Here is a 72,089-nt window from a genome sequence, read left to right as displayed (position 1 = left end):
TATCTGTGTCTCGAGTGCGAACCCCTAAGCCAGCTGCGGAGAATGTAGAGCCTGCACCCACTATTGATGAGAGCCAACAAGAGCCTGCGAACGAGGCTGTATTACAAGCCATGTTACGAGTGTTGGAATGAGTAGTGGGTGCTCAAACTAGTGCTAATAGTTGTGGCACTATTGCTAAGAGGCTCTGATCGAGTAGGCCAAATTGTTTATGGGCGTTACGGGGACCACCCCTACTCTAGCTGAGTATTGATAGGAGGCTATGGAGCGGATTCTTGACGATATGGAGTGTACCCGTAAATAGAAGCTTAAGGGGACTATGTCATTGCTACATAATGAGGCCTACCAGTGTTGGTAGGCCACTGTGATGTAACCCAAGCTAATCGCTTGCTATGGGATTACTTTTTAGAGGCCTTCTAGAAGAAACATGTGGGAGTGAGATACTTCGAGGCCAGAAGACTGAGTTTATCAAGCTGAGGCAACGTAGTATGTCTACGACTGATTATGAGGCAGAGTTCCTGAGGCTCAACCATTGTACTTCGAGAATGGTGGTTGATGAGTAAGATAAGTGCCTCGATTTGAATTTGGGATTAGATTTGACTTGATGATGCAAGTGGCTCTGCTACAAGAAAAGGTCTTCGAAGCTTTGGTAGAGAAGACCAAAATTTGTGAGGAGGTTAAGTGCATTGAGTGTGAACGAAAAGAGAAAGAGCTCCTACTAAGAGAGACTTCAGTCCGAGTGGATAGGCTTCACGTCCAGTTAAGCGAGCCAGAGATAATCGACCTTGCCAGAACTTTGTCGCAGTAGGAGACAGGATCCAGAATTGTGCCACCTATGGCAAGAGACATTTGGGTGAGTGTTGGGAATGCATGGGTGCATGCATAAAATGTGGGTCACTAGACCATAAGATTTGAGAATGTTCCCGACTGAATAAACAGATGCAAGCACATAGTCAAAATCATGCATCGAATTAAAGAGTTGGTCAGCAGCCACAGTGAGTTTAAGGGCAGAATAGAGGAGGTAATGCGGGTCAGAGATAGTGAGCACGAGGTCAAGGTGCTAACCGAGTTGATACGAGGTAGAAAACACTTGTGTTTGTGGCCAGGCTCTAAGAGGATCATGATGCTACCGATGTGATAGTAGGTACCTTTACTATTAATGATATTCCTTATTTTGCATTGATAGATAATCGCTCTACCCATTCATATGTATCTTGCATAATGGCTGAAAAAATGGGTATTCGGGTAGAGGAAACTGTTAGTGATGTGACTGTACTTAGTCTTTTAGGAAAATCTGTGAATAGAAATAAAATCTATAGGCAATGTCCATTGTAAGTGCAAGGTCAGGTATTTCCCGCCGATCTTATGGAACTACCTAATATGATTTTGGTCACATCATGTTATGAAGCCATTCAGAGATATCAAGATTGGCCCAAACATGAGGGGCCCAAATGCAAAATGAAACATCTCACGGGCTTGAATAATTTTTTGGGCAATATTTTTAAGGACTTTTAAATTAAAGTTTTGATTGCATTTTTAATTCCATAATTTCTGTTTGCATCCTATTTATGAGTTTCATATGATTTTTATGTTCAGCATGAATTGTGTTTTAAGTTCATATTTTGTGCGTGTGGGATATTTCCATGTTATTTGTTTTATATATATATATGTGTGTGTGTGTGTTAATTAGATGTATGAGTGTGTCATTTGTTCATATGTGTATGAGTGTTCTCATAATGTGATAAATCTGGATTTTATGCGTACGAGTCCTAGTCTAAGATTCTTGCTGAATCATGGTATGGAATTGTACTTAAAGTGTTGCCTATTTATACTTGATCTAGGAGACCATTCATTGTCGAAATGCATGAACAAATGAACTTTCCAAAATCTTCATGAATGAAGCTTTTAATAAGGTTCATGTGGTTGTTTATATGGTGTGGAAGATACATGTTAACATGTATTCCTTAAAGGTGAAGGAATCATGAATGGATTAAGATGAAAAAACATGACCATTCGGTCATTCATGACTTCTCTAGAAAGACATGAATCGAATTTATAGTTCCATGTGTGAACATTTTTTTATTGTGTGAATACATCTAGATGCCAAATTTGAATAGCCATTTTAGGTTCTACAAATAGCTTGTAACAAGGACATTTGAAGTAAAACTTTTATGAATCAATTGTATATTTGTGAGATTAATTTCTCTCCAAGGTTCTTAACCGAACTTATTTGAACTTATCAAACTTTCTTTGAGTTTGTGGCATTCACCCCTGACTTATCACTTCGTTTAGCACCCTGAAGTGTGGCGTCTTCGTTATACCAAGGTTCGAGCATTTATCAAATTTACGAGGGTCAAGTTCGGTTATAACTCTGAATTCGTAATACATTCAAGTGTTTTGACCATATTTTCTACCATCCTTTGAACCTATTCAAGACGATCCTTCATTTAGTCAATTTTTTGAACAATCCAAGCTCGGGAAATTGCATCACTACCCTTTAGAGAAATCAGTCTAATATTGGGAATGGACTAGTTGAGTGAGCATTGAGTCATCTTAGACTATGACATTAAACGGGTTATTATGATTTTGATGCGTTTGGTAGCATGTTGAATTTGGAGTTAGCTCAACTTGATGTGAAGATGACTTTCTTGCATGTTGATTTAAAAGAGGAAATCTATATGACTTAGTTAGAAGGATACAAAGTTGTTGGTGGAGAAATTTGGGTTTGAAAAGTAAATAAATTATTATTTGGGTTGATGTAATCCCCCAAGATAGTACAAGCGATTTAATAGGTTTATAAGAAGTTAAAAGTACACTGAAAGCAATATGACCATTGTGAAAGCTACAAGATGGATGTTTTATTTATCTGATATTTTATGTTGATGATATGATGATCACTTCAGAAAGTCAAAAAGATATAGATAAATTCAATGCACAACTGAATCAAGAGTTTGAGATGAATGATCTAAGTAAGGCTAAGAAAATTCTCTACTTGGAGATATATAGAGACAAGTTTTGTTTAACTTAGAAGTAATTTCTAAGAAAGGTATTACAATGTTTTGGTCTGAATGACAATACAAAACATGTAAGTACCCATATTACTTCTCATTTGGAACTCAATGCTCAATTATTGTAACTACCAGTTTTTCAGTGGTGTTAGAAATAGTAGTTTTGGGGCCACCAAATCAAACGAGTAAGTTCATAAATATTATTATTTAATATTTACGAGTCAAACATAGTTTTAAAAAGTTTTTTGATATAGTAAATTTTGTTATATAAGTGATTTATTAAGTTCAAGTTGTAACACCCTAAGGTTAAGTGGTTTTAGAAAATAAGGTATGAGGACCTCATTTCTATAAACCGAGCCACAAATATTTTTATAAATATTTATGGAGTGTCATTAAGGTGGTATTAAAGTTTCGTTGAAAAATTTTAACGTTTCGATGGTTAATTAGTTAAAAAGGACTAAATTGTAAAAGATGTAAATTTTCATAACTGTTTGATTTGAGTGATTAATTGGTTAATTGAATAAAGGAAAAGGGACTTAAATGGTAATTAAAACATGGTCAAAGTTTCCAACCAGTGGTGTTATGATTGAATCCACTAGCTTTTGGATTAATTGTTCTTTTAGTCCTAAATAGTTTAGGAGTAAATTGTAAATAAGTTTATTTAGTTAGAATTTAATTTAATTGAAGGACCCATTGTAACACCCCAAACCCGGCCTAGACGTTATGGTCAGATCTGGCGTGTCACATTGAAGTGTCTTTCGAAAATCAGACTTGTTGGTAAAAATTTGTTTCTATGTTTAAAATAAACCCCTTTACTTGTTAATTAACAAATCAACTAGTCAAAATGTTTGTCTTGTTATCTGATATTGTCTTAATAGGTTGATCTAAAATCGCGGAAGCTTTTGAATACTCTAAAGTTTAAAGTTCATGTTTTGGAAAAACAGTAGTTATTTTGAAAATACTTCTTCTCCTAAACTAGCAGTTTAAAATAAGTAAGAAAAAGCCCAATTAAAAATTTTAGCAAACATAAATGGCCTTATTACATAAACCAAACCCAACACAAACTTTAAATTTAAATAAAAGCAATTGTAAAACAACAACAGTTGTGTGGCCACCTCCAAGTCCCTCGCAGCACCAAATCGCCAATGGCTGAGGGTTACCAGCACAGTTAAAAGGAGAGGGTGAGTTTACGAAAACTCAATGTGTAATCCCCTATCAATAAATCAGAATACAACATGCAGTAATAGTCTGGGCTTAAACCCTATTCAGTAATAGTACAGTGTGGGCCTTAGCCCAATACAGTAACAATGTGGGCCTTAGCCCAATACAGTGGCAATGTGGGCATTAGCCCATTACAGTATCAGTTCAGTGCAATAATGCAACCCATCCCAATCCAACCAACACACCACTTCGTACCACTAACACACCACGTGGGGACAAAATCGACCCACCCAGCCAACACACCAATGTCGCAGCAAGGCTGCTAGTAATAGTATCGCAGCGAAGCTGCCAGTAACAATAAATGTGGCAAAGCCACCAGTACAGTATACTTCCCCCATATCAGCATCCCAACCCCATACAGTATGTCATGTCATAAATCATACGTGTATGCAGAATGTCATACTCAGTAACAGTCATATACAAATCATGAATACACCAGTCATCCTATCTCTAAGGGTATAATAGATATTTCCATCTCTTAGGGGTAAGATAGTCATTTTACCTTTTAGGGGTATTTTGGTTATTTTACTTATTTTGGGGTCTCGGAGCATATATCAACCTCTCAAAAGGTTCGCAGTCGCCTCGAGCGACTTAGGTAACCTAAATGGTCATAACAGTGTTAATTGGCACAAATCCCATTACTCGGCCTAAGTGGGCCCACACGCTCGTGCGGCTCGTTTAGTCCAGATTTCGCCATGGTTATGAGATCTACACAACCCAGTCCAGAATTTGCCACAAATCGTGGATTTCATCCATGTGGAGCCCACAAGCCCATTAAGCCCACACGGCCTATTTTGGCCCAACGTGTCCCATTATGGCCCAAGCTAATGAAAAAGCTCATGGAGGCCTCTACTGTCCATCGCCCATGATTTGTAGATTGGGCTTAACACACAAGCGATCGCATGCCTATGTGGTCTCAAACGTCAAATTTTCATCTTTTCGACTTTTTTTCGTTCTACAGTTACAATGGGGTGTTTACACACCTGTTTACAAGAAGAGCGCAAATCTCCGCGTACCCCAACCTAGATTCAATCAAGACCCAAAGTTAGTCCTTTAATCATTAGGGTAAAACACCCTATTATTGACACTAAATCCAAAACACCATCCTTACCTTGCTTGAAAGAGGGCGACTTTACTCCTCCAAGATCGCCAACCAAGAGTGGTCACACACTTATCGATTATCTGCACCACAAACAATGATCTCAAACTAAGTTAGGCCACTTATATGGCCTTAAACTAGAAACGATAACCTAAAGGAACATAGTCAGCATACGGCCTCAATCCCAAAAGTGAGGTAGCATATTGCCTTATTTGAATGTTGAGGACAAGGGTTGCGACTATTTCAAACCACTTACAATCAACCACTCCTCGAAGGAAACCCTAAATTCGCAACGAGTAGCACCAATAGTTAGAAACACTTGCAGCATTGGAAACAGCAAAAAGTAACGGAGAAAATTTTGGCGTAAAGAATGATACAATAAAAAGGGGATATTCGGCTAGATGATAAAAGGAGGAAAAAGGGATGGAGAATCAAAAGTCGATAAACGAAAGAAAGAAAGAAAGAATTCGGCAGAGGAGGAAACCCAGAATACTATTCGGCCAAAAGAAGGAAAAAGATAAAAGGAAAGAGCAGCAAAAGATAACCCGAGAGGTATACCAAGTCCTAGCAAAATTCGGCACCAAAAGCTAAAAGTGAAAAGATTGCTCACCGAAGCCGAAGCAGACAGAGAGAAAACAACCCCTAAAACCCCTAAACCGATTATCCTAGTGCCTAATGACCAAATTCAGCATACACACTCCTCAACACCCCACTTCCATAATTTTCTCCTAAAATCTCTCCCCTTATCCCTCCTTGAATCACTCCACCGATTTCTCTTCAAATCCCCCAACAACTCTATTCAAATTCCATTCAAACTCCCTTTAGCTCTGTTTCAGTCAAACTCCACTACCTACATAGCTCAAGCAACAAAATAAATACTCTATTGCACAACCCATGACTTGAACCTCAAACCTCACAATTACACAACACGCCACATTGCCACTAGACCATAAGCCATTTTTGTGTCATAAAACAAGCACTATTATTTATAAGGCCTATATGCTAGTGTCCAGATTCATTTAAGAGAAAACTAAAAATTCTACAAAAGCCAAGACTTGAACCCAGGCTTCTCAAACACTCCCATACACACCCAAATCACTTAGCCATTAAGGCAAACCAACAATTTGTGACAAATCATGCAAAAATTAAATACTTAAATTTTTAGGGAGTTACACCCATTGTGAAATGAAACCTTTCTTTGATGGTAATTATGCCATATATTTATGTGATGGACAATTATGGTCATGAAATTGGTGTTTTATTTGTTTATTAACCCAGGATAAATGGTAATTTGATAAAATAAATTAAAATAAAATAAAAACAAAAGGTTAATTTTATATCATCCTTTTTGGTTTCTTCTTCAACAACCGAAAACACCAAGGGTGTTGAGATGAAGCTTTCGGCCATGTTTCATTTTATTCATGTAAGTTCGTTTTAGCCCAATTTTTAATAAATTTTATGTTTTTGAGATCGTTACAACTAGGTCCAGCTAGCCCGTACATTCGAGTTTGAAACTATTAAAGATTTTGAATGTTTCCATTGATGAACTTGAGATTTTAAATGTTAAATGATGAATTTGAAATATTAGTTGTTATTTAAAAGTATTTTATTAAGTGATTTTTGATGAATTTTTCGATTAGGGACTAAATTGTTAAAATAGTAAAAATGCAAGGATTAAATGTGAAATTGTTGCATAAATGGGCTGTTTTAGATGCCACAAGTATTCGTCTAGGCTAAATTTTGGGTAAAAATGGTTAATTTGCATGTTTTGGTCTCAGGGACTAACTTGAATAAAAGTAAAGTAAAATTTAGGGGCAATTTTGTAAAAATGTCAAAAAAGTCAAAAATGACCAAATTGCATGAAATGAAATGTTTTATTGTCTAAATTAATATATTCATTGAAATCATTAACTTAGATGAAGATGGGGTGAAAAATCGAGGAAAATAGAAAATTACCAAAATGCCCTTAAATTTTCATATTTTTACAATTTAGCTAGGTATGTTCTTATGAACTGTATTATATATAATTTTGATTAAATTTAATGTTAATATATGATTTTATTGAAAATGATTCAATATATATATGTTATTATACAAGTTGTCATGTTGTGAGACAACATAAATTCAACGATGTACGACAATTATTGAGCCCCGTTTGAACCTTAGGAATATATATATAAGATACAAATGACATGTCATTAGGGTTACATGTTTCAGATGTTGGTCCTGAACGTCCGACCAGTGGCTGAGTTTCTGACATGTGTTGCGGTTACTTGACAGCTTGTGTGAGTAGCACCGTGTAGCTACGTTTCGACCGACAGCTTATGTGAGCAGACCCAGGTTACCATGTTTTGGGTGCTGGTCTTGAATGTCCTGCCAATGGCTGAGGTCTGAGATTAGTTGCAGATACTCGACAGCTTGTGTGAGCACCATCGTGTAGCTTACATTCCGACCGACAGCTTGTGTAAGTAGACCCATTTTATAGCTCATGTGAGGTACGGATATATGTTTAGTGCACTTTGTGTGAGCTTTCCCGTGTATCCAGTATTATTTTAAGTGGTTCAACGAGTATGAAAAGGGATGAACCAATAAGGGTTTCGATTTATTTCACTACGACAATTATTAAAAGGTATGATGTATCGATGATTCAAGTAAGAACATTCATGGTTATGAAAAGTATGATTTCAGTGATGCTATGTTTATGTCTTATGTGTTATGCAAATGAAGTGGTAAAGAAAACAATATAAATTAAGACATGAAACTATATGAATATCCTTGATATGTTGATACATAGAAATTATGAAAGTTTAGATAAGTGAAAATTTCTAATGGTTCATGTCGAGATCAATGACTATATATGTTATTTTTGCCTATGATTTATACCATGTATGCTAACATGTTTAGTGTGGATGCTTAGGCTTATGCCAAGCTTGTGGATATGATTGATGTTTATGATTAAACTTATATTATGCATATGAAACAGGTAAGAAAAGGGAATGACATGGTAAGTACGTCATTGGGATGTATTATGATGTTATAACAAGGTTTAATGAGATAAATGATGTATTCATATGATAGTAAATTGCTTATGCTTTGAGTGAATCTATCAATGTCATGAATAAATACACTGAATAGAAAACTAATAATGTTGTTGAGGCTTATGAAAAGCATTAGGAATGGAAAGGAAAGTAAGTAAATTGAGAGGTGTATAATTTTAAATAAAGGTTGATGGTTATACATTACGTTCTAAAATCCTTTCATGTTATGAGTTATAAATATATGTGACATAAATGAATTTACTCACTTACGAGTTGGTAAATATGGTTTGGTAAATCTTGAGGCTTTGGTATAGGTTTAGATTTAACCTATAATGTTTATTATTTAAATGTAATATTATGCTTACGGTTTATACAAGCTTACTAAGCATTCATTACTTATATGGTTTTCTTTATTCATTACTTATATGGTTTTCTTTCCTTTACTTTTTAGATTACCGGAAGCTCGATTGGGTCGGAAGCTCATCGGAGATCTATCACACTATCCAGCGATTATATCGGTAGATTTTGATGTCTTGGTTAAGGTTATAATGGCATGAATAGTTGGACTATGTCTAATGTTTAATTGATGAGTTTGGTATATATATATGTCATTTTGGTTGATTATTATAGCATGAAATGTTGCCTCGGATTTGAGGTACTTAAGGTACTATTGATAGCTTGTTGGTTGTGGTTGATATGGTCAAATTGGTATGGTTGTTATGTATCAATTATGTCATGTTTTGGCATGAAAACAGGTTAAGTGATAAGTGGTTAAATATGCACATGTTTAGGTGTTTTGGTTGATGTTTTAGCCATTATGTTTTGGCTTGTAGATTTGTTACTTTGAATGATTGATATGTTGATATATATATGTATGTGGTCTTATGATGGAAGTTATATTGGTATGAAAAATTTAGTTGTCATATATGAATATTGATGCTAATTGTTAAATGGTAAATTTGGTACATTTGGATGTGAATTTGATATGTGAACCAAATGGTAAGTTTTGGCAAAACTATGCTTATGGTTATACATGTTTAATTATTGTGATTGAGGGGCCTTTTGGGCATATTGGTTTTATGAACATATACTTTATTTGGATAGCTTGATGCATGGTTTGGTGCACTTTGGGATGCTCGATTATATATTGAAAATTAGTTGTAGTTGTACGCATGATTGGGTGAAAAAATTGGCTTTGAAATGACCTATTTTTCGTCCATACGGCCAGAGACACAGGTGTGTGTCATAGCCATGTGTGACACACGACTATGTGACATGGCCATGTGTTCCCCGTAGGTTTTTAAAGGTTGCATTTCGAGAGTTACACGGCCTGGCACATGGGCGTGTGGCTTGGCCGTGTGACCCAAGTCAAAGAGTTAAACAGGTAGGGACATAGGCTGGAACACGGTCGTGCGTCCCTATTTCGAATGCCCACACGCCTTGAGACACGGGCGTGTGTCTCATCCATGTGAGTCATAGGGCCTGGCCACACAACCGTGTGACCTCTACAGTTTGAAAATTTTCATCTTTTCCTGAAAACTCTAAATGTTTCCAATTTTTTCTCGATTTGTTTCTAAATGTGTTTTTAGGTCTTCGAGGGCTCGTATAAGGGACAATATGTATGTTATTTATAGAATTTTCTATAATTGATGTTGTGAAGTAAATGATTTATAATTTTGATAGTTTTGAAATGTAAACTCTGGTAATGCTAAATGTAAACTCTAGTAGTGCTCTATAACCCTATTTTGATGATGGATACGGGTTAGGGGTGTTACATTTATTAGTATCAGAGCTACGGTTTACTCGGTCTCGAATTGAATGTAACATGTGTAAAGTCTAGAAATACATGCCATTATATAACTTGTGATAGTGTGATATCTCTCGGCTCTAATGAGATTTGTTTCATTTTTAGACAGAGATGTTTTCCAACTGAGCTAATTTTGATAATGCTAAATGCGATACTCAAGTATTTGAGCAAAAGTGTTGCTTATGATTGGTACGATGCTATTCACCAAGATGACGTTTCTGGCGCGCGATGCTATTCACCAAGATGACGTTTCTGGCGCACTAGTGGGCCACATAGGCAACAATAGGATATAAGGAAAGGAGTGATCTAAAAAGTGTATGATTGTGTAAAAGGAAAGGTTGGTAAATATATTAAGGATTCTTAAGTTATAATAAGACATCGCAAAGTTAAGGTATGCCCAGTTTGTCCAATTAAGGTATAAGTTATGTACTAACAAGATAGTTAGGATGGAATTATAGGTCAAATCAAATATATGAAAAGATTTTAGATTCTAGAATGCACTTCTCTACAGCTGTAAGCCACTAATAAGAGCAGCCTTGAAAGTTAAAAACATGTGTCAAGTTCCACTAGGAGAGCATGGGTTTTCTCTATAAAGTATTGTAACTTAGTTTAGAAGGAAAATAAGTTATCTACTCCCTTCTATTTCATAGCAACCATTGATGCCTGACTCTAGAAGTTGATTAGGAATTCTTACTAAGCTAAAACAGTAATATCCTATTTTTCAGTGGTGCCAGAAACAGTGGTTTCAAGACTACGATTCTGATATGTGTGATTGTGTTTTATTATTTAGTTAATGTTTATGGAATTGTATTAGGGTTATATCAAATTTTGGTAAAGAAATTTTAAGGTTTAATTAGTTAATTGAATAAAAACGATTAAATTGTGAAAGACGCAAAACTTAGTAAGTAATGAATTATATTGACTTGAAATTTTAATGAATGATGTGGAGGGGACTTATGAAGTAATTTGTCCATAAAGTTTATTGTGGATGATTTAAGGCTTGAAAATATGTTAAAATGGATGTTTAATTTTAAGGGCAATTTTATGAATAAGTTAATAAAGTTTAATAATTAAAACCATATTGTCTTCCCTAAAAGGGTTCTTCCACCGAAAATAGAAAAGAAATCCATCATTTTTGTGCTAGAAAGGTTCGGTTAAAGTTCCCTTTTTCATGTGAGTTCAAATTAAGCTTATTTCTTGTAACTTTTTTGTTTTTTGGATCATTGCAACTAGGTCCAACTAACCCATAGCTTCGTTTTTGAAACTGTTAAGATTTTTGAAATGTACCATGGATGAATTCTTAGTATTATGAGATTAGATGATGAATTAGAATTATTAGTTGTTTGTTATGAGTAAATTATAAAGTGATTTTTTAGTTTTTGAGCAAATGATTAAACAGATAAAATGTTAGAAGTGCTAGGGAATTTTAGTGAATTTAGAATAAATGTGGTTGAATATGGTAGGGTAAAATTTCAGCTACCATGTTATGTTATAAAGTTTTGTTAATTTTGGTATTTTGAGGGTAGAGACTAAATTGTGATAAATGTAAAAGTTTAGGGAAAATGTGCAATTAATGAAAAGTTAAGGGTCTTATGCATTAAATTGAGTGTGAAATGAATCTAAATTTAATATAATGTATTTAATTACTATATAGATCACGACACAAGTCATAAAGACAATAACCGTGGAAAAGAAAAAATTGTGGAGTAGTCCCTAAGCTTGAATCGGGAGTGGATCGTAGGTAAGATTATAGTGTTTTGTTTTAGAATTGTCATTTGTTTGTGTTTTAGATTATTGATTCTAGTTAATTTATTTATATATAAATGTGAATTGCAAGTAATTATGTATACACTACGGTATCCCTATTTGCACATCCGTGCCCCTGTTTGTACATCTGTGCCCTTGTTTGCATTTTGGTGCCCCTAATTGCACATTGGTGACCCTGTTTTGCATCTATGATGCCCCTAAAAATGGAGCAATTATTGAGTATGTGAATCAAGTATTAGTGATTTAAACTGAATGTTATGGAGTCCTACGAACTAGTTACATACATGTATGTAAGGTTTATTTATGGATTGTTACATGGAATAGGTATAATCCTATTATGATAAATTTTTAGAGAAGATGTTCATTCTGATTTGGTTTATTGTGAAGAAAAACATACCATGTATTTGAATATTAGGATGAGCATGTTATAACTTTAATTTTTTATTTTAATTAAGTCAAGTAGATGTTATACTATGATCTTCCTAAGCTATTAAAACTTATTTGTTTCTCTCTTGTTATTTTGTAGTTATCAGTTACAGACTGATTGAACGGATCGATCGAAAATCTCACATTATCCAATCATTTTGGTAGCTTTTGTATCTATTTTTGGGTTATGGCATGTGTATATAGGTTTTGTTTGTAAGTTGTTAATGATAATGGTAATGAATGATTAAATAGATTGGTTAGCTTCTTTTAAGTATGTTTTATAATGTCTGAATATGAAATCTTATGTATAAATGGAAGTCCTAATGTTTATTTGGTAAACTTTGTAGCATGTTCAAAATATAATAGTAATATGGTTTCTTTTGGGAATTTAAATTGGAGATTGATAATAGACAAAGTCTTGTTAGGTTATTTGAATGTTTAGTTATGAATTGAGGTGCCTATGAATGCCACGTTGGGTAGAAGCTGTAGGTTGATTGTTTTGAAATGTTTTAAGAGTTTATTAAGAGTGTTTTTTATCATAGGAATATATGTGTTATTGGAATACCTTGTTGTGCAAGATTTGGTATTGAATTGGCTTGTATTAGGGGTTAAATGGTGAGTACATAGCCTGGGACATGGGCTGTCAGACCGCCTTGTGTCACATACGATCACACGATCTACGACACTGTTTGAGACACGAGCGTGTGTCTTAAGTCAGTGAGTTACATGTACTAGGACACGACCATGTGAGCCAAGTCAGTGAGTTATACGGTTAGACACACGAGCTAGGACATGGCCGTGTGTCCCTACTTCGAATGCTCACATGGTTTGAGCTCTGTCAAAACAGCCTGGCCACATAGCCGTGTGACCCCTACTTTTCAAATTTTCAAATTTTTTTCTAAAATTTTCTATTTTGTTTTGATTTAGTCTTGGATTGTTCCTAAACTATTTTTAGGGCATTGTAAGCCCAATTTAAGGTCCATAAAAGTATATGTACCATGAATTGGATTTTTATTGTATATGTACAAATTATAAGAATATTTGTTTTAAAATGTCGAGAACTTACCTATTTTGCTTAGTAACTCTTTGTAACCCTAACCTGATAATGACATCGGGTTAAGGGTGTTACAGTTATTGGTATTAGAGCTACAGTTTAGTCGATTTTACGACTAATGTAGCATGTATAGAGTCTAGAATACACATACGACATATACCCTGTGATAGCGTGATGCTTTTGATTTGCTCTAACATTGTATTTTCTTATAGATTGAATATGTCGGCCAAGTCAAATTGGGCTGTAGCTAACGAAGCTGAAAGTAATGTGCGAGCTCCGAAGCTAGAAGCAAGTAACAGTGTGTCTGTTCTGCAGTCTTTTGGTGTTGAAAGGAGAAATGTATTTTTCGGTATGATGAACCAGTGGTTCAGTGAATTTAAGCAAGCGAGCCCTGTCACTTTACAACCTCTACCACATATTGTGCCTCCTTCGATACCCCTGTGTCCTTAAAATTTTGTACTTGTGACAGCTAGTCGACCTTAAGTAGACAAAATTCGAAAATGTGGAGCTGAAGAATTTAGAGGCAAAATTGACGACGATCCTGCAAAAACTGAGTACTGGTTAGTGAATATGAAAAGAGTCTTTGCGAAATTTATGTGTACCCCTGAAGATTGTCTTAGATGTGTTGTTTCATTGTTGAAAGATGAAGCATACTCGTGGTGGGACACTTTGAGCACATTGAAATCCAGTGATCGTATTAATTGGAAGTTCTTTCAAATGGAATTCAGGAAAGAGTACGTAAGTCGACTGTTTCTTGATAAGAAAAAGAAAGTGTTCCTTGAACTTAAACAAGGAAATTGATTTGTAGTTGAGTATGAACGGGAGTTTATGTAGTTAAGACAGTATGCTCGTAATATAGTGTTAAATGAAGAAATGTGTATTAGATTTGAATATGGCTTGAATGATGACATTCGGATGTCTGTGACAACATTAAAGTTAGGTGAATTTGTAGAACTTTCAGAACGTACTCAGAAAATTGAAGAAATCTACAAAAGTAAAAGGTAGTCTAATGTGAGATATCGAGAATTTATCAAAAGAGGGTCGTTTAAGTCCGCTCAAACGTTTCCATCAAAGAAGTTTAGAAGTAAAGCAAATCGATCGACTACCTCTTCAGAATTAACTGGCAGAGATAAACCAAGGCAAAGTAATTTAATGTCTGTTAATTCTTCAGCGGCTAGTGCTGGAACTGTAAGGAATATTGAAAAAACTGTCCCCGTTTTTTATGATTGTGGCAAGAGACATTTTGGGGAATTTTGATATAAGTTAGGAGCTTGTTTTTGTTGTGGATCTACTGATCATTTTCTTCGTGATTGTCCAAAAAGGAAAAATTATTCGGGCAATTAGACTAGCAATCCTGAAGCAACATCAAAGAGGGATAGACGACCTGGAAACAGTAGAAATGCTACTTCTGGTTGGGGAAACAATGGTGATACCAACAAATGTTTTGAAGCGAGAGCACCAGCTAGAGCATATGCAACCAGAGCTACTGCACCAAATGTTATTTCTGGTACTTTTTCTCTTTTTGATATTAATGTGTATGCATTGATTGATCATAGACCAACTCACTCTTATATATGCATTGCATTAGTAGAAAAAATAATTTTTCTGTTGTGTTCACTGATTTCACTATTAATGTAACAAATCCACTAGGTCAGTGTGTTTTAGTTAACCAAATCTGTAAATCATGTCCATTGAAAGTTTGAAGTTACTAATAACTCTTGAAAAGAGTTATATCTCAAGCCTCTAAAATTGATGAATTGTCTGTACTTAAGTGGATATATTTCATTTTTAGGTTATTATTAGAATATTGCACAATAAAACTTGGATTGTGCATTGAATGTTATTATATGTTACTTTTATTGTTGGGAAGAAAGGAATTGGTTCTTGTATGCACTAAGTGCAGGAAGAACAAAGAGAATGAGAAAAAGGAGGAAAGGAATGAAGGAAATGAATATTGCCATGGCAAAAGGTTGGACATATTGCCAACAAAAATGCCATGGCAATTCCAGGAAGATGCTGATGCAACACTCAGTTCTCATCACTCTCAGCCAGCTGTACCAGATAAATTCACCTAAAAAATGGTGGAGGGTAACAGTTTAAGAAGAGAGCAGAGACGCAAGAAAGGGGACGACGCATTCAACCTTGGGTCTTGCACAATTTGGTAGCAACGAGTTAAAGCTGGAGTGGCAAAAGCTTCCTAGAATTCTACCTTCATTTTATTAATTGATTTCTTTGATTTTTAAACTATGGATGATGATGTTGAATGATGTCGATATTTTGTATTTTAATTCCCAACCCATGTGCTAATCTCATCGAGTTGGAATTACTTGATGATTTTTTATTACTTTTAATGGCCATGATATTATCTTGAGTAGATCTACTATTTCATTCGATTTGGGTTATGTTAAATACATGCATGCAAGCTCTAGATATAGATGAATGTATGGCATGTTCTTAGACTTGATTTAATTCTGAAAAGGTTAAGTGAGTTGGATAGTAATCGAATGATACAAGTAAGTACTCAAACAAATACTTTTAGTACTCTACTCATAGAGTTGTGTTCTGTATAGAGAAAGGAAGGATAGTGTCAGGTATCATTCAGGAGACTTCTAGACATACAAAGTCTTGGAACAGTAGCTTAAAGTCTAGCTCTCGAAAGAATCAGACTGCAGTAGTTATACACTAAACAATAATGTGGTTAAGGTTTTGCCATGGCATTATTATGTTATAACGATATAATGTGAGTAATTCCAACCTTCCCTTTCAACAGCATAAATCCTCCCAACTTTGTCTCGTAGATTTGCCACATCAATTTATTCAGTAATTGATCTTAATATTTCATACATTAATATTCCTCATCAAATTTTTATTCTATTCATTTTGCTATAGCTTAATTAGTATAGTTCATAATGATAACTCATTGATTTTAATTCATTTCGATCCCTATGGAAACGATCTAACTTATCACTTTATTACTTGGTTTGACATCTATACTTGCACATTCGCATTACATATTCACACGCAATAGTTACCACTTTCTTGCTAGCTTGATGTTGTTACCATTTCATGATTTTGATCTTATTTTGGGAATGGATTGGTTGTCGAAGCACGATGTAATAGTAAGATAGAGTTGAAAGCATAGTTACAAGAATTGTTAGATCGTGGATTTATTCGACCAAGTGTGTCACCTTGGGGTGCTTCCGTTTTGTTTGTGAAAATGAAAGATAGCTTGATGTGATTATGCATAGATTATTGTTAGTTAATCGAGTAACTATTAAGAATAATAGCACGTTTGGTTCGCTGTAATGGAATAGAGGTGTAATGGAATAACGGTGTAATGGAATAGATGTGTAATGGAATAGAGGCGTAATAGGTAATTCTTCTGTTTGGTTGAATGGAATGGAATAGAGGCGTAATGGTATTCTTGTGTTTGGTTGAATGGAATAGAGGTGTAATAGCATAAGGAAAAAAACTAAAATGACTAGAATACCCTTAGCAGAAATTTGTTTAGGTAAATGATTATTGTTATTGTTATTAAATTTTAATAAAATTATTAATATCAATAATAAATAATTTAATCATATTTTAACATAATTATTATTAAATATATATTAATTAAAATATATAATTTAATAAAATTCTTAATAATAAATATTCTTATATGAATTTATTAAAATCATAATATATGGTACTATAAAATATAATTTGAAATAATTATTATTAAATATATATTAATTAAAATATATAATTTAATAAAATTCTTAATAATAAACATTCTTATATGAATTTGCTAAAATCATAATATATGATACTATAAAATATAATTTGAAATAATTATTGTTAAATATATTTTAATTAAAATATATAATTTAATAAAATTCTTAATAATAAATATTCTTATATGAATTTACTAAAATCATAATATATGATACTATAAAATATTTTTAATTAATGCGTTGTATATGAATATGCACATTTAATTAGTTTTATTTTTAATAAAATATTTCTAATTAATTCCTTCAATTTTAATCACCTTCAATTTATTCATTGTATTATATCTAACGGCTCATCTATGTAATCACTAGCGCAATAAATCCTATAGCTTCGTACAGGTCTTGTAATTGCTCGATTAAAATTTTCGAACTACCTCAACTTAAGAAATTCGATCCCAAATTCAAATTTTTCAATACCAATAAAAATCAACTTATTACATCACCACTTGCAAAATTTAACTATAAAAACATTACTATGGAGTAAACCATAAAAAAAACAGGACATATAGTTCTCAATGACAGCGAAACTTGAGTTCAATGATGAAGTATCGTAATTGAGCCCATGATCCCTTATATACTCATCATGGTCGATATAACTCCTCAAGGGAGCAACATCTATCACTCTATCATCTAAGCTAATGCTTATAACAGAGGTATCAAACGTCTTCTTATATCCCTTACATTCACAACAAAGAATTCCAGCAAAACCAAAGTAACATGCATACAAACAAGCAAAATAGAAGGAATTCATTCAAACTTGTGCTTTAAAATTAAGTTCAATCAATTGCTAAAATCAGAGCCCCTAAATAAGAAAAATATAGAAGGCTTGTATGTGAATGCATGGCAATATGACAAGACAAAAATGAAAAAGGCTTGGCTCTTCAACAAAAGCAACATATACAACTCGGAGGATCCACAACACGACTTAATCTAACAACATCTTTTACTAATAGCCTAAAAATGCACATGGTGAATTGTCGATATACCATAGACCATAGACCGAAAAATATCAACCCAAGTTATTAGTAGCTGAAATCCCATCAAATTTCAGTAAATTTGAATGCTATGCAAATTGGTTAAGTTAAAACCAAGGTACACTTCAATAGCCATGAAAGAACATGGAACTTACAAAAAGGCTTGAGTTGTCATTTCTCAATGTTTTTGCATTACCAAATGCTTCTAGGATAGGATTGGTCTTCAAGATTTCATACTCTATTCCACTCCCACCACCAAGAACTGCCAAATATTGCATTGCTATATTTGTTGTCTCAGTTTTTGTCCCACTTTTTGTGCCCAACCTAGCATTGAACAGTCCACTGATCTCATCAGATTTCATATTCATATGATATTTCTTCCCTTCCTATAATTAAGAGAACAGAGGCGATTAGATTACCTCCAAAATCCAGCAACCACACGTAAGGTCATGAAGAGAAATAAGCCATTCCATACTCCACCAACACTGAATAAAGGAGCAGCTACAAGTAGGAATGCACTTGAGATCAATCCAACTACCACCTACACAATCACATTTGGGACCTTATATCAGTTTCCCAAATACTATTATAGCATATACTTGGTCATATATTACCATAGACACTGCAACATATTCATAGTCTGAAACCCCATAATAGAGTCCATCAAGAACAAAAGCTACGGCATTCACTGTTTGAGACCCAAGAACAAAGCGCAAAATAGTGTCAATTGTTAGACGAGTCTATCATCACAACACTTGATACAATATATGAGGAGTTCACTTACCAATGTACCCGACCAGGAAATTTGGAGAACTTCTGCATCCGTGGTAAATAAGCCAGAAAGTGCTTCAAATCCAATGAATAAAAAGACAGCCAAAGGAAACCCTGTTTCTAAACCAATCTGCTTGAAAGTCAAGGACAAAATATAACTGGCTAAGTTAGAGATACAAGGGAAATCAATTTTGGAGAATCGGACAACTAGCTTTTATAAACCTTTAGAACACTGTAAATCACTTTGGGAGCTTGTTGGTAATTCACTTGGGAGTAATTAGTTGCAAGAAGAGCCTGTAATAGAACCAAAAATACATCCAACAGGTTTCATTTGGTGCTACTTTATATGGTATTGTCATAAACATCCTACATTTGGGGTCTTCCAAATGAAAAACCAAAGGACATGCTACCTGACCAGAGAGTGCTAAAGCATTAGTTAACAAAGATACGACCAACCAAATTTGTACACAAATCTAATGACCACCATAGGAATAGGGCCCCGCTTAGTCGCCAGTGATGTTGCAAATGTGAGAGTTCCAAGAGTGGCTATTGTTCCTACCAATAAGTAGTCCACTGCAGTACCATCACAATTTCAATACTAAAATTCAATTTTTGTTGTTATTTTCATTTTATGAAGCTTAACTATAAGAAAAATAAGCAGACATCGAAAGTAATACTTAAGATCAACAAGACATGTACCGATTTTAAGTAGAGGAAACTTTACTCTAGTCAATTTTAAGAGAGATCGGTTCAACTTTTCCATTCAACTCCCACAAAAGTATAATAGCAATCGATATCTAGTTTCAAAAATAAAAATAAAAAATGAATAGAACATCCAAAATTAGCGAAATGTTATGAGGCAAATACACTAGAATTATTAAGTTTACCACATTATTGACGTACTCGAAATCACAGAGTAACTGCAGACCACCAACGCCAAAACCAAAGGAAATATCAAGATTACATCCAATATTGCATTTAGTAAGGTGCCCGCACTGTTAGTTCAAGCAAGAAATTAACTATAAGCGAGAAAGAGACCCCTTGAGGAACTTGAAACATAAGGCATGTCAGTAATACTTGCCAATGGCATACAAAGGTGTCTTTGTATCCTTAAATCCACGAAAAGTGCCTTGAGCAAAGAAGTGCAATTATGATGGTGGGGCACCAAAGGCCCTCCATGTCGAAATCGCTCATTGGTCCACGATCGACGAATCCTATGAAAAATAAAAGTAATAAGATATAATAAATTAAAGCATTACAATTCCAAAATATAATTACAAATACATCATTAGTTAGCCTGACATACCATAGGTATACCCATGATATTCATTAAGAAACCCGAGCCAACTGAGAGTACAACCGCTTCTGCAATGCCAAGTCCAGCAGCAAGTGCTAAGGAAGTGGACACTGAGGGGAGAAATTTCTTGCCTTGATGCTCGAATTCACCATCTTAATCATACCAAACCCCAGAGTCAATTAAAATTTCAACCAAACGATCATTTTCATGAAGTATTGCAGTTATTGTATAATCTTTTCACTGAAAATTACCATCCTTACTTTTACTAATCAATGCTTGCTCTTCAGCAACAAAGGATGTTGTGATATTAAGTAAAGGAACATTAAACAATCTCGACTCCAGATTGAATATCGATACAGATACCCCAACTGTCGCCAATTCAACCGACCCTTCACCACAAAAAAACTAATATTTATCAGCCAATAGTTACCTGTGTGATTAATAGATAAGGCTACAAAAGCAAGCTTGGTATGATAGTATTAATAATAAAAAAAGAAAAACAAGTACCCAAATGGCCAACAAAGGCTGTAGCAACAAGTGAAGCAATGGGATCAGTAGCCAAAGCCAATGCAGCAGGCAGTGCAATAGATAGATGCCAATTTTTAACGATAGTTACATGATTCAATTAATTTGATGAATCAAGTCTTAAACTTTCTAAACCCTGAAACTAATGTATGATTCAATTTCTAGAAATGTTGAATCTTCCATCATAGACATTTTAAAAACATAAAAGGGAAAACACGTTGAAAGAAAAATGTTAGGGCAGACAATGTTTACCTTGATTGAATTGGAAAGGTTTTCTTGACGGTTTTTTTGGAAATAAAATGTTTACCTTGTTGGGATTTGAAGAACAGAAGTCTGTTTTTGGACTTCCCTTCACTGCATTTGAAGAACAGTTCGGGTGCATTTGGTTCGACAAAACAACAAATGAAAGTGAAACGGGAGCGGTGGAGGTTGCTGGCCTGTTTGATGTTGGGAGGGAGAGTTCTGGAGGTGGATTTCGGCTTGGGAAGATGAGGGTAAAACAGGGCATAGAAAAGATAAGAATGCTAAATGGGAGCTAAACTGAACAAAGGGCAGGGAATAGAAATCGGTAAGAAAGGAGGAATACGTACGTAACCAATTCGGCGCGTAATGGGCATTACAGCGAACCAAACGCCGGAATAGGTGGGGCCCACCGATTCGGCGCGTAATGGTAAACCCATTACTTCGAACCAAACAAGCCGTAAATATCCATTAACCTGTATTGATGATCTGTTCAATCAATTGAAGGGAGGTTTAGTGTTTTCAAAGATTCATTTGAGATCTAGATATTAACAGTTGTAAGTTAAAGAGCCAGATGTATCAAAAACTGCTTTCAAAACTCGATATGGTCATTATAAATTTTTTGGTGATGCCATTTGGTTTGACTAATTCCCCTCCATCATTTATGGATTTGATGAATCGAGTCTGTCATGTAACACCCCAAACTCGGCCTAGACGTTATGGTCGAATCTGACGTATCATACTGAAGTGTCTTTCGAAAATTTAACTCATTGGTAAAAATTTGTTTCTAAGCTTAAAATAAACCCCTTTATTAATTATTTAACAAATCAAATAGGCAAAACGTTTGTCTTGTTGTCTGATATTGTTTTAATAAGTTAGTCTAAAATCATGAAAGCATTATTTCTTTAAATTCTATTGTTTAAAACTCATGACTTTGAAACAATAATTATTTTAAAAATTCGTCTTCTCATATCTAGTAGTTTAAAATCTGTAAGTAAAAGCCCAATTAAAAATTTAAACCAACTTAAAGGCCTTATTACAAAAACAAAACCCAACTTATAAATTAAATAAAAATAAAAGCAAGTGTAGACAACAGTTGTTGTGCGGCCACCTCCAGATCCCTCGAAGCACCGAATCACCTATGGCTAGGGATTACCTACACAGTTAAAAGAAGAGGGTGAGTTTACGAAGCTCAGTGTGGAATCCCCTACCAAACTGTCAACATACAACATGTAGTAATAGTCTGGTCCCGAGCCCTATTCAGTATCAGTACAGTGTGGGCCTAGCCTGATACAGTAACAATACAGTGCCATATTGTAACCCATCCCAATCCAACCAACACACCACTCCGTACCACCAACACACCATGTGGGGATAAAATCGACCCACCCAGCCAACACACCAATACCGCAAAGAAAGTCATAATAAAGATCGCAATGAAGTCGCCAAGATAAATATATGTGGCAAAGCCACCAATACAGTATACTTCCCCCATATCAGTATCCCAACCCTATGCAGCATGTCATGTCATAAATCATACGTGTATGCAAAACATCATACTCAGTAACAATCATATATATATATATCATATAATAAATCAGCCATACATAAGCTAAGGGCATAACGGTCATTTCATCTCCTAGAGGTATTTTGGTCATTTTAACCTATGGGAGTATTTAATTCATTTATTGACCGCTCGAAAGGTCCGTAGTCTCCAAAGCCCATTACTCAGGCCCAAGTGGGCCTGCACTCTAGTGTATCCCGTTTAGCCCAGAATTCACCACGGGTACGAGTTCTACATAGCCCAGTGCAATATTTACGAAAAATCATGGTTTTCATTCGTATGGGGCTCGCGAGCCCATTGGGCCCATACGACCCATTTCAGCCCAACGTGGCCCATTACGGCCTACGTCCATGGAATAGCTCATGGAGACCTCTCTAGTCTGTCACCCATGATTTGAGGATTTGGTTTACCATATGAGCGATCTCATGCTCATGTGGTCTCCAATGTCGTACTTTCAGCTTTTCGGCTTTTGTCGTCTAACAATTATAGCGGCGCGTTTACACACCTGTTTGTGAAAACGCACCAAGATCCACTTGCACCCAAAATCTACATTCATACAAGTTTTCCATTAGTTGCTAAACAATAGGGTTAATCTCCTTCTTTTACATCCTTAACCAAAACTAAATTAATACTTGCCTCGACTGTCAAAAGTGGCTTAGCCCACTTATACCATTGGCAAAGGTTGACTACAATCTTCTTGACAAATATCTGTAATGCAAATGGATTTATTAAAAAAAAAATTAATCATGTGGTTTAAATGCACTTCATGATAACTTACAAAAATACAACAAGCATTCGGCCTACACCTAGAATGCTAGCCCACATACCTACCTTAGATTGAGAGAAGAGAGAATGGTTTTGAGAACTTGGTATTACTTGATACTCCTTCAATCCTCGAGGAGTTCGAACTGTCAGAGAAGACTGATATATGGCTGAACCAGAGACAATAATGGGAGATATCTCTCGATCAAAAAGGAAATAATAGGAGGTAGAACAAAGACAAAAAGAGAAGGATATTCGGCCAAAGAAGAAGAAGAGAAGAGAAAGAAGATTCGGCCAACAGGGAAGAAAAGAGAGAAAGTAAGAGAAGGGAGGATTCGAGAATAAGAGAAGAGGGGGAAGAGGAAAGAAAAGAGCAGAAAAGGACAAACCCGAGAGGTATTTCCCAAAACTTGGCAACATTCGGCGCCCAAAAGCTAATAGGTGAAACACGAAACTGACCAAAACCGAAGCAGACAGAAAGAACCCCCAAAATTGAATATCTTTAGTACCTAGTAATGTGATCCCAATCGCATCATGTTACGACACAACTCGATGCCACCGAGATTCGCCCAAACTCGAAGGGCACAAGTGCAAAATGAAGCATTTAATTTTAGTTTGTTAATTTGGCTGCTGGAAAATAAGGACTTTGATTCATTAATTTTTAGTTATTTTAATTATTTTAGTTTTTGTTTTTAATTATGTCATAGTTCGCACATCATTAATATGTGTTCTGCATTTAATAAAGTCATGCATTAGGTAACTTTCATGTTAGTTAAGTTTGCATCATTAAATAAGTCATGTTAGTTTAATTATGTAACTTTCATGTTAGTTAAGTTTGCATTTCAAACCATGCATTTAAGCATCTTAGTTTAATAAATGAGTTCTTGGATATTTATTCAACTCATCTTAGTTAATTAATAAGTGTTTTTGTTGAGCTTTATCTAATAAGTATAGCTCTTAATTAATCTAGTTACTAGGATTATTTATTGATGCATGAGTTAAGTTCATTTAATTATGCTTCTTTAATTAACTAGTTGCTGGAATAATTGATGCATATGTCTTATTTCATTTACTTAAGTATTAATGTGTGTTCTGTTTTAGCTCATTTTAATGTGTTTATTGCAGGAGTCTTTTCATGTCGTAACTGTTACAATTCAAGGCTGTTACAAATTAAATAAAGTGGTTGTTCAAGTCATTTTCAGTTACAAAGTAAAAGGGCTGTGTTACAAAGGAGGTTTATACATCATTTAAAGAGGTTTTAAGGAGCATTATATCGTATATTAATTTCGGCAGCAACCTTTTAAGCTACCAACCCGTTTTTGCCACTTCAAAGGTTAATTCAAGCATTCAGATACCATTAAGGAACTGGTTAATAAGTTGGTGTCTATTCGGCTAGCCAAGGGTTAACTCAAGAGTCATTTTTCACGCAATTAAAGTTATTCAGTCATCAGAATTGAAGAGAATTCAATGAAGGAGTTATTTGTTTCAAGAATGCCAAGAGACTTGAACTTTAATTCAGCTTTTAATTAGCACATTAAGATGAATGCTTGTGACTATTTGGCTACCCCATTTTTAGCACTATAAATAGGTGAAATCAGATTTTGTAATGGACTTTTGCTAAACTTTTGCCAATTTGTTTAATGAAACTTTGTTTCTGTGAGGTTAACTTCCTCTCCAATTTCTTACGAGTCTCGAGTGACTTATCTAGCGAGCTAGTGGCGTCATCCTAAACTTGTTTCTGAACTTATCACCAACCCTAGTGTGGCGTTCATCCATCTAAATATAGATTCAGTTCCTACTTTGCTAAGTAACGGGTCGAGGTCCATCAACCTATTCCCAACTTTCACCTTAAACCATATAAGATTTGGGGTGATACTCGTTATAGTATCGAATCTTTCATGATGTTTAAGTTCTATTATTCATCTCCATCACTTACTTTTTCTATCCTACTTCTTTGTAAAATCGAGCCTATCCAAAGTTATTCCATCTAAAATCCATCTATCTTTTAGCCACCTTGAACTTATTCCAACATACAATTCCATACTTAACCAAAATTCATCCATTTTCAAAACTGAAGGAAGCTTCCTCGTCGAAGATCGGGCAACTCAAATACGACTCGACTCAACACTGAGATAGATCGTATCATTTGGTATCAGAGCTACTAAAACGAGGGGTACCGGCATTCGTAGCAATCCCAGAGTAAGTTAGTGAAAAAAAATTCAACAAAAATTGAAAAAAATTCGTGAAATTCAAAGTATTGTATTGTAATTAGTATTTTGTAATAAAAAAAGAAATTAGAAATTAAAAAAAATGTTCAGTTTTTGTTCCAAAGTTCTGTTGGAGTGTTGAGAGTTACACCTTTATTTTTGCACTCCCGATCTAGGAAGTCAATTTTCTATCATTTGCCATCAATTACCTTTCCCAACGCCACACTTGCAACTGAGAATTTTCTTTGTTTAGCCTACCACCCTACCATTTACAATCTACCCTTGTTACCCTTTTTGAAATCAACCCCAAGTAGTAAATAAGTCTAAACTAGACAAATTACGAAATCATGAGAGAAAGATCGAGAGGTAAATGGCACGAGTGTGTGAGAGAATTAGAGTAAAACAGCCATTTAACGAGTGCAAACACAAGTGTGAGTGCCATCCAATTTTTCTTTGTGAGTGAAATGTGAGGTATTTATTTTTCGTTTTGTTTTAATCACTTTTCTTTTTAGTAATAAAATCATGATTCGAGAAGAATTTTCAAAATCGAATTTCCAATATGTGCTGCAAGAGATGTGTAGAATGGTGAAATCCAAATTTGACAAATTGCATGAACGATTGGACCGAGTGGAGGAAAGAGCCCCACGGAAGCCAACTTCACCAAGTCGAGGGACGGAGTCAAGACCATCGAGAAAACAATCGTCTAATGATTATTTGGGAAGAGACCTATATCGTGGTTCTTATTCATCAAGGAATTCTAGTTGAAAGAGAGAAAACTTTGAGTTTGCGAATTTCTAATATGACACACGAGAAAGTAGAAATATCTCGTAAAGTGCGTCAAGGCAATCATCCACGGAGAAATATTCACGACGAGTTGAACTTGGTTCATATGTAGATTCTTCCCCTTCTCTCTACCGAAAAACATGTCATTCTGATTTCTATGTTTTATCTTCATCTTGTAAAGAAAAAATGAGAGAAAAAGAAATAAAAAGAAAAGAGAGATAAGAGATGATAATGAGAGAAAATGAGTGGATATTAAACGAACTCGAGAGAAGAAAAAAAGAGAGTGAGAGTGGGAAAAAGAAAAATGAGATTGAGATTGAACAAAAATGTGAGAAAGAAGAGAAAATTGAAAATGAAAATGAGTTAGAAAAAGAAACAAAAGAAAAAGAAGAAAGTGAGCGAGAAAAAGCGAGAAATGTTTTCACAACATGTGAGTTTTCGTCGTGTTGTTTCTTTTCAGTTTTTAAAGATTCGATTGACAAATACCAGCTTCAATACTTGTCTGATGAGAGGCGGTTTCGATTGCTCGAGAAAGGTAAGAACGAGAATGACATCCACCCACAATTGCCTAAAGGTAAGAAAGGTCAGGTTTCTATATCCTTTAAACAACCCTATTCAATTCATAGTAAGGACATTGATTATGACGTGGGTTTTGGAAAAGAGCTAAACCTTGATGTGGTCAATTTTAATGATGGCAAGGAAAATTTTTCTAATGATAATTGTTGCGTTGATCAGTATGTGGATGAAGTGAGACACTTCGATGATATTGAAAAATGGCAATTAAAGTTGCATGCTGTCGAGATAGTGGCTAGTGACATAGCTTTTAAAAGACCTCTTTATTTTGTTTTGGCTAACTGTTACTCTCCGCTTGTGGTAGATAATTTTCTTGTAAATGGAGGCATGAAGAATTGTTTATTAGATGTTCTCTGTGTTGAACAATCTATTGTTGATGTTGGATTGATTCACATATGCAAACTTTGGACGTGTGTGGTACGGGTTATTCACATGCAAAGCTTGATTTGTTTGATTATGATGGTTTTGTGGAGCCCTCAAATTCTTGTGCAAAATTCTCTTTCCTAAGCATGTTTTCTTGGATGAAATGTAACAAGTTTGACTATTCGATGGTTGTTTGCCCATTCCTTCTTTGTTTCGCATATGTGAGATGGTAAGCAAAAACTTCATTTTTGGTCCCCGTGATTATTATTCTTTATTATTGATCGAGGGATTTGAACCAATGGATTTTGATTTTTGAGACTATAGCTATCGAGAACTTTGTTATTTTGGATTATTATTGAAAGCAATCAAGCATTCTGAATTTCATGTGAATAGATGTGTGATCCATTTGTGCTTGCTTGATGTTATGACTTTAAATCTGAAAACAAAGTTATTGAACTATGATAAGTTGCAAATGCTAAATCAAAGCTTTTGTTCTACATCGTTGTTCAAAGGATTTAGGTCATGGGCTTTTGTTGTCCAAAATTAGAATTGTCGAATGCTTCTTGATTCTGGTATATCACCGATGAAGAAATTGTTAACTCATTGCAAAAAGGTAAAATCAACTTCTATTTTTTATCCTGGCATCAATTCATATGTTTCATTTTTGAATGAAATTACAGCAAGTATTTTTGAGCCTACAATCCAAGTTGCCATTAACCTATTTCATTTTCGTGTAGGTGGCTTTTTGACATGGTTCCTTCCTAAAGAGGGAGGGCAAGTAACTAACCGATGTATTTTTCAAGTACATGAATTTCAAGTTGTTTGGCGCAAGTCTGTCAAATTTGTCAACCAAAGGGCTTCTAACCTTGAAAGATTTTTCGCAAGCAAGTGACCCGATTTGAGGACAAATTGTCTTCAAGAGGGAGGGTATGATGCGATCCTGGCCGCATCATGTTACGACACAGCTTGAAGCCACCGAGATTTTCCCAAACTCGAGGGGCCCAAGTGCAAAATGAAGCTTTTAATCTCAATTTGTCAATTTGGCTACTGGAAAATAAGGACTTTAATTCATTAATTTTTTAGTTATTTTAATTATTTTAGTTTTTGTTTTTAATTATGTCATAGTTTGCACATCATAAATATGTTTTTTGCATTTAATAAAGTCATGCATTATGTAACTTTCATGTTAGCTAAGTTTGCATCATTAAATTAAGTCATGTTAGTTTAATTATGTAACTTTCATGTTAGTTAAGTTTGCATTTCAAACCATGCATTTAAGCATCTTAGTTTAATAAATGAGTTGTTGGAAATTTATTCAACTAATCTTAGTTTAATTAATAAGTGTTTTTGTTGAACTTTATTTAATAAGCGTTGCTCTTAATTAATCTAGTTACTAGGATTATTTATTGATGCATGAGTTAAGTTCATTCAATTATGCTTCTTTAATTAACTAGTTGCTAGAATAATTGATGCATATGTTTCAGTTCATTTACTTAAGTTAAGTATTAATGTGTGTTATGTTTAATAAGTGCTTACATGTGATTAATAAGATCATTTTAATGTGGTTATTGCAGGAGTCTTTTCATGTCATAACCGTTACAATTCAAGGCTGTTACAAATTAAATAAAGTGGTTGTTCAAGTCATTTTTGGTTACAAAGTTAAAGGGCTGTTACAAAGGAGGTTTATACATCATTTAAGGAGGTTTGAAGGAGCATTATATCATCTATTTAATTTCGGCAGCAACCTTTTAAACTACCAACCCATTTTTGCCATTTCAAAGGTTAATTCAAGCATTCAGATACCATTAAGAAGCTGGTTAATAAGTTGGTGTCTATTCGGCTGGCCAAGGGCTAACTTAAGAGTCATTTTTCAAGCAATTAAAGTCATTCATTCAGCTAAATTGAAGAGAATTTAATGAAGGAGTTATTTGTTTCAAGAATGCCAAGAGACTTGAACTTTAATTCAGCTTTTAATTAGCACATTAAGATGAATGCTTGTGACTATTTGGCTACCCTATTTTTAGCACTATAAATAGGTGAAATCAGATTTTGTAATGGACTTTTGCTAAACTTTTGCCAATTTGTTTAATGAAACTTTGTTTCTGTGAGGTTAACTTCCTCTCAAATTTCGTACAAGTCTTGAGTGACTTATCTAGCGAGCTAGTGGCGTCATCCTGAACTTGTTTCTGAACTTATCACCAACCCTGGTGTGGCGTTCATCCATCTAAATATACCTTCGGTTCCTACTTTGCTAAGTAACGGGTTGAGGTCCATCAACCTATTCCCAACTGTTACCTTAAACCATATAAGATTTGGGGCGATACTCGTTATTGTATCGAATCTTTCTTGATGTTTAAGTTCTATTATTCATCTCCATCACTTACTTTTTTTATCCTACTTCTTTGTTAAACCGAGCCCATCTAAAGTTATTCCATCTAAAATTCATCTATCTTTTAGCCACCTTGAACTTATTTCAACATACAATTCCATACTTACGCAAAATTCATCCATTTTCAAAACCGAACGAAACTTCCTCGTCGACGATCGGGCAACTCAAATATGACTCGACTCAACACCGAGGAGGATCGTATCACCTAGAGACCAAATTCGGCGAATACTACCCTAAAAAGTTCTTCCAAATGCAAAAAATAACAACCTTTCCCCTTCCAGCCGAATTCTCAAGGCTTAAATTACCCCAAACAGTACACACTCCCCCTCCTAATCAAATTCTTTGATTTTCTCCTAATATCCCTCCCCTTACCCCTCCTTGATTTACTCCACAAATTCCTCATCAACTCCCCCAACAACTCTAATAAAATTCTATTCAAACTCTCCTTAGCTGTGTTTCAATCCAACTCCACTACCTATACAGCTCAAGCAACAAAATAAATACTCCATTGCACAACCTAGGACTTGAACCTCAGACCTCACAATTACACAACGGCACCTTGCCACTAAACCACAAGCTCTTTTTGTGTCATAAAACCAGCACTATTATTTATAAGGCCTATAAGCCAATGTCCAGTTTCATACAATAGCAAAACTAAAAATTCTGCAAAAGGCTAGACTTGAAACCAGGCTTCTCAAACACTCCCATACACACCCAAATCACTTAGCCATTAAAGAAAACAAGCAATTTGTCTTAAAACATGCAAAAATTAAAGACTTAGATTTTTGGGGCATTACAACTCTACCCCCTTAATGAAATTTCGGCCTCGAAATTTACCTAGTGAAAAAAGATGAGAGTATTGTCGATGCATCGCCTCCTTAGGTTCCCACATGGCTTCTTCTGAACTGTGATTATGCCAAAGCACTTTGACTAGAGGAATAGATTTCTTCCTCAGTACTTTAACCTCACGGTCCAATATCTGCATTGGCTCCTTCTCGAAGGTCCGATCTTGCCTAACCTTGATCTCCTCGACTGGTACAATGAGTATGGGATCAGAGCAATAACGCCTTAGCATGAAGACGTGGAACATATCATGAATTTGGTCTAATTCTGAAGGCAACACAAGTTGATATGCGACCAGCCCCACACGCTTCAGGATACGGTAAGGCCCAATGAACCTAGGGCTAAGCTTACCTTCCTTCCAAAGCTCAGTATCTTTTTCCATGGGGAGACCTTGAGAAAAATGTAGTCCCCTACAATTTACTCAATCTCTAGGCATTTAAGGTCCGCGTAAAAATTTTGCCTATCAAATGCTTCCTTCAATTGGTCTCGAATCATTTTTACCTTCTCTTCGGTATCAGAAACTAACTCTGGCCCTCGCCCAACTCAGTCCAACAGGTAGGAGTACGACATCTACGACCATACAATGCCTCGTACGGTGCCATTTGAATACTGGACTGGTAGCTATTATTATACGTAAACTCTGCTAGCGGCAAATAATCTTCCCAATTGCCTCGGAAATCCATTACACAATACCTTAACATATCCTCCAGTATTTGAATCACCCTCTCTGATTGACCATCTATCTAGGGATGAAATGTAGTACTAAAGTCCAGTCTAGAACCCAAAGCCTCGTGCAATTTCTTCCAAAACTAATATGTAAAGCGAGGATCTCTATCTGATATTATGGAAACTGGTACCCCTTGTAGTCTTACAATCTCAGCCATATACAATTTAGCCAACTTCTGCAAAGAATAATCAGTACGAACTGGTATGAAATTGGCAGATTTAGCCAATCGATCTACAATAATCCATACCGAATCCTTCTTGGTAGGCGTTAAGGGCAGCCCACTCACAAAATCCATGGTTACTCTCTCCCACATCCAAAGTGGAATCTTAACTGGCTGTAGTAACCCTGAAGGTAACTGATGTTCAGCCTTCACTTGCTGACAAGTTAAACAGTTACCCACAAAATTCGTTACTTCACGTTTCTATCCTGGCCACCAGTATAACTCACGAACACCTCAGTACATTTTATTCCCGCTGGGATGCATAGCAAAAGAACTACTATGTGCCTCTCACAGTATAGACTACCTCAAATCATTATACCTCGATACACAGACTCTCCCACGGAAGCACATAACTCCTTCACTATTCAACCCAAAATCTAAAGTTTCCCCACTCTTAACCTGTCGAAAACTAGGAACCAGTGACTCATCCAACAACTGTTTACCCTTAACTTGTTCAGTCCACGTCGGTCTAACTTGCAGCTCAGCCAACAAGCTACCATCATAAAACAAGCTGAGATGAGCAAACGTCGCTCTCAAATCAGATACAGGCCTACGGCTCAATGCGTCAACTACCACGTTAGCCTTACCCAGATGGTACTCAATCGAGCAATCATAATCCTTGAGTAGCTCTATCCATCTTCGCCGCCTAAGATTCAACTTCTTCTGAGTGAAGATTCAACTTCTTCTGAGTGAGGAGGTACTTAAGACTCTTGTGATCTGTGTAGATAGTACACTTCTCACCATAGAGATAGTGCCTCCAAATTTTCAGTGCGAAAACCACCGCGACTAACTCTGAGTCATGATTAGGGTAATTCACCTCGTGAGGCTTAAGCTTCTGAAACGCATAAGCAACCAACTTACCGTCCTGAATCAGCACATAACCCAAACCATCGTGTGATGCATCACTGTAGATAGTGAATTCCTTTCCAGACTCTGGCTGTATCAAAACAGGGGTCTCAGTCAGAATTTTCTTCAATTTCTCAAAACTTTCTTGCTGCTTATCAGTCTAGTTAAACGGTACCCCTTTTATGTAGCAACTTATTCAGAGGTGCAGCAATTAAGGAAAACCCTTCAACAAAACGTCTGTAATACCCTACCTGACCCAGAAAACTTCAAATTTTATATACGGTCTTAGGTGGTTTCCAAACCAATACAGCATCAATTTTCTGAGGATCAACCCTAATCCCCTCGGCAGATACCACGTGACCCAGAAATGTCACTTCTGGCAGCCAGAACTCACACTTGCTGAGCTTAGCATACAGTTGTTTCTCCCTTAAAATATACAGAAGAATTCGAAGATGTGCATCATGCTCATCCTCAGTTCTCGAATACACCAAGATATCGTCTATAAATACCACCACGAACCGATCCAAGTAGGGCTAGAATACTCGGTTCATCAAGTCCATGAAGGTTGCTGGTGCATTCGCCAGCCCGGATGGCATCACTAGGAACTCGTAATGACCATAACAAGTCCTAAACGCAGTCTTATACACATCAGCCTCCTTAACTCTCAGCTGATGGTACCCAGAACGAAATCTATTTTGGAGAAAACTGAAACTCCTTGCAACTAATCAAATAAATCATCTATCCTCGGTAAAGGATACTTATTCTTGATAGTCAGTTTATTCAATTGTCGATAGTCGATGCACATGCACATGGTCCCATCCTTCTTCTTTACGAACAACACTGGTGCTCCCCACGGAGTCACGCTAGGTCGAATGAATTCTCGATCCAACAGTTCTTGGATATGAGATTTTAATTCCACCAGCTCTTTCAGTGCATCCTATAAGGGGCAATGGACACTAGAGCTGTTCCTAGCAGAAGCTCGATTCCAAATTCAACTTCGTAGCTCGGAGGCAACCCAAGGAGCTCATCAGGAAATACATCAGAAAAATCCTTAACAGTTCTGACATCTCTAACATAAGAACTCCCAGAATCGGATGCACCAATATAGGCTAGAAATGCCTCACAACCCTTGTGAACTAGTATTTTGGCCCTTAATGCAGAGATCACATGAGACAGAAAGTCCCTTCGCTCCCCAATCACAGCCATCTCCTCATCCTCAGTAGTATTTAATACCATATGCTTAGCAACACAATCCAAACTTGCACAATGTTTAACCAACCAATCCATCCAAGATTAGGTCAAATTTACCAAATGGTAGCTCCATCAAATTCACTAGAAATATAACTCCTTGAACCTCTAGAGGTACATCTCTGAACAACTTGCCCACCCTTATTGATTTTCCCAGTGGACTTAACACTGTCATCTCATTAACAGTACTCTCACACATGATATCTAAGGTTCCAGACACAGTGCATGCAATGTATGAATGCGTAGACCCTATATCAATTAAAGTAGTGGAAGGTACACTATGAATTAGAAACGTACCAATTATAACATCTGGAGCGTCACCATCCTCTCGGCGACGAGCAACATAAGCCAACGCTGGCTACCTCGCCTCAATGTTACCAACACCTCTGCCTGACGCTCCACGACCTTGTCCCACACTATTTCCACCTCTAACCTGCCCACGACCTCTCGGTGGCTGCTGACCACCTCTCGCTGGCTAAACAAAAACTGTCTTGCAGCTTGCATCTGAACAAGCCTCTGAGGACAATTCTTAACTTGATGCTCCATAGACCCACATCTGAAACATGCCTGAATCTTCTTCCAGCACTCACTCAAATGGTGTCTCACACAATCAGCACAAGGCTGTTGTCTTGCAACAGAAACCATAGCTCGGACTGGCCCATCAAACCTGGCCTTCTTTTTAGGCCTTCTAGAAGAACTTGAGGGCTCTGAATCCCTCTCATATATGCGCTTATCCTTCTCACAGTTCTGGCGCTCAGAGCGCTTCACATCCTGGGCAATTTTTTCCTTTTCAATTAGGGCAGCAAAATCTTGCTCCCTCTGCGAAGCTATCAATACTCGTAACTCATCCCTGCGGCCGTCCTCAGATCACACACAGCATTCATATTCAGTCACCACTATCCCATGAGCATAACGACTCAGTCGCAGAAACTCTGCCTCATATTCAGCCATAGTTTTATTCCCCTGGATCAAACTCAAAAATTCCTTTCTTTGGGCGTCCACATAACTTGCGCCCACATACTTTCGTTGTAATGCCACCTTAAAGAAATCCCACATTAATCGGTCGGCCTGAGTACCTTCTCTCATAGTAAGCCACCACTGATAGGCTTCATCTCATAATAAAGACACTGCTCCTTTTAGCTTTTACTCAGAAGTGCAGTCGAAGTCATCCATTATTCTCTCCCTGGCTTCCAACCAGTATTCAGCCATATTAGGGACTACTCCAGAAATACCCCTAAAAATTTTTGCTCCATTCAATCGGAGTCGTTCTAAAATCGACCCACGGCCCACAGCACGAGTACTGGACCCTGCGACCCTTTCTAGAATCTAGAGCATAGCTTGGGATAGTGCATCATCCCCAGCCGCTTGATCGAATGATCCCGTCTCAGTTACCGATGAAGCTGGTGCTTCCCTAGCCCCAACATTAGGCATGTGGCCGGATGTCGATGACCCAACCCTAGCACTTCCTCGACCTCTACCGCGGCCTCGAGTACCCTTAGCGCGAGTACCTCTAGTGCTCATATCTAGCAACGTATTATCTGTTTACGAAGTTTTATGCATTAGTTAGTAATTCCAGTAATTATTAACAGATGTCTTCTAAAAAGCAGTAGTCAGAGTTTTTTTTTTCGCAAATCAAAAGTCTCCCTACAGTTTCCAGTTTCCCTACAGTCTCAGTTTACTCTAACTAAAGAGTTTCAATACAGTCTTATTATCTTTAGTAGTCTCTCAATGTATTTCAGTTAAGCAGTCTACAGTATAAAGAAACTTACAGATTCAGTGCTGGAGACTCGGTGTGCCACACTTGTAAACCTTCCAAAACACTTTAAGAATAGTTTTCAAAAATTCTAGATATTTTCAAAACCCATTACACGGCCGAGTTTTCCAACTTGACTCTGATCCAATAAATATAGCACCCCAAACCTGGCCTAGATGTTATGGTCGAATCTGACATGTGACACTGAAGTGTCTTTTGAACATTTAACTCATTGGTAAAAATTTGTTTCTAACTTAAAATAGACCCCTTTATTGATTATTTAACAAATCAACTAGACAAAACGTTTGTCTTTTTATCTGATATTGTTTTAATAAGTTGGTCTAAAATCGCAGAAGTTTTATTTCTTTAAATTTTATTGTTTAAAACTCGTGTATTTGAAACAGTAATTGTTTTAAAAATTCGTCTTCTCCTATCTTGCAGTTTAAAATCTGTAAGTAAAAGCTCAATTAAAAATTTAAACCAACTTAAAGGTCTTATTAAAAAAACAAAACCCAACTTATAAATTAAATAAAAATACAAGCAAGTGTGAACAGCAGTAGTTGTCTGGCCACCTCCAAGTCCCTCTTAGCACCGAATTGCTTATGGCTAAGGATTACCTGCACAGGTAAAAGAAGTGGGTGAGTTTACGAAGCTTAGTATGTAATCTCCTACCAAATAGTCAGCATATAACATGCAGTAATAGTCTAGGCCCGAGCCGTATTCAATATCAGTACAGTGTGGGCCTAACCCGATACAGTAACAATGTGAACCTTAGCCTAATACAGTAACAGTATAGTGCCATAATGCAACCCATCCCAATCCAACCAACACACCACTCCGTACCACCAACACACCATGTGGGGATAAAATCGACCCACCCAAATTAACACACAATATCGCAAAGAAAGTCTAGTATAATATCGCAATAAGTCGCTAATAATAGTATATGTGGCACGACCACCAAGATAAGATACTTTCCCCATATCAGTATCCCAACCCCATGCAGTATGTAATGTCATAAATCATACGTGTATGCAAAACTTCATACTCAGTAACAGTCATATATATATCATAAAACAAATTAGCCACACATAAGATAAGGCCATAATAGTCATTTCATCTACTAAAAGTATTTCAGTCATTTTACCCTATGGGTGTGTTTCAGTCATTTATTGACTGCTCAAAAGGTCCGTAGTCACCTCGAGCGACTCAGGTAACCTAAATGGTCATAATAGTGTAAATGGGCCCAAGGCCCATTACTCGGCCCAAGTGCGCCGAAACGCTAGTGCAGCCAGTTCAGCCCAGAATTTACCACGGCTATGGGTTCTACTTAGCCCAGTCCAATATTTTCCACAAATCATGGTTTTCATCTATGGAGGGCCCACGAGCCCATTGGGCCCATACAGCCCAATGTGGCCCATTACGGCCTACGGCCATGGAATAGCTTATGGAGACCTCTACAGTCTATCGCCCATGATTTGAAGATTTGGTTTACCATATGAGCTATCACACACTCAAGTGGTCTCAAATGCCATACTTTCAGCTTTTTAGCTTTTACCGTCTAACAGTTATAGCGGGGCGTATACACACCTGATTGTAGAAATGCACCAAGATCCACGAGCATCTAAAATCTACGTTCATACAAGTTTTTCACTAGTCGCTAAACAATAGGGTTAATCTCCTTCTTTTACATCCTTAACCAAAACTAAATTAATACTTTCCTCGATTGTCAAAAGTGGCTTAGCCCATTTATACCACTGACGAAGGTTGACTACAATCTTCTTGACGAATATCTGCATTACAAATGGATTTATTAAACGAAATTGTTTAATCATGTGGTTTAAATCCACTTCATGATAACTTACAGAAATAAAGCTAGCATTCGGCCTACACCTAGAATGTTAGCCTACATACCTACCTTAGATCAAGAGAAGAGAGAAAGGTTTCGACAACTTGGTATTACTTGATACTCTTTAAATCCTCGAGGAGTTTGAATCGTCAGAGAAGAGTGATATACAACTGAGCCACAGACAATAAAGAGTGATAGCTCTCGATCAAAAAGGAAATAATAAGAGGAGTTTGAATCGTCGAGGAGTTTGAATCGTCAGAGAAGAGTGATATACAACTGAGCCACAGACAATAAAGAGAGATAGCTCTCGATCAAAAAGGAAATAATAAGAGGTAGAAATTAAAGACAGAAAGAGAAGGATATTCGGGCAAAGAAGAATAAGAGAAGAGAAAGAAGATTCAGCCAGCAGAGAAGAGTAGAGAAAAAGTGAGAAAAGGGAGGATTCAGTAATAAGAGGAGAGGGGAAAGAGGAAAGAAACGAGCAGAAAAGGACAGACCCGAGAGGTGCTTCCCAAAACTTAGCAAAATTCGGCACCCAAAAGCTAATAGGTCAAACATGAAACTGACCGAAACCGAAGCAGACAGAGAGAACCCCCAAAACCGAATATCGTTAGTACCTAGGGACAAAATTCAGCAGATACTACCCCCAAAAAGTTCTTCCAAATGCCAAAAACAACAACATTTCCCCCCAGTCGAATTCTCAAAGCTTGAATTACCCCAAACGGTACACATTCCCCCTCCTAATCAAATTCCTTAATTTTCTCCTAATATCTCTCCCCTTATCCCTCCTTAATTTACTCCACCAATTCCTCCTCAACTCCCCCAACAACTCTATTCAAATTCTATTCAAACTCCCCTTAGTTGTGTTTCAGTCCAACTCCACTACCTACACAGCTCAAGCAGCAAAATAAATACTCCATTGCGCAACCCAAGACTTGAACCTCAGACCTCACAGTTACACAACATGCCACCTTGCCACTAAACTACATGATCTTTTTGTGTCATAAAACCAACACTATTATTTATAAGGCCTATAAGCCAATGTCCACTTTCATACAAGAGCAAAACTAAAATTTTTGCAAAAGCCAAGACTTGAACCCAAGCTTCTCTAACACTCTCATGCACACCCAAATCACTTAGCCATTAAAACAAACAAGCAATTTGTGTCAAAATATGCAAAAATTAAAGACTTAGATTTTTGGGGCATTACATGTCAACCATATTTGGATCGATTTATTATGTTATTCATTGATAATTTTTTGATATACTCGTTGAATTAATTAGATCATGCTGAGCATTTGAAAATTGTGTTACAAATTTTACATGAAAAATAAACTTTATGCGAAATCCAGCAAATGTGAGTTTTAGTTACAAGAAGTTGGTTGTCTGGGTAATGTTATTTTGATTGATATCATTCATGTTAATCTGAACAAAATATTTGCGATTGTTGATTGGAAGGTTTCGTCGAATGTTTTTGAGGTTCGTAGTTTTCTGGGTTTGGTAGGATATTATCGACATTTTATTAAAAACTTTTCTATTATAGCTTCTCCGATGACTAAATTGTTTCAAAAAGATGTTAACTTTGCCTGGACCGATAAATTTTAGAACAGTTTTGAGTAGTTGAAAAACATGTAAATGGAAGCTCCAATTTTGACTCAAGCTGAACCTGAGAAATAACTTATAGTGCATAGCGATACATCTCTTTGTGGTTTAGGCTATGTTTTGATGCAAAGTGGTAAAGTAATTGCTTATGCCTCGAGACAGTTGTATCCTCATGAGTGGAACTATTCGACACATGATTTAGAGTTGACTGTAGTAGTTTTTACTTTGAAGATCAGGCGACACTATTTACACGGTGAAAAATATCATATTTTTACTAATCATAAAAGTTTGAAATATTCAATGACTCAGAAAGAATTAAATTAGCATCAACGTAGGTGGCTCGAATTATTAAAATATTATGATTTAGTAATTGACTATAATCCTGGGAAAGCTAATGTTGTTGCGGACGTTTGAGTCAGAAGTCTTTATTTTCTTTGAGGGCTATGAATGCAAATTTGACATTCAACTTGATGGTTCTATTTTGGATGAGTTGATAGTAAAGTCGGTATTTCTGTTGAAGATTCAAGAATTATAGAAAGTCGATTCAAAGTTCTTAACGAAGTTTGACTTAGTTAAAAGTGGTTAGCAGTCTGATTTTAGCATCAAAAATGATGATTGTTTGTATTGTCCATAGTTGATTGTGTGTACCAAATGATTCAAAATTAAAACGAGAATTATTGAATGAAGCTCGCAATAGTGTCTACTCGATTCACCTTAGAAGTACAAAGATGCATAATGATTTGAAACAACAGAATTTGTATCTAGACGTTTAGTTTGCTAATAGGTGAAAGTTGAACATCAGGTTCCGTCAAGTTTGTTGCAACCAGTAATGATTCTTGAATGGAAGTGGGAAACGAGTCACTATGGATATTGTTTCAGGGCTACCTTTAAATCCGAAAAGAAAAGATTCGATTTGGGTTATTATGGATAAATTTAAGAAACTGACTCACTTTATTCCTTTCAGAACTAACTACTCACTTGAGAAATTGGCTGAATTGTATTTTTTGAATTTGTGAGATTGCATGGCGTGCCATTGTCAATTATATCAGATCATGATCTAAATTTTACCTCTAGATTTTGGGGTAAGTTGCACGAAGCTTTAGGCTCAAAATTGAATTTTAGTATTGTTTTTCATCTACAAATAGATGGTAAGTCTGAGTGAATTATCCAGATTTTAGAAGATATGTTGCGTGTTGTACCATTGTATTCGAAGGCAGCTGGAAAAAGTATTTTTCGTTAGGCAAATTCGTGTATAATAATAGTTATCAGTCGAGCATAAAAATGGCTCTATATGAGGCTTTATACGGACGTAAGTGTAGAAGTTCATTGTATTGGTCTGAATTGAATGAGAAGATTAGCTGGAGTTGATTTAGTTTGAGAAACAGAAGACTCAGTACTAGATTTATTGGACCGTATGAAGTTCAAGAAAAAATCGGACCCATAGCGTATCGCTTAGCATTTCCTCCAAAACTTGACAAAATTCCTAACATTTTTCACGTTTTGATGCTCTAACGTTACCGTTTTGATCCGTCGTATGTTTTACCTATCGATAAAATTGAATTATAGCCTGATTTGACTTATGATGAGGAGCAGGTGAAAATCTTAGCTCGGGAAATAAAAGAGTTGATAAAGAAATTTGTATCGTTAGTTAAAGTTTTATTGCGTAGACATGGGATTGAAGAAGCAGTAAGAAATTATGAAATCTCAATATCCAGACCTTTTCTCTAGTAAGATTTTCGAGGACGAAAATTCCTTTAAAGGAGGAGAGTTGTAATATCCCATTTTTCAGTGGTGTCAGAAACAGTGGTTTCGAGACCACAATTCCAATATGTGTGATCGTGTTTTAATATTTAGTTAATGTTTATGGAATTTTATTAGGGTTATATTAAATTTTGGTAAAGAAATTTTAAGGTTTAATTAGTTAATTGAAGAAAAAGGATTAAATTGTGAAAGACACAAAACTTAGTAATTAATGAATTATATTGACTTGATAGTTTAATTAATGATGTTGAGGGGACTTATGAAGTGATTTATCCATAAAGTTTATTGATGGATTGTTTAAGGCTTGAAAATATGTTAAAATGCATGTTTAATTTTAAGGGCACTTTGTAATTAAGTTAATAAAGTTTAATAATTAACACAAAATTTAGTATCATCTTCCCTAAAAGGGTTCTTCCACCAAAAATAGAAAAGAAATCCACCATTTTTATGCTCGAAAGGTTCGGTTACAGTTCCCTTTTGTATGTGAGTTCAATTTAAGCTCATTTCTTGTAATTTTTATGTTTTTTGGATCATTGCAACTAGGTCCAACTAACCCATAGCTTCGTTTTTGAAACTGGTAAGGCTTTTGAAATGTGCCATGGATGAATTCTTAGTATTATGAGATTAGATGATGAATTAGAGTTATTAGTTGTTTGTTATGAGTAAATTATAAATTGATTTTTATTAGTTTTTGAGCAAAGGATTAAATAGATAAAATGTTAGAAGTGATAGGGAATTTTAGTGAATTTAGAATAAATATGGGCTGAATATAGTGGGGTGAAAATTCGGCTAGCATGTTATGTTATAAAGTTTTGTTAATTTTGGTATTTTGAGGGTAAGGACTAAATTGTGATAAATGTAAAAGTTAGGGAAAAATTTGTAATTAACGAAAAATTTAAGGGTCTTATGCATTAAATTGAGTGTGAAATGTATGTAAATTTAATATAATATATTTAATTACTATATAGATATGGACACAAGTCATAAAGACAATAACCGAGGAAAGGGAAAAATTGTAAAGTAGTCCTTACGCTTGAATCGGGAATGGATCGTAGGTAAGATTATTGTGTTTTGTATTAGAATTTTAATTTATTTTTGTTTTAGATTACTTGTTCCTAGTTAATTGATTTATATATAAATGTGAAGTTAATTTTGGTTATTTATATAACCATGTGAATTGCAAGTAATTATGTATACACTTTGATATCCCTGTTTGCACATCTGTGACCCTGTTTGCACTTCGGTGCCCCTAACTTCACATTAGTGCCCCTGTTTTGCATCTATGATGCCCTTGAAAATCAAGTAATTACTAAGTATGTGAATCAAGTACTAGTGATTTAGACTAAATGTTATGGAGTCCTACGAACCAGTTACATATTTGTATGTAAGGTTTATTTATGGATTGTTACCTGGAATAGGTAGAATCCTATTATGACAAATTTCCAAAGAAGACGTTCATTTCGATTTGGTTGCTTATGAAAACAAAAGTACCATGTATTTGAATATTAGGATGAACATGTTATAATTTTAATTGTTTATTTTAGTTAAGTCAAGTAGATGTTATACTATGATCTTACTATGCTATTTAAGCTTATTTGTTTTTCTCTTGTTATTTTGTAGTTATCAATTGTAGACTGATTGGATTAATCGATCGAATAGCTCACACTATCCAATCATTTTGGTAGCTTTTGTATCTCTTTTTGGGTTGTCTCATGTGTATATAGGTTTTGTTTGTATGTTGTGAATGTTAATGGTAATGGCTGATTAAAAAGATTGGTTAGCTTTTTTTGAGTATGTTTTGAAATGTTGGAATATGAAACCTTATGTATAAACGGAAGTCTTGATGTTTATTTGGTAAACTTTGCAGCATGTTCAAAATGTAATAATAATATGGTTAGTTTTGGGAGTTTGAATTGGGGAATGATATTAGACAAAGTCTTGTTAGGTTATTTGAATATTTAGTTATGAATTGAGGTGTCTATGAATGGTACATTGGTTAGAACCTTTAGGTTGATTGTTTTGAAATGTTTTAAGAGTTTATAAAGAGTGTTATGATTATAGGAATGTGTGTGTTATTAGAGTACCTTGTTGTGAAAGATTTGGTATTGAATTGGCTTGTATTAGGGGCTAAATGATTACTACACCACCATGTGTCACACATGGTCACCCTACACAACCGTGTGTGCTTTATTGTTTTAGGTGCAGGTTTCACACAGTCTGAGACATGGTCGTGTGTCTCAAGTCAATGGGTTACAAGGGCTAGCACACGACCTGCAACATGGCCATGTGAGGCATGTCAGTGTGTTACATGGTTAGACACACGGGCTAGGACACGACCGTGTGTCTATACTTCAAATGCTCACATGGTCTAAGCTATGTCACACGGCCGTGTAACCCCTACTTTTTAAATTTTGTTTTATGAAATTTTTTATTTTTTTATTTAATCCCGAATTGTTCTTGAACTATTTTTAGGGCCTCGTAAGCCCGATTTAAGGTCCATAAAAGTATTTGCACCATGAATTGAATTATTTATTGTATATTTATAAATTATTTAAATATTTGTTACGAAATGTCGTGAAATGACCTATTTTTCTTAGTAACTCTTTGTAACCCTAACTTGGTAACGACGTCGAGTTAGGGGTGTTACAAAAACTAAGGATTGAAGTTAATGTATAAGATGGTTTCCTCACTCGGGGTAAGTATTCTAGACTCATATATGGCTTCCTGTGAGAGTAAGCTTGGCTATGTTTGTGAATGAAAAGATATACGAGAAAATACTGGCATGGAATTTGATTAGGTTTCAAAAAAAATAAAGGCTACTATACGTGGGTGTTAGGTGAGTCTTTAAAAAGACTCATGCATGCGTAATATGTCTTTTATAAATGCTAAGTAGCTAAAGCATGAGAGTGAAATTAGTAAATCATGATGTGACGAGTCTGATAAGAAATGTAGGACTCATGAATTTGAATGACTCTAGTGTGCTTATGTTTGAAAGTAAGAACGAGTCTGATAGGAAGTGCATATGCCATGTAAGCATAAGAATTTTTGTTATGAGTAAGTCAAGATATGAGGAGTTCATAAAAGATGGGGTCTAAGTATGAAGAGTCTGTGTCTCTCTCTAGAGTCGTCAAAGGTGTTCTAGACTAAAAACACGAATCTCTGAAAAGACAAGCACATGACCATGGCACTAAAGAAGACTATATTTTGTAGGACCATAATTGGTGGGTTATGACATCATATGAGAAAAATTAAGGAAGATTATTACCTAATATGGTTCTTTGTGTTGTTGGAAAAACGGGTTTGGAAAAATGCAACGAAAAATAAATTTAGGGAAAAACCGGAGTTTAAAACTTTTCCAAAACAAGATCTAAGTTGTGATATTTAAAGTAATAAACACTTAATCGAATTTGTACCTTTTCGATTCATCTAGGCTGAGCGCTTCGACTGAGTAGTCTTCTTCGCTATCCTCAAGCTCACATTTGCCGAGTGTGGGCTCGCTTCGAATTAGAAAATTTTTCACAATAATTACCAGTAGGTAATTTTTAAATTTCTCTAAACTTTTGGGTCCAGTTGTAAATAAGAAAAATATCTCTAGAAATTTTCAAGAATAATCTCTTTAGATAATTTTCTCTCTACAACTTTCTCTTGAATCCAAGTGTGTGTAAATAATGACCCAAGACTTTCTTTATATAGGAAGAGTTTAGAGAGTACAACTATGATTAAACTTAATCACTACAATATTATATTAATCTAATATTTATCTTGACAAATATTATATTAATTTAATATTAAATCTTATTAAAATAATATAATAAACTTAAATTAAATTTAATATTAAGATAATGACTTTAATATTAAATTAATAAAATATAATTAAGGTAAGTATTAAATTTAATTTAATATTAAACTATTAAAATAATAATATTTTTGGAATAGTTAATCTGAAATCAAATTCTCTAGTAGAGTCCTAGTAGGAGTGTAACTCTTCCACTGTTCAACCACCGATGACCAACCGCCACTAGCCACCAAGACGCCAGCTTCGCAGCTTCTGGCAATGTTGTGTCTGGTGATGTAGGCGCAACACCCTTACGACACCCTGAGTCAGTTCAGTTGGTACCGGTTCGATCTGAGTCAATGATGACTTGTCCAGTCCAATTTCACATACTGAGCCAAGTTCGACCAGTTTTTGGTTCTTGGTCTGGGTTTTGGGATCCCGAGCCCTATTTACGATCTCAGGTCTAATTTTCAAGGTCAATTACCCATTGGACCAATTGTCTGACTTGAAAATTAACTTCCAAAAATATCATATTGTTATGAATACCTTATTAAGTGGATGTCCATCATGATCAAGATAAAGTTTTAATGTACTTTAAATTCTAATGGTTATTAGAATTAGATCTTTACTTGTTTTATATTTCTTATGCCTATAAATAGAGTCTCTGGTAAGGCATTGTAATCATCCTTTTATCAATAAAGTACATTCCCTTTTATATTTTCTTTGTGCATTATGAGATTATAAATACTTCCCATTACAATTGGTTTTTGATCAAGAGCTAAATATTTCTCATCTTTGAATTTTGTATGTGCATATATATTCCAATTGCTCCACCACAATGCACAAAGATGAGTGAATCCTCAAAGAAAGTTGGGAATATATATTAATTACAAGTTTCTTTGTATTATTAGATGATTTGAATGCATTAGAGATTCAATTATGACATTATTTATGATTATAAATTTGATTCGATAGTTTTCCCGACATTAGGGGAAGAGAAATAATAACTTGTAATGAGTTAGGGGGAGAATAATTTGAAACAAAAGTTCAATAAAGATAACTTATTAAAAGTTAACTATAAGATATATTTACAAAATTATTGAGAATAACCAAGTTAATATTTTAATTTGAACCAAAAGTCCCAGTAGGACAATCAGTTAGAATAAATAATAGATTGACCGGTTCCAAAAATGAAAATTCTTCTAGATGGTGATATGGTGAAGGCGGGTGCTCCAGAAGAGACCCAAGGCATAACTAATAAGTAAAACTCTAGAAGAGATTCAGGTACCTGAAATTGAATTTTAAAATAATGAAAATAAGAGATCTCGATAAGTTATGTCAATTCGAGAAAATGTAGAACCGAATAATAAAAATGGTCGACAATGATTTTGCATGAAATTTTCTTATTGAAATAATGAAATAAAAGGAGGATCTTGAATAAATCTATTGAGAAATATAGATATGGAATAAATTGATCACAATAGAAAGATACAACTCAAGTAAAATTAAATTCGTGGAGTTTTTGAACCAGTAGTGCAAATATCTAAAGGTATAAAGCTAGTGAGGGTGCAATTGAAGTAGTTTTACAAAAGCGAAATAAAAATATAAAGTTTTTTTTGCTAAGTTCTGGCATTGATTATGAAAAGCTATAATTTTGTGGTGGATTCAATAACCTTTAGATATATTATTAAATTGAAAAATTCATAAAAGATTTAACTTATGTCTAATGGTTATTGTTACAACCTTTATGAATCACTATATAGTAGCATATTGAAATTCTCAAGAAATTGTTCATTTCTATGAATTGAAATAATTTAAACATATGTGGTAAATTTGACTTAGTGAATAGTAGTTGAAGGAGGACCATAAAATGATCCAAAATACCTATTTGTGTTTTTATTAAAGAATCATGATTAGCGTTTGTTATGATTATTGTTGAATCTCCTGAAGAGATCAAAATATATTTCCCAAATTTCCTTACTCATAAATTTTAAAAGAATGGTAATATAAATGCTTAGCAAATACATTCAAATAGTCATTAAAAAACTAGTATTCAAGATTGAATACGTAGAATATGAGAAAATATGTGATGTTTTCATGAGGGGGAGTAAATACGCATTGCACTCTTTTTCCCTTAATCGAGGTTTTGTCCCATTGGGTTTTCCTAGTAAGGTTTTTAATGAGGCATCATATTATGCGTATTATAGACTGTGTACTCTTTTTCCTTCACTAGGTTTTTATCCCACAAGGATTTTCCTAATAAGTTTTTACCGAGGAACATTATCTACCAATAGACATCCAAGGGGGAGTGTTATGAATATGTTATTAAGTGGATGATATGTTATTAAGTGGATGTCCATCATGATGAAGATAAAGTTTTAATGTACTTTAAATTCTAATAGTTATTAGAATTAGATCTCTACTTCTTTTATATTTCTTATGCCTATAAATAGAGACTCGATGAAGTATTGTAATCATCCTTTTTATCAATAAAGTAAATTCTCTATTGCTTTCATATTTTCTTTATTCTTTATTCTTTCCATCTCTTTTATTTTATAACACATATTAATTTTAATTGATTTGATTAATTTAATTTTACTTGATCAAAATTAATTTTTCCAAAATCATTTAGATTTTCCAAATTAATTTTTCAAGCAAATTCTTTATTCAAATTTTCTAGTTGAACAATTCTCACGACCACCTAATTTTATTCCACATTGAATAAATCGACTCAATTAAATTATTCCTGAAGTAATAGAATTTTCTTCTGATTCAAATGAAGTCCTATCGAGCTTTTTTTGAACTAGCAGAGGGATCAATCGAACATATACAATTAGGCTCTAATGATTGCAATTATGTCTAGAAGCATCGTTTTGATAATTCGCAATTACTTAATCATGGAGTCAGTCCACAAGAAGTACCATGATTGAAAACTCCTTATTGTATACTATTTACGAAAGCAATTCATCCAAGCTTTTTGTCCAATGACCTCATCATGTGTGTGTTACCCTCATATGATCTCTTTGATTCCTTTAAGTTAAATCTATTCACTCAATACAATCCTATTTTATCTCATTGTCACTATTGTGTCTTCTTAATAATTAATATGATCACTGTCAACCAATGACTGTGATAAATTGCTCGTTCAAGAACAAGCAACCCGTGGCCACGTTCCATATTTATCAATCCACATAATGCCAATGAGAGGATATCATTAACTCTTTAATTGAGCTATGAATTCCACTGTTGCTTGTAAAGTCATGCCATACACAATTCATGTAGCCAACATACCGACTATGGGCTCGATCATCTTTGGAGTAGAAGCCTCCACTTATATCAAAGCACGAGTTGATTAACATGGTCAGTGACTAACTCAAGATTTAGGTAAATCATAACATGAACGTCACAAGTGAATTAATTCACAAATGGATTTAGAATTAACTTATCTTGGGTCCAGTCCAATTTATCATGCTACCAATAAATACATCTATGTCTCTGCTCGTGGAGTCAACTGCTCTTATAGCCTAGACTAGCCATCTCCCTAATTGGAATTGTGGGCGACATAATAATCCTTCTCTGTATTTGAATCAAATGCTCACTTTGATTCTTTTATGGGATAAAGGACTCAGTTAGATTATCAATTGAAGTAAGTTTTCTTTCTCGCAATGAAAATGTTCTTTACAATGCCACTTATCTTCAGTTTGAACTTTAGACAATCAATGAGCTAATATTTACTTGTCACAATTTTTCTATACATGCAAAATATAAAAGAAAATATAAAATTCATAATAGTGAAATGTGGAATTAACTTTATTTATTTATTCATCGTTCAAATAAATAGAAAACAGTTACATGTTTATTACAATATTGACACATTTCCAACAATCTCCTACTCGCCCTAGTGAAGTAAATGTGTCATGTTTCACATTCCCATATCCTGAACGTGTTTGTTAAAACTCCAAGTTACAAGAGTCTTAGTAAACGGATCTGCAAGGTTATCTTTAGAAGCTACTTTCTTCACATCTACAATCCTTTGGCTACTGCCTCTCGTATCAAGTTATACTTTTGATTGATGTGTTTTGTCCTCTTATGAGTTCTCATTTACTTGGTATTTGCTATTGCGGTACTGTTACCACAGTACAATGTTATAGCTTTTCCCATACCAAGAATAACTTCAAGTTCGGTTAAGAACTTTTGAACCAGATTACTTCTTTCATTGCCTTAGAAGCAGCCACATACTCGGCATCCATAGTAGAGTCAGTAGTGCAAGTTTGTTTTACACTTCTCCAAACTATGGCTCCACGACCTAGAATGAATAGTCTGAGTCTATGTATCCAATAGGAGTAAGGTTCTCCCCAGAATACACAAGCATATATTCCCTGGTTCTTTTAAGATACCTTAATATATGTTTTATAGCTTGCCAATGCCTAAGACCTGGATTCATTTGATATCGACTAACCATTCCTACTGTGAAACAGATATCTAGATGTGTGCAAAGCATAACATACATAAGGCTTCCAACTACCGAAACATATGGAACCTTGCTCATATGTCTCTCTTTCAACCGTCTTAAATAGTCATTTAAAGAAAGATGAAAACCTGATGCAGTCAGATAAATGCCTTATTTTACATCGATCATTGCAAAACATTCTAGTACCTTCTCAATGTATGAAGCTTGAGATAGAGCTATCGTTTTATTATTTCGATCCCTAAGGATTCGAATTTCAAGAATATAACTAGCTTTAACCAAGTCCTTCATGCTAAACTGTTAAGCTAACTACAGTTTAACCGATGACAATTCTCCTACATCGTTTCTGATAAGTAGAATATCATCAACATACAAAATGAGGAAGACTACATTTTTGTACTTTATATGCTTATAAACACAAGGTTAATCAATGTTTTGCTCAAATACAAATTCTTCATCATTTGATCAAATCTTGTATTCCATGAACGGGACGTCTGTTTAAGTCAAAAATGGATCTTAGCAGTTTGCAAATTTTCTGCTCCTTTCCTTTGACAACATAGCCAATGGATTAAGCCATGTAAATGGTCTCATCAAAATAGTCATTCAAGAATTTTGTATTAACATCCATTTTTCAGATCTCTTAATCGAGAGCATCAACAATGGATAAGAGTATGCGAATAGACTTGAGCATGACTATCGGAGAGAAGGCCTCATCGTAATCAATACTTTCTTTCTGTGTGTAGCTTTTTTCTACAAGTCTAGCTTTGTGTGTTTTCACTTTCACTTCTGCCTTTCTCTTCTTCTTGTAGATCCACTTACACCCTATTGATTTAATCCCAATAGATAATTCCACAAGTTCCCATACCGTATTGGATTTCATAGAATCCATCTCGGCATCTATGGCCCGTTTCTAGAGCTTGGAATCAACGTCCTGCATAGCCTTCTTGTAAGTGAGTAAATCATCATCCTCATGATTGGCTTTCGTATTATAAATACTACTATCATATATTAAGAAGTCTAGTTTCTTAGAAACTCTCCCACTACTACGGATTCCTTTATGCTACTAATCATTTGTAGGTTTTTCTACAACTTTCTCGAGAATTGAACTTGGTGATTATTCTACGACTACCGAAAGTTCCTGGAGTACCACTTTACTTCAAAGCTTAAAGCTATCCATCTAGATTTCCTTTAGGAAAGTAGTATGAGTAGAAACTTTAATCATATTATCTTTCAGATTGTATAATAATCCTCCTTTTGTTCATTTTGCATATCCTACAAACATGCACAATTCTGTCCGTACATCCAGCTTCTTTGCATCCTTATCCAAAACTTGTGTTGGACAACCCCATATTCTAAAGTGATTTAGAGTGGGTTTTTTTCCATGCCACAGTTCATAAGGTGTCTTACAAGTAGAATTGCTTGGCACATCATTGAGAATATAGCAAGCCATTTGTATCGCATATCCCTAGAAGGTTGTAGAAAGTTGTGAATAGTTTAACATTGAACGAACCATGTCAAGCAATGTTATTTTCCTTCTCTCAGCTACGCCATTATGCTGTAGAGTGCCTAGCATAGTCAATTGGGATAAAATCTCATTCTTTATGAAGTATCCTAAGAATTCATCGAACAAATATTCCCTAACTCGGTCAGACCGAAGATTCTTTATGGAGAAACCTAATTGCTTTTCCACTTTCGCACGAAAATTTTGAAATTTATCATATGTTTTGCTTTTACGGTGCATTAGATACACATATCCATATCAAGAATCGTCATCAGTAAAAGTCACGTAATAATCATAACTTCCTCGGGCACTGATGTTCATGGGACCACATACATTAGTGTGCATAAGTTCTAAGGTTGGTTGGCGCTTGTACCTTTCGCACTAAAAGACCTATTAATCATTTTACCTTTCAAGCAAGATTCACATTGTGGAAGGCTAACTTCTTTAAGCATACTGAAGGGACCATCTTTCACGAGTCTAGTGATTCTTTATTGGTTAATAGTTTTAAATGCCATAGGTAACCCTCATTAGAGTAAGGAGTTTTAAGCTTTTTATTCACTATTTTAGTTTGAAGCATCGAGTAGTTATTTGGTTTGATAAAGTAGACTGTTTCCCATCCATTAATTACAGAATAAAAAACAATTTCTATGAATAACAATCCCTTTATTGAATGTCACGAAATAAGTATCATAAAATAAACATGCTACAGAAATTAAATTCCTCTTAAAATGAGGTATATAAAACACGTTCTTTAAAATAATCTTTCGAAATTTATCAAATTGTAAAATAACTTCTCCCATAGCTTCGATTGAAACATAGCTTCCATCTCTGGTCCGCAACGAAAGGTTTTTGTCACGCAGATGTCTCGTTTCACTGAACCCCTGTAAAGAAACACACACATGGTTAGTGGCTCCAGAATAAATAACCCAGTTGTCAATTAATTCTTCAACTAAGCAAGCTTCAACCACAAAAAGTTTTATACCTTTGCCCTTTTCGGCAAGGTAATTCAAATACTCCTTGCAGTTTGATTTGAAATGCCCTTTCCTATTGCAAAAGAAACATTTGATCTTTTTAGGATCTTTTGACTTCTTAGCCTTCTTCGTATCCACACAAGGTGGAATCGAAGACTTAGTTGATTTCTTCTTTCCCTTAGCTTTCTGTTTCCTCTTAAAGGATGAGGGGCCCATAGCTAAGTTTGTCTCATGCTTCTCCTGAATCGGCTTGCCACCATTTAGCATCAACTCATAGGATTGTAATTCTTTCTTTGAGCTGAGTCAAGGTAAGCGCCTTGTTCCCCAAGTTGTAAGCAGCCCTAAAACCATCAAACCCATTGGTTAAGAATTTGAACACTATTTCAATTTGACTGTTCACGTCTAGTTCAGCCCAATTGTCCTCCACTTTCGCAAAGAATCCCATAAGCTTAAGTATATGTTCTTTGATCGGAGTACCGATATTCTATTGAGAATTCATCAAATTTGTAATAGCGAATTGTCGAGCCAATGCCACTTGGCCTCCGAGCAAATCCTCCAAATTTGTCATGATCTCTTTAGCAATACGAAAATTCTCATGTTGCTTTTACAGCACACTACTTATGCTCGCTAACATATAACATCGAGCAATCGAGTCAAAATCTCACCAGCGATTCCTTGCTTTGGCCTGAGTTTCAGGAGGGCACATTTCATCAAGGACGAATTTGTGTTTCTCACGGTTGAGAACTATCGACAAGTTTCATTTGTATTCTCAAAATTTATCCCTATTTAATTTATTCTCAGTAAGAATGCTAATGAGAGGAGTAGGAAACACATTTGAACTGAAAAAATAAAGATTTCACTAATTACTATCTTTGTATTAAGCAAATATTTTTCATTTCAGCAACATATCAAGAATGCAGTATGATGCATACGTCTTGTATTAAAACCTTAAAAAAATTTTGCTACTACGGTCATTCTCATACTCATCCACCATGTCTCCTTGGGGTCCCATGATTAACTAGGAAGAACATGGATTACATCCAATCAGTTCATGAATCTTAATTCTCAAGACTCCATACGAACTAACAACTGTTTAACATTTGACCATCATCTCTAGCTTAAATAATGTTTATTGGGAAATTATTCAATAAGATATGATCATGAGTGTGTAACCATTGACTCAACACCCATCGTGAACATGCTTTCATTTTTGAGTTATCTTGGGACAATCTCTTTGAAAGTCATGCATGACTAGTTGTCTTTGAAAGGAAATCTCATCTATTGAATCTACATGACAAAGTTTACCTTGAAGTGCAGCCAGGATAGGAACTGACTCGAAACTTTATCATGCTATCACTTAGGGACCGTCAATAGAGGTCGTAGGTCTTTTTCAAAGATCTTCTCCCACTTAATTTTTAAAAAAAAAAACATACAAGGTTTTTTATCCCAAATTTTAAGAATGATCATATAGTCTTAGTGGCATTCTTACCTAATCTAAATGACATGCTTCCAATATATGCATGACATGCTATGACAATTTTATAAAATTCACATTCATTTGCAAGAATCAATCAATCATAAAAAAAATTTTGATTCTCTATAGTTTTTCTTTTAAGGGAAAAACCAAAGAAGTGAATGCAAACCGTGCACCAGGTAGGGTCCCAAGAAAGGGAAGCGAGTCAAATTTCACCGCTTAAAAACGAAGCCTTTTCTAGCCAAAACCAATCTTGGGTATGCACCTTCTCATTACCACACTTCTCACAATTATCGAATAACATAAAGAAGTGAATAGAACAATACAACACATGTGTTTTCTCATTACCACACTTCTTATTTTTAATCGATCACTGTAGATCATCTCATATATATATCACAATTATAACATTAAACAATATAAATATTATTAAAAAATATAAAACAAATATATAATGAGATAGGTAATTAAAATAAAATTGTCAGCCAAGGTTTCAATGGTTCTATTTCTAGAAAATAAATAGAAAATTAAATTTATATAATTTTTCACCACAAGGCATGCCTTGAGTCTTCAATTGCTATCACATCTTTTCATCATCATTGACTCCTTTTGGAAAAATTAAATTTAAGTCCTATGTCCGTTTCCAGCTCAAAAGAATTCTATGAATTTTAAAAAACAAAGCCCTACGTGGAGATCATAGTCCACGGTCAATTTCCTAAGAACCATAACCTCGACAATAAAAACAAATATATAACAAATATATAATATCGCATTCATTCTCATATATAACTCAAAACATGCATAAGATCTAAAGAATGTCAATTTCTATGTAATAAAATCATTCAAAAAGAAAAAGAAATTCATTTTGATTATTTGTTTATACTTATAATAGAACACAACCTAGCTCATGATACCAATTGTCGGAAAAAATGTGTTTGGAAAATGTAGCAAAAAATAAATTTAGGGAAAAACCAGAGTTTAATTTTTTTTCCAAAACAATATCTTTGTTTTGATATCTAAAGTAATAAACACTTAATCAAAATTTTACATTTTCAATTCATCTAGGTTGAGCACTCCGACCGAGTAGTCTTCTCTGCTATCCTCAAGCTCACATCTACCGAGTGTGGGCTTGCTTCAAGTAAAAAAATTCACAAAAATTACTAGTGGGGTAATTTTGCAATTTCTCTAAACTTTTGGTCAAGTTGTAAACTAGAAAAATATCTCTAGAAATTTTCTAAAGTAATCTCTTTAGAGAATTTTCTCTCTACAACTTTATATTGAATTCAAATGTGTAAATAATGACCTAGGACTCTCTTTATATAGGGAGAGTTTAAATAGTTCAATTATGATTAAACTTAATAACTTTAATAATAAATCTTATTAAAATAATAGAAAAACTTAAATTAAATTTAATATTAAGATAATTGCTTTAATATTAAATTATTAAAATAATATTAAAATAATTATTTTATTTTATTTAATATTAAACTATTAAATCAATAATATTTTTGGAATAGTTAATCTGAAATCAAATTCTTTGGTAGAGTCCTAGTAGGAGCGTAACACTTCCACTGTTCAACCATCAATGACCAACCGCCGTAGGCCACCGGGACGCTGCCATCACACCGGCATCACCGTGTCCAAGATGCAGGTGTGACAGCCTTATGGCACCCCAAGCCAGTTCAACTGCTGCAAGTTCGGTCTAGGTCAGTGACAACCCGATCGGTCCAATCTAGCCACTAGTTGGATCGTCCGCCTGGTTTGACATACCAGGCTTTGTAACACCCCAAACCCGGCCTAAACATTATGGTTGAATCTGGCGTTTCATATTGAACTGTCTTTCGAAAGATTGGACTCGTTGGTAAAAGTTTGTTTCTAGGCTTACAATAAACCCCTTTATTGTTAATTAACAAATCAACTAGTCAAAACGTTTGTCTTCTTATCTGATATTGTCTTAATAGGTTGATCTAAATTCATGGAAGCTTTTGAATACTCTAAAGTTTAAATTTCGTGTCTCTGAAAACAGTAATTATTTTGAAATTTTGTTTTCACCTAACTAGCAGTATAAAATATGTAAGCAGAAGCCCAATTAAAATTTAAAACCCAAATTAAAGGCCTTATTACAAAACAAAACCCAACTTATAATATAAAGTAAAATAAAAGCAAATGTGAACATCGACAGTAGTTGTGTGGCCTCCTCCGGGTCCTTCGCAACCCCAAATCGTCTAAGGTTGAGGATTACCTGATGCGATTTTTAGATTCCCTTTGTTCCGAACACTCTTATTTTGAAAATCAATGATCATCACACCGTTGGTTCCCAGGCAATGTGCCAATCAACCTCGACCACCACCAGTTAGGAATGGAAGCAATACAAGTTGGAGAAAGTGACGAAAACCTTGAAAACCTCGCTAATCTCCCCTCGAGAACAAGGAACAAATGAGATGATATATAGCTCTCCACAACAATAACCTCCCCAAATCTCAATATTCTCTCCTCAAATCTCTCCAAATATCCCTCCTCAATTCTCTCTATGATCAGTTCAAACTCCATTTAGCAGTATTTCAATCCAACTCCACTACCTACACAGCTCAAGCAGCAAAATAAAATACTCCATTGCGCAACCCAAGACTTGAACCTCAGACCTCACAGTTACACAACATGCCACTTTGCCACTAGACCACATGCTCTCTTTGTGTCATATTTTCACCACAATACTTTAAGAACATACTATCTAGATCCAAGGATTTTATTCACTTAAAATAAAAAAAATTGCATAAGCCAAGGCTTGAACCCCTATCTTCTCAGATACTTCCAAACACTCTTAAATCTCTTAACCACTGAAGCAGACATTCATTTATGTCACTTCCTTCCACAACTAAATATTTATGTGCAGTCTCCTATCTGTTCCCCTGTTCAAAACCTAATTTTTCTAGGCCAAAAATTCGGGGTGTTACAATTCACCCCTCCTTAAAAAAAATTTCGTCCTTGAAATTTCCAATTATCGGATCAGTCGCATAACACAGACTCCACCACTATGCTTTCACTGCACACTCTAGTTCCAAATTAGGTATATGGCCAAACGACGAGGATCCAACTCGAGCACCTCTACGGCATCTACCATGGCGTCTTGTACCTCGTCCATGTGTACCTCTTGTGCTCATATCAAATAACGTATTATCAGCTTAAGAAGTTTTATGAATCAGTTTGTAATTCCAGTAATTATTAACAGATGTCTTATGAAAAGCAGTAATCAGAGCTTTGTTTTCGCAAATCAAGGTCTCCCTACAGTTTCTAGTTTTCTCTCACTAAAGAGTTTCAGTACAGTCCTACTATCTTTTGTAGTCTCTCAGTGTATTTCAATTCAAGCAGTCACAGTATAAAGAAAACTTACAGATTCGGTGCTGGAGACTTGGTGTGCCACACTTGTAAACCTTCTAAAACACTTCAAGAATAATTTTCTAGAAATTCTAAATATTTTTAAAGCCCATTCTACAGTCGAGTTTTGCAAATTGGGTCTGATACCACTAAATGTAACACCCTAAACCCGGCCTAGACGTTACGGTCGGATCTGGCGTGTCACATTAAAGTGTCTTTCGAAAGATTGGACTCGTTGGTAAAATTTTGTTTCTAGGCTTAAAATCAACCCCTTTATTGTTAATTAACAAATCAACTAGTCAAAACGTTTGTCTTCTTATCTGATATTTTCTTAATAGGTTGATCTAAATTTGCAGAAGCTTTTGAATAATCTAAAGTTTAAATTTCGTATATTTGAAAACAGTAATTATTTTGAAATTTTGTTTTCACCTAACTAGCAGTATAAAATATGTAAGTAGAAGCCCAATTAAAATTTAAAACCCAAATTAAGGGCCTTATTACAAAACAAAACCCAAATTAAGGGCCTTATTACAAAACAAAACCCAACTTATAATTAAAGTAAAAAAAAAGCAAATGTAAACATCGATAGTAGTTGTGTGGCCACCTCTGAGTCCCTCGAAACCCCGAATCATCTAAGGTTGAGGATTACCTGATGCGATTTGTAGATTCCCTTTGTTCGAAACACTCTTATTCCAAAAATCAATGATCATCGCCCCGTTGGTCCCCGGCAATGTGCCAATCAACCTCGACCACCATCAGTTACGAATGGAAGCAATAAAGGTTGGAGAAAGCGACGAAAACCTTGAAAACCTCGTCGATCTCCCCTCGAGAACAAGGAACACATGAGATGATATATAGCTCTCCACAACAACAACCTCCCCAAATCTCAATATTCTCTCCTCAAATCTCTCCAAATATCCCTCCTCAATTCTCTCTAAGACCAGTTCAAACTCCATTTAGTAGTATTTCAATCCATCTCCACTACCTACACAGCTCAACCAACAAAATAAATACTCTATTGCACAACCCAAGACTTGAACCTCAGACCTCACAGTTACACAACACGCCACCTTGCCACTAGACCATAAGCTCTCTTTGTGTCATATTTTAACCACAATACTTTAAGAACCTACTATCTAGATCCAAGGATTTTGTTCACTTAAAATAAAAAAAATTGCATTAGCCAAGGCTTGAACCCCTGACTTCTCAGGTACTTCCAAACACACCTAAATCTCTTAACCACTGAAGTAGACATTCATCTATGTCACTTAATTGCACAACTAAATATTTATGTGCAATCTCCTATCTGTTCCCTTATTCAAAATCTATTTCTTCTAGGCCCAAAATTCGGGGTGTTACAGGCTTGGTTCAACTAGTTTTTCAGCCTTAGTCTTGGTTTTGATCTCTTGAGACCAATTTATAATCTCAGGTCCAATTTTCAAGTTTAATTACCCATTAGGCCAATTGTTTGACCTGAAAATTAACTTTCAAATAAATCATTTTAATTTAAATTGATTTGATTAATTTAATTTTACTCGATCAAAATTATTTTTTCTAAAAATCACTTAGATTTTCCAAATTAATTTTTCAAGAGAATTTTTTAATCAAATTCTCTAGTTGAACAATTCTCATGACCACCTAATTTAAATCCACATCGAATAAATTGACTCAATTAAATTATTCCCAAAGTCGTAGAATTTTCTTTTGATTCAAATGTAGTCCGATCAAGCTTTTATCGAGCTAGCGGAGGGACCAAACGGACATATACAATTAGGCTCTAGTGATTGCAATTAGGTGTAAAAGTATCGTTCTAATAATTCGCAATTCTTAATCATGGAGTGAGTCCACAAGAAGTACCATGACTGAAAGCTCATTATTGTATACTCTTTATGAAAGCAATTCATCCAAGTACTTTGTCCGATGACCTCGTCATGTGTTTGTTACCCTCATATGATATCCTTAATTCCTTTGACTTAAATTCGTTCACTCAATACAATCCTATTTTATGTCATTGTCACTATTGTGTCTTCTTAATGATTAATAACTGTTAACATATGGCTGTGATAAATTGCAAGTTCGAGAACAAGCAACCTGTAACATCCCGAATTTTGGGCCTAGAAGAAATAGGTTTTGAACAAGGGAACTATTAGGAGACTGCACATAAATATTTAGTTGTGCAAGGAAGTGACATAAGTGAATGTATGCTTCAGTAATTAAGTGATTTAGGAGTGTTTGGGAGTGTCTAAGAAGCCAGGGGTTCAAGCCTTGGCTTAATAAAATCCTTGGATATAGATAGTAGGTTCTTAAGGTTAAAATACGACATAAAAATAGCTTGTGGTCTAGTGGCAATGTGGCTTGTTGTGTAACTGTGAGGTCTGAGGTTCAAGTCCTAGGTTACGCAATGGAGTATTTATTTTGCTGCTTGACCTGTGTAGGTAGTGGAGTTGGATTGAAATACTGCTAAATGGAGTTTGAATTGGTCATAGAGAGAATTGAGGAGGGATATTTGGAGAGGTTTGAGAAGAGAATATTGGGATTTGGGGAGGTTGTTGTTGTGGAGAGCTATATATCATCTCATTTGTTCCTTGTTCTCGAGGGGAGATCAGCGAGGTTTTCAAGGTTTTCGTCGCTTTCTCCAACCTGCATTGCTTCCATTCCGAACTGGTGGTGGTCGAGGTTGATTGGCACTTTGCCTGGGAACCAAGGGTGCAGTGATTATTGATTTTCTGAATAAGAGTGTTCAGAACAAAGGGAATTTACAAATCGCATCAGATATGTAGCCACCCAACTGTAACTGTAGAACGACAAAAGCCGAAAAGCTGAAATACGGCGTTTGAGACCACACGAGCGTGAGATCGCTCGTGTAGTAAGCCAAACCCATGAACTATGGGTGATAAACTGTAGAGGCCTCTATGAGCATTTCCATGGGCTTAGACCGTAATGGGCCACGTTGGGTCGAAATGGGTCGTGTGAGCCCCGTACGGATGAAATCTACAATTTGTGGCAAATATTGGACCGGGCTAAGTAGATCTCATAGGCATCACAAAATTTAGGCTGAACGGGCTGTACAAGCGTGTGGGCCCACTTGGGCCGAGTATTGGGCCTTGGGCTCATTTTCACTGTTATGACCATTTAGGTTACCTGAGTCGCTGGAGGCGATTGCGGACCTTTCGAGAGGTCGATATCTAAACCAAAATACCCTCATAGGGTAAAATGATCAAAATTTTGCCATAGGGTAAAATGACTGAAATACCCCCATATGGTAAAATGATAGAAATACCCTCATAAGGTAAAATGACCAAAATACCCCTATAGGGTAAAATGATTGAAATACCCCCAAAAGGTAAAATGATCGAAATACCTCCATAAGGTAAAATGACCGAAATACCCTCATAGGGTAAAATGACCGAAATACCCTCACAGGGTAAAATGACTAAAATACCCTTATAGGGTAAAATGACCGAAATACCCCTATAGGGTAAAATGATTGTTATACCCCTAGGAGATAAATGACTGTTATGGCCTTATGTTATGTATGACTGATTTGCTCTATGATATGTATGACTATGATTGAACATGACATTTTGCTTACACATATGATATTATGTCACGAAATGTTGCATGCGGTTGGGTTGTTATATTTGATGGAAGCGTACTGTACTGTTAAGGTCGCATGGGTCGCCCAAGATGACTGTGGACCTACTGGTGGCTTTGCCACATATATTGTTACTCAGACTTTGTCGCGACATCGATCTTGGCAACTCTCTTTGCGGTGCTATTATTGGCGACTTTGTTTGCGATATTGGTGTGTTGGCTGGATGGGTCGATTTTATCCCCACATGGTGTGTTGGTGGTACGGAGTGGTCTGATGGCTGGATTGGGATGGGTTGCATTATTGCACTGCACTATTACTGTATTAGGCCAAGGCCCACACTGATTCTGTGTTGGGCTAAGGCCCACACTGATTCTGTATTAGGCTGAGGCCCACACTGATTCTGTATTGGGTTAAGCCCACACTGATTATGTATTGGGCTAAGGCCCAGACTATTACTGTATTGGGCTAAGGCCCACACTGTTCTATCACTGAGTAGGGCTCAGGCTCACACTATTACTGCATGTTGTAGGCTGACTGTTTGGTAGGGGATTACACACTAAGTTTTCGTAAACCCACCCTTTCTTTTATTTACTTACAAGAAATCCTCGGCCATAAGCGATTTGGTGTTGTGAGGGACTTGGAGGTGGCCACACTACTGCAGCTGTTTGTTACTAGTTTTTATTTAAATTTAAAGTTTGTGTTGGGTTTGTTCATGTAATAAGGGCCTTTTCAGTTTGTTTAAGTTTTTAATTGGGCTTTTGCTTATTTACTTTAAATTGCTAGTTTAGGGAACATGAACTTTCAAAATAATAACTATTTTCAAACTCACGAACTTTAAACGATTAAAGTTTTCAAATGCTTTTGCGTTTTAAATACAACTATTATAATAGTAGCAGATAATAAGGCAAACGTTTTAACTAGATGATTGTTAAACAATACTAAAGAGGTTTTAAGCTTAGAAACATTTTTTTCCAACAAGAAAAATTTGCAAATGACACTTCAATGTGACACGCCAGATTCAACCATAACGTCTAGGCCGGGTTTGGGGTGTTACACAACCCGTGGCCACATTCCATATTTATCAATCCACACAAGGCTAATGATAAGATATCATTAACTCGTTAATTGAGCTATGAATTTTACTGTTGCTAGTAAAGCTATGCCATACACAAGTCATGTACCCAACATACTGGCTATGGGCTCGATCATCTTTAGAGCATAAGCCTTTGCTTATATTAAAGCACATGAGTTGCATATACATGGTCAGTGACTAACTCAAGATTTAGTTAAATCACACCATTAATGACACAAGTGAATTAGTTCACAAACGGATTCAGAATTAATTCATCTTGGGTCCAGTCCAATTTATCATGTTGCCAATGAATACATCTATGTCTCTACTTGTGGATTCAACTGCTTCAATAGACAAGACTAGCCATCTTCCCAATTAGAATTGTAGATGACATAATAATCCTTCTTAGTATTTAAATAAAATGTTCACTTTGATTCTTTTACGGGCTTACGGACTCATTTAAATTATCTATTAAAGTAAGTTTTCTTTCTCGCAATGTAAATGCTTTTTGGAATTCCACTTATCTTCAGTTTGAACTTTAGACAATCAATGAGCTAATATTTGCTTGTCACAATTTTCTTATGCATGCAAAATATAAAAGACAAAAAATACAAAAGACATAATAGTAAAATGTTAAATGACCTTTATTTTTTATTCATCGTTCAAATAAATAGAAAATAGTTACATGTTTACTATAATATGTGCACATTTGCAAACATGAATGTCATAGGATAATGAGGGGTAAATCTCACTAAGTGTGAGTCTAGGCAAATCCCTATCACCTAAATCACCAAGAGAAGAAAAGCCTTTGTGGCGAACATGTTAAAGGACAACCTTTGTGACAAAACTCTAGAAGGATAAGCTTTCATGGAAAACCTTTTAAAGGATGCCTTTGTGGCGAGACTCTGAAGGAAAAACCTTTGTAGTCAGTACTTAATGAAAGGGCGCCTTTGTGGATATCTTTGGATAAGGAAGCCTTTGTGGCTATTTTTGGAAAATGAAGCCTTTGTGGCTATATTTGAAAAGGAATGGCTTCGTGGCACCATCTAATGAGTGACCCTTGCTACAACCATTTGAAACATACGCCTCTGTGGTAGAATCTGAATGAAGAGAAAGGGACCTATGGTGAACTCTGATAAAGCGACGTATGAAGTCTTTTAAAGGAATGGTAAATATGGTGAACTTTAAAAAAAAGGCTCCGTAAGAAGTGTTATGACTAACTTTCGCATGTGAATATGTAATGCGAATGTGCAAGTATACACGTCGAATCAAGTGATAAGTGAAACTGTCTCCATAGGGATCAAAATGGGTAAAAATATGGTAGAGTTATTACTATAAACTATACTAATTAGGCTTATGGCAAAGTAGACATAATAATGATTTTAAGTGAAGTATTAATTTGTGAAATATAAATATCAAATAATAAATAAATGTTGTGGGAATTATACGAGACAAAGTAGAGAGAATTGATGGTCTTGAATGAGAAGGTTGGAATTACATGGATTATACCTTAATAACATAATAATGTCATGGCAAAATCTTGACCATATTACTGCTCAGAGTATAACTATTGCATTATGCTTCTTTCGAGAGTTAGAATTAAAGCTATCATTCTAAGTCTGTGTATGTCTACAAGTCTTAAGAACAATACCAAACAATATTCCTCCTTACTCTGTATAGATCACAACTCTATGTCTAGAGTGCTACGAGTGGTCGCTCGAGTACTCGCTCATATCATTCAATTATGATCCAACTTATTTAACCTTTTTAGAATTAAATCAAGTCTAAGGAATACCATACATTCATCTATGTCTAGAGCTTGCATACATATATTTAAAATAATCCAAACCGAATAAAATAATAAATCTACTCAAAATAGCACTAAGATCATTAAATGTATCAAGATAAATCTAGTAATTCCAACCCAAATGAAATTAGCTTATAGGTTGGGATTTAAAATTCAAAATCAAAATAACATTCAATATCATCATTAATAGTTTAGAGATCATAGAAATCAATTAATAGAAGGAAGGTAAAACTGTAGGAAGCTTTCGCCACTCCAGCTTTCGCTTCAACGCTGCTGAATCATGCAAGACCCAAGACTTATTTTTTCTCCCTTTCCTTGCGTCTTTGCTCTCCTCTTAAGTTGCTACCCTTTCCCCTTTTTCTTTGGAATTTTCCACAAGTTTTTATAGAGAGAAAATTTCTCTCCCAAATCCAGCTCTCCAAATCCGCGTGTAAAATCCACATTTTTCAATCCTCTTTTCTTTCCTTTCTCTATCATGTTTTATATGGTAGGTCCCTCTCTCTCAACACACACTTTTTCTCCCTTTTTTTAGGTGGATTTATCTGGCACATGTCCAGCTGGATTAGAGTGATGAGGACTAAGTGATACGTCAGCATTTTCTAGAAATTGCCATGGCCTTTATGTTGGCAATCCATCCAACCTTTTGCCATGGCAATATTTCACTTCATTCATTCTCTTTCTCCTTTTTCTCATTTTCTTTATTCTTCCCAACAGTAAAAGTAACATGAAATGTCATTTAAGGCACAATCCAAGCGTTATTATGCAATTTTCTAAAAATGACCTAAAAATGTAGATATATCTACTTAAGTAGCGGCATCTAATCATGTAACAGCCCATTTTTTAATGGAATCAGAAACAGTGGTTTCGGGGCCACTAAATTCGACGAGTAAGTTTGTAAATATTATTATTTAATATTTACGAGTCAAATGTGATTTTAAAAAGGTTTTTTATTTGATAATTTATGTTATTTAAGCGATTTATTAAGTTCGAGTGGTAAGATATTAAGGTTAAGTGGTTTTAGAAAATGAGGTATCAGGACTTCGTTTCTATAAACCGAGCCATAAATATTTTTATAAATATTTAAGGAGTGTCATTAAGGTGGTATAAAAGTTTCGTTGAAAAATTTTAATGTTTCGATAGTTAATTAATTAAAAGGACTAAATTATAAAATATGTAAAATTTGATCACTATTTAATTTGAGTGATTAAATGGTTAATTGAATAAAGGAAAAATGACTTAAACGGTAATTATACCATTCAAGGTGTTAGTGGACAATAGTGGACATGAATTTGATGTTTTAATTAATTATTAACTAAGGTTAATATGGTAATTTGATAATTATATTAAATTAAAATAAAACAAAAGGTTAATTTGTTATCATCTTTTTAGTTTTCTTCTTAATTAACCGAACATCCATGGATGTGGAGATGAAGCTTTCGGCCATGGACAAATTGCTTGCATGATATGTGATTTTGGCTCCAATTTTAATAATTTTTATGTTTTTGAGATCGTTGCAACTAGGTCCAGCTAGCCCGTACCTTCGATTTTGAAACTGTTAAAGATTTTTAATGTTTCCATTGATGAACCTTGTGATTCTAGATGTTAAATGATGAATTTTAAATATTAATTTTCATTTAAAAGTATTTTATTAAGTGATTTTTGATAAATTTTCTGATTAGGGACTAAATTGTTAAAATAGTAAAATTTCAAGTATTTGAGGTGAAATTGTTGCACATGTGGGCTGATATGGGTGCCATGAATATTCAACTGTTATAATTTTGCATTAAAAATTGTGAATTTGCATGTTTTGGGCTCAAAGACTAAATTGAATAAAAGTAGAACTTTAGGGGAATTTTGTAAAAAATTTAAAAATGACTAAATTGCATAAAAATATATTATTTTACTGTATAAATGCATATATTGAATGAAATTATTAATTTAGATTAAGATCGGGCGAAAAATTAATTAGAATAGAATATTACCAAAATGCCTCTATACTTTGACAATTCTGCAATTTTGCAGGTAAGTTCGTATGAATTGCATGATGTATAATATTGAGTAAATGTAATTTTAATATATTATTTTATTGAAAATGAATCAATATATATATGTTATTATAGAAGTTATCATGTTGCGAGACGACGTAAATCTAACAGCGTATCGGCGATCATCGACAAATGAAAAAGGATAGCTTTGGCTATCGATTATGAAAAGGGATGGTGACGACCATCAACTATGAAAAGGGATGGTGGGGACCATCAACTATGAAAAGGGATGGTGACGACCATCGATTAATGAAAAGGGATGGTTTCGACTATCGAATATAAAAAGGGACGGTTACGACCATTATTTAGTACACTTTATGTGAGCTCCGGTAAGGGTCCCGATTAACTTCACTACAAAAAATATGGAAAGGTATGACGCACAAATGATCAAAGTATGGATATTCATGTTTATGAAAGTTATGATATAAGTGATGCTATGTTATGTACCCATATCTTACCATGTGATGATATTGCTAAGTTATTTGTTTAATCACTAGCTTGTGGCTATGGTTAATGTCATGTTTATGTCTTATTTGTATACAAATGAAATGGTAAGTGTTCAATATGAACTAAGACATGTTTATATGAAACTCAATGGAATAGTGATACATGGAAAAACATGACATGTTGTGATGGATGACAAATCCAATTGAATCATCCTTCAGTATAATGGTTATCCATGTCAAATTCATATGAATCATATTTAAATAAATTAACATGTGTTGTTGATGTGCTTAGGCTTATGCCAAGCTTGTGGATATGATTGATGTTTATGATTATGTTTGTACTTTGCATATAAAACGGGTAAGAAAGGGGAATGATATGGTAAGTGCATAATGGGATGTGTTATGATGTTATAAAAAGGTTTAATGAGATAAATGATGTATTCATATGTTAGTAAATTGCTTATGCTTTGAATGAATCTATCTATTTCATGGATAAATACATTGAATTGAGAATTAATAATATTATTTAGGCTTATGAAAAGCATTTGGGAATGGAAAGGAAAGTAAGTAAATAGAAAGATTTATAATCTTATAAAAGGTTGATGATTATATATTATGTCTTATGAAACCCTATCATGTTATGAGTGGTCAATAAAAATGCGACATTAATGAACTTACTCATTTGTGAGTTGATGATTATGGTTTGATAAATCTTGAGATATTACTATAGGTTTACTTTTAACCTATAAATTTCATTATTGAAATGTAATATTATGCTTATGGTTGATACGAGCTTACTAAGCATTCATTGCTTACATAGTTATATTTCTCGTACTTTACAAATTATCGGAAACTTGATTGGGTTGGAAACTAGTTGGAGATCTATCACACTATCCATCGGCTATATCGGTAGATTTTGATGATTTTGAGTCATGGTTATAATGACATGTATAGGTGTTTTGTGTTTGATAAAATGCTCATTATATATATGACTTGTAAATTTGGGACTTTGATTGATGAATAGCCTGTTATGTTGGCATGTAAATGTGATGTTATAATTGTTGGCATTTTGGCATTTTGGTGCTTAAATGGTGAATGATGGAATGGTAAGTTAAATTTTCCTTCAAAGTTATCCCAAGTTCTTGCCATTGTCACTTTCCTTTGTTAGTTCTTCACCTTCATCATTCTAAACCTCTTAATAACTTTCACACAGTTCACATGCATTTGTCATATTGGCTCGTAACACACTATCTTCCTCTACATCCTTACTTACGAAGACCTTTTTCAACAAAATAGTTGAAGAAAAATATTTGTAAAACATAGTCAAAAGACCATTTTGTTTTGAAAAAGGCCTTTTTTTCAAGAATCAACCTTTTTGGGTTATGATAGCTCTATTTCTTCAATAGTGGAAAACCATGGCTGGAAACTATTTTGCTCACACCCGGGTGATGTTCATCCAAAAGTGGTAAGAGAATTTTATGCGCATCTAGCATCTCCTAACAATGCCTTCATGTATGCCAGAGCTGTTTCTATTCTGTTTGACGATGATTCTATTAATGGCCATTACAATTTGCCTGAAGGTCTTGATGAACATTCTGAGTTTATGTCAACGATTACAGTAGAAAGGTTACAATAGATTCTTCAAGATCTTTGTATTAAGGTAACTAAATGGACTATATCTCGTCATAATTGTTACATTGTTGATAAAGTTGCCCTGAAGCCTCATTACAGAGTATGGTATCACTTTCTAAAATCCCAATTGAGTCATTCCACTCACAAGTCTACTATTTCCAAAGAAAGGTTGTTATTACTACATTCGATTATGTTTGGTAGAAGAATCAATGTTAGAAGAATAATTTTCCAGGAAGTTCATTGTTGCACACAATAGAAAGCTGGCAGTTTAAATTTCCTGTCTATTCTCACGGCCCTTTGTCAGTGCGCCAATGTCCTTGTCCATAACAATGAGGAGACTATAAGCAACAAAAGTGTCGTAACAAAATCAATTCTCCTGTATTTCTTGGGCGATGATATGCCACGGCCATCTGGTCCAGCATCTACATCATCACCCCCACCTGAAACCCCACACACTTTTCTTGATATGTTGGAGCAACAAGTAATAAATACTCTCAAGCAACTCCAGCATCAGTTAGGTATGGTGGTAAAGCAACAAAACTGAATCTCCACTGATTTTGCTGCAACAAAAGCCAAAACGACTTTATATAGGGAATATATGAAGAAACGTAATGTTACACTCAAGAAAGCTCTTCAGAATAACTTTACCAAGGCAATGCCTATATTTCCTTAAGAACTTTTATCTAATGATGAAGAAGAAGATGAAGAACCTGCCACTCCACACAAGCATACTACAGATCCCATGAGAGATGAAGAATCGATAGAGTTTGTAAACCTTGACTTTGACAAGGAGGGCGATGACCAACAACACACTTTTACACCAACCACCACGGCCAAAGCACCACAATCCAAGGCACCAATAACTGAAGAAGAACGTGAACTCACGACATTAGATACTGACGATGCAAATGAGGTGCCCATCAACCAGCTTTAGTGAAAAAGATTCAAGAAGGCTGCCAAAAAAGTAGTCCAAGAAGATGTTGGTTTCACAGAAAGGAAGCAACGCTACAAACGAGCTGCAAGGAAATATACACAACCCAAGTGAAGTAATTTCCTTTCCTCCAAGCTTTCATTTTTTATATTTTCATGATCACTCATTTTGGTTTTTATCTATTTCATCCATTCATATATATTTTTATTCATTTAATTTTTACATGTTCATGCATTGAAGACAATGCATCCCTTAGGTTTGGAGGTGTGTTGTGCATATAGAGCGCCTTGTTAATTGTTCATACAATCCTTTTGCCATAACATTCAATTACCATTCAACTATCGATTATGTGAGTATATGTTTATCAATGATATTCAATGAGGATAATAACTCTTCTTTGTAAACTTAGAAAATATTGTAATAGTTGTTTAGGCATGTTTAGCATAGGATAGTTGTTGAAAATAAATTTCTAAAAGTAGGATAATTGAAATATAAATGAAATTAGGCTATAGTAGCATTCTTTGAATAAATTTAGGACTTCTTGACATAAATTCATTATAATCTAGGTCGTGGTAAAACAATATGAATACTCCAATGTTTGAATCTGTTGAGTAGGTCAATAATATTTTGTTTGCTCCATTATAATTTTCACTAGAAAAATGAGTTTAGATATGAGGGTTTGTCTAAAAAAAAGGTATATATTTTAGGGACACTCCACTGAATTTTTAGGCTAAATTGCTAAGAAGGTAGTTGTTTGCTCCATCTATCTTTTTAGTTAAAAGCTTTTGTTTCATTAGTGATTTATATTTAAATTGTGACATGATATAATACATGGCAGCCTAGTGTACGCTCCATTGAGGTTGCCAAGTTTAAAATCATGTGACAAATATGAATTCCCTAGAAAAATTTTGTGTTAGAAATTGAAGAAATGTGAAAAAAAACTGAGTTTAGGAGAGAGATAACCTAGGTATATTTAGAAGAAATCTGCTATAGTTTTAATTGCTAAAATATTTAGGAACTTCTACCTTTAGGAACATTTTCTGCACTTCAGTTCCGAAACAGGTTTACAAAAACTGTAAGCAATTTTTCTTTGTTTCAATAGAAGATTACAAAGATTATGCTTATTATGATTTGGCAGTATAATTGGTGACTGATTGTTTTGGTAATTCCTTGCATTCATACATATTCATACATTATTTGCTTGGGGACAACCAATAATTCAGGTTTGAGGGTGTGATAACTCTTGAAAAGAGTTATATTTTAGGCCTCTAAATGGAATTAATTGTTTGTAATTAAGTAAATACAATTTTCATTTTTAGGATAAATTTAGAACAGTGCATAAAAAAGTTTGGATTGCGCTATAATGGTCATTATTTGTTACTTTTAACACTTGGGGAGAAAAGGTGTGGTTTTGTGTAAACACGGGTGTAGGAAGAAGAAGATGAAAAGGAAGAAGATGAAGAAAGAAAATAAGAAAAATGAACCATTTTCGTGGCAAAAAGTAAGATTGATTGCCAATTGAATTTCCATGGCAACTCCGGGAAGATGACTCAGCACTCTAACCACGTCACTCTCAGCCAGTTGTGAGTGTACCAGAAAAACTAACCTAAAAAGAGGAATGAAAAATGTGTGCTAAGGTGGAACGGATCTACCTAATAAAAGAAGGAGAGAGAAGAAGGAAGAAGAAAGAAGAGAGGAAATTTGCGTGAGAAAAGAAAATCAGTGATAATAGTTTTCTCTCTACGGAAAGAAGAAATCCATTGGAAAATTCTAAAGAAAGAAGGGTAGTAGCTAAGAGAGTAGAGCACAGGCATGAAGAAAGGGAAGAGACATCTACCTTAGGTTCATGAGCAATCTGAATATCAGAAAGGAGCCAGAGTGTGGCAAGAAATTCCTACATTTCTACTTTAATTTCCTGATTTCTATTATTAGAACTTATGTGAGAATGTTGATGAATGATTTTATTTTGATGTTAACTTTTTCACCCATGAACTAAATCCTTTCTCAGTTGGAGTTATTTTGGGTGAATGTTTTATCACATTTAATGCCCATGATTAGAGATTGTCTATATCACTATTTCATTCGATTTATGCTTATTTTAAATACAAGCATGCAAGCTCTAGACATAGTTGGTTATGTGCAATTTTCTTAAGTATTTTTAATTCTAAAAAGGTTAAATATACTGGATCTTGAATCATTTGATGCAAGCGAATACTAGATAGAATATTCGTAGCACTCTAGACATAGATGTTGCGAGTTATACAAAGAAGAACGTTCATTATGGTTATTAATCTGGAGTTTTGTAGACATACAGTAACTTAGATTTCTAGCTTAAGATCTCGCTATCGACAGAGGTAGATCACAGTAGTGATTCTCTGGGAAGTAGATTAGACAATATTTTTCTATGGCATTATTTTGATATGAACATTTTACCTGAAGAATTCCAACTCTATTCATTTAGCAGCAGAAACACTCTTGCTTTTCTCTGTAATTTGCCACAGCATTTTATTTGTCATATCAATTCTTTGTTTTTTTTTTTTTACATTTGATTTCATTAATTCATTATTCAACATCTTATTCAACTTGAGAATATTTCCTATTATTCAGTATAGTCACTAGGATTATAATAACTTATTCAATTTCTTACCAAATTTCGATCCTTGTGGAGACAATATATACTTATCACTTTATTACTTGAATGACATGTACACTTGCACAATTGCATTAGTTATTTACACGCAACACAAGGCATTTTAAGGAACACACTATTGCCTGAATTAATCATAAACGTCCACAAAGAGTCTTAAATGCAACCGTGGATCTTCAGTAGGTAATCCACTGAACTATCCTACTGTTTGTAGCATTTGAAACATCACTGGTTTCAACTCAAAATGTTGAGACTGAATATGTGGCCTGACAATCCTTGGATTCAAATAATCCAAGATTGGCATTACATGTTATCTAATAGATCTATCTCTGCTATCTATCACCCAAGGAATATTAGCATCCCTACCATTCAGACGTAACAGATCTTCTCTATCTGGATCATTTCCAATCCTCGCCACCTCTCACAATTTCTTTCTCCTTCTCCTTAAAGTTCTCTCAATCTTAGGATCAAAATAGTACTCTTCGTTCTCCAGAATACCTCTACTCATAAACTAGTAACAAACCTAAGAAAGAATCAAAAGCAACTAAGTAAGCTCAAACTAACAAAATTAAATCGATAATAACAAACCAAAATTCACCAATTTTTCGATCCCTGGCAACGGTGCCAAAAACTTGTCGCGTGTGAATATGTAATGCGAATGTGCAAGTATACACGTCGAATCAAGTAATAAAGTCATAAGTGAGATCATCTTCACAAGGTTGGAATAGGTAAAAATATGGTAGAGTTATTACTATAAACTATACTAATTAGGCTTTTGGCAAAGTAAACAGAATAATGATTTGAAGTGAAGTATTAATTTATGAAATATAAAAATCAAATAATGAATAAAATGATGTGGCAATTATACGAGAAAAAGTAGAGAGAATTGATATTGTTGAATGGGAAGGTTGGAATTACTTGGATTATATCTTAATAGCATAAAATGTCATGGAAAAATCTTGACCAAATTACTGCTCAGAGTATAACTACTGCATTCTGCTTCTTTTGAGAGCTAGAATTAAAGTTACAATTCTAAGTCTGTGTTTGTCTACAAGTCTTAAGAACAATACCTAACAATATTCTTCCTTACTCTGTACAGATCACAACTCTATGTCTAAAGTGCTATGACTATTAGCTCGAGTACTCGCTCATATCATTAGATTACAGTCTAACTTATTTAACCTTTTCAGAATTAAATCAAGTCTAAGGATATACCATGCATTCATCTATGTCTAGAGCTTGTATGCATATATTTAAAATAATCCAAACCAAATAAAATAGTAAATATACTTGAAATATCACCATGATCATTAAGTGTATCAAGATAAATCCAGTAATTCCAACCAAAATGAAATTAGCTCATGGGTTGGGATTTAAAATCCAAAATTAGAATAACATTCAACATCATCATTAATAGTTTAAAAATCACAGAAATCATTTAACAGAATAAAAGTAGAACTACAATAAGCTTTCGCAGTTCCAACTTTCACTTCAACATTTATTTAATCGTGCAGGACCCAAGGCTAATTGTTCATCCCTTTCCTTGTGTCTCTGCTCCCCTCTTAAGCTGCTACCCTTTCCCATTTTCTCTGGAATGTTTCACAAGCTTTTGTGGAGAGAAAACTACTCTCCCAAATTCCAACTCTCCAAATCCTCGTGTAAAATCCCCATTTTTTAGTCCTATTTTATTTTTTCTCTGTCCTCTTTTATATAGTAGGTCCCTCTCTCTCAACACACACTTTTTCTCCCTTTTTTTCAAGTGGATTTATCTGATACATGTCCAATGGCTGAGAGTGACAAGGACTGAGTGTTGTGTCAGCATTTTCCTAGAATTGCCATGGCATTTGTGTTGGCAATCCATCC

General features: G+C 34.9%; 1 protein-coding gene and 1 pseudogene across 1 annotated transcript; both read right to left on the bottom strand.

The window, feature by feature from the left end:
• Positions 1–18,289: 18,289 nt before the first annotated feature.
• Positions 18,290–30,863, bottom strand: LOC105798708 (protein DETOXIFICATION 44, chloroplastic-like; annotated as a pseudogene).
• A 139-nt stretch (positions 30,864–31,002) lies between these two features.
• On the bottom strand, positions 31,003–33,510 carry LOC105797551 (uncharacterized). Its single transcript, XM_012627508.2, has 6 exons — positions 33,230–33,510; positions 32,556–32,700; positions 32,246–32,365; positions 31,762–32,091; positions 31,339–31,584; positions 31,003–31,224 (listed from the first exon to the last, which is right to left on the bottom strand). The coding sequence occupies exons 1-6, from the start codon at positions 33,508–33,510 to the stop codon at positions 31,003–31,005; spliced, it is 1,344 nt and encodes a 447-aa protein (XP_012482962.2).
• Between the last annotated feature and the right edge of the window lie 38,579 nt (positions 33,511–72,089).

This window comes from Gossypium raimondii, chromosome 9 (genome assembly GCF_025698545.1).
Source record: "Gossypium raimondii isolate GPD5lz chromosome 9, ASM2569854v1, whole genome shotgun sequence".
Classification (NCBI taxonomy): domain Eukaryota; kingdom Viridiplantae; phylum Streptophyta; class Magnoliopsida; order Malvales; family Malvaceae; genus Gossypium; species Gossypium raimondii.
This window is presented reverse-complemented; position numbering and strand designations above follow the sequence as displayed.

What these genes read in the sequence shown, in the direction of transcription:
- LOC105797551 (XM_012627508.2), bottom strand. Translation starts at nt 33,510, where the DNA reads ATGGTATTAAATACTACTGAGGATGAGGAGATGGCTGTGATTGGGGAG. An exon ending in CTGCTAGGAACAGCTCTAGT is followed by an intron (nt 32,701 to 33,229) that starts GTCCATTGCCCC and finishes GTATATTTTAAG; the next exon opens with GGAGAAACAACTGTATGCTA. An exon ending in AGAAGCTTAAGCCTCACGAG is followed by an intron (nt 32,092 to 32,245) that starts GTGAATTACCCT and finishes ATCTTCACTCAG; the next exon opens with AAGAAGTTGAATCTTAGGCG.